General features: G+C 36.6%; 3 protein-coding genes across 3 annotated transcripts; all 3 read left to right on the forward strand.

Annotated features, from left to right (window-relative positions):
• The first annotated feature begins 7,952 nt into the window (after window positions 1–7,952).
• Window positions 7,953–8,920, forward strand: LOC115956693. Its single transcript, XM_031075002.1, has one exon. The coding sequence runs from the start codon at window positions 7,964–7,966 to the stop codon at window positions 8,918–8,920; it is 957 nt and encodes a 318-aa protein (XP_030930862.1). The 5' UTR covers window positions 7,953–7,963.
• A 19,466-nt stretch (window positions 8,921–28,386) lies between these two features.
• LOC115957599 (chlorophyll a-b binding protein 5, chloroplastic) lies at window positions 28,387–30,964 on the forward strand. Its single transcript, XM_031075889.1, has 3 exons — window positions 28,387–28,620; window positions 29,516–29,555; window positions 30,139–30,964. Exons 1-3 carry the CDS (start codon window positions 28,475–28,477, stop codon window positions 30,748–30,750), a joined length of 798 nt encoding a protein of 265 aa, XP_030931749.1. The 5' UTR covers window positions 28,387–28,474; the 3' UTR covers window positions 30,751–30,964.
• Window positions 30,965–48,018: 17,054 nt separating this feature from the next.
• Window positions 48,019–48,369, forward strand: LOC115956695. Its single transcript, XM_031075003.1, has one exon. The coding sequence runs from the start codon at window positions 48,019–48,021 to the stop codon at window positions 48,367–48,369; it is 351 nt and encodes a 116-aa protein (XP_030930863.1).
• Window positions 48,370–65,970: the final 17,601 nt, after the last annotated feature.

The raw sequence follows: 65,970 nt of genomic DNA on the forward strand, positions 1-65,970 counted from the left end.
TTGGGCATACGGTCAAAGTGTATATCGACAATATGGTGGTAAAAGAAAGCAAGAGGTCCGATATGTAGAGGATCTCCGGGGAGTATTCGAGGTGTTGCGAAAGCACAGATTATGTCTTAATGCAGAAAAATACACCTTTAGAGTGGGGGCTGGCAAAGTTTTGAGGTACTTGATCACCAATAGGGGGATAGAGGTCAATCCCGACCAAATAGAGGCCGTAAAGCGTCTCCGGTCGCTGAGCAACCCGAAAGAAGTTCAGGTGTTGATCGGGATGTTGGCCGCTCTCAACCGGTTCATCTCAAAATTTTCAGATCGCTGCCGTCCATTTTATCAGTTTTTAAAGAAGTGGAAGGGGTTTCGGTGGGATGATAAATGTGAAAATGCTTTTCAGAACCTTAAGGAGTACTTAGTGCAAGCACCGATGTTGAGTGCACCAGAGCCCAGAGAGGAATTGTTCATGTACCTCTCGGTATCCAAACATGCTGTAAGTGCTGTGCTTTTAAGGGACCAGGAAGTACAACAGCCTGTGTATTATATCAGCAAGACTCTAGACGACGTCGAGACCAGGTATTTGCCCTTGGAGAAATTGGTGTTGGCCCTAGTGCATGCTACCAGGAAATTTCCTCAGTACTTCCAGGCTCATACCGTATATGTGCTGATCGAACATCCCATACAATCATTGTTGAAAAGATCTGATCTCATGGGACAAATAGCTAAATGAGGGACACGGCTCAGGGCATTTGATGTGAGGTATAAGCCGAGAAGTGCAGTAAAGGGGCAGGTATTAGCAGATTTTGTAGCAGAATTCTCTCCCAAAGGGGAGATGGTCTGTCAGGTAGAGCACTGCCCGTGGAAGGTACATGTGGATGGGGCTTCCAGCGCCAAAGGGGTCGGAGTAAGGGGTAGTCATAATGACCCCGGAGGGAATTCTTTTGGAGCATTCATTCAGATTGGGGTTTAATGCCTCCAACAACGAGGCAAAGTATGAAGCTTTGCTTACCGGACTGAGGGCAGTTTCACGATTAGAAGCCCAGGATGTAGAGGTTTATTCGGATTCAAGGCTCATAGTCAACTAGGTGCAGGGGAGTTTTGAGGCTCGAGATCCTCGGATGAAAGCATACTTAGACTTGGTGAAGCAGGTCATGGACGACTTTTGTACGGTGAAGGTGATTCAAGTGGCCCGAGTACAAAACAGACATGCTGACTCTCTCGCCACTCTAGCATCGTCAATTGCCAAGGATATTCCCCGGCTTATCAGAGTAGTACTCGTCCCCGAGCCCAGCATTAAGGTGGCAGGAAATAAGGGGGCTGCGAGAGTCGAAGTCACAGCAGTCGCAACACTTGGACCGAGCTAGATAGACCCCACCATAGATTTCTTAGCCGATGACCGAATTCTGGACGATGAGAAGTAGGCCAACAAGGTCCGTAGGGTGGCTGCTCGATATTGGTTGTTCGAAAATCGAAAACTCTATCGTAGGTCATTCGGAGGGCCATATCTGTCATGCTTACACCCAGAGAAAGTAGGCCAACTCTTGGCCGAGTTACATAAGAGGTATGCGGCAGCCATGTAGGGGGACGGTCACTAGTGCACCGGGCAATGACTCAGGGATTCTGGTGGCCCCAGATGCAGAAGGACGTCGCGGAATACGTTCGGAAGTGTGAGCAGTGTCAGAAGCACGCCCCTCTGATACACCGGCCTGTCGGGCATTTGAACCCAATTAGCAGTCCTTGGCCCTTCACACAATGGGGGCTGGACATACTCGGGCCATTTCCCCGAGCAACAGGCAATCGAAGATTCGTGTTGGTAGCCGTTGATTACTTCACTAAATGGGCGGAGGCAGAGGCTTTGGCCAATATCCGGGACGTAGATGTGAAGAAATTCGTATGGAAGAATATAATCACCAGGTTCGGGGTCCCAGACTCCCTTATATCGGATAACGGGCTGCAGTTTGACAGCGAGGTTTCCGCGAATTTTGCAGCAATCTCGGCATCAGGAATAGGTACTCTACTCCGGTGTATCCCCAGGGCAATGGCCAGGCTGAGGCCGTGAACAAGGTAATGTGAACGGCTTGAAGCGAAGGCTGGAAGGAGCAAAGGGCAACTAGGCTGAAGAACTACCCAATGTTTTGTGGGCATACCGGACAACTCCTCGAAGATCCACGGGTGAAACCCCATTCTCTCTCACTTACGAGGCTGAAGCCATGATACCAGCCGAGGTCAACTTATGTAGCGCATGAGTTTCAGAATTCAATATGAAAAAGAACGAAGGTCAGCTGACGGAGCGCCTAGATTTACTTGAAGAATATCAAGAAGCAGCAACCATAAGGCTAGCAAAGTATTAACAAAAGCTTACCCAGCGCTACAACCGAGGTGTAAGGGTGAGAAAATTCAGCGTCGGAGACCTGGTACTGAGAAGTGTAGTAGGAAGCATGCGAGATACAAATGCCGGGAAGCTAGCCTAAACTTGGGAAGGACTTTACAAAGTTACAGCCATTGCAGGCGTGGGGGCGTATTATCTTGAAGACATGAACGATGTACCATTGCCCCGACCTTGGAATGCTTATAATCTTAAGAAGTTTTATCATTGACCGTCCATGCATGAAAAAATGTACATTGTACTTATTCATATGATAAAGATGCAGCTAGTTCGTTCTTGCTGGGCAAATTCTTTTTGTTCACTATGTCCGGTTGATGGGCAAGGGGGAAGCTAAGGAAATTTAAGCAGCTAAAAAACTTTTCTAAGGATAGAAGCCTGCTTCTTAGTTTGATTCCTATCATCGAGCAGGTGGAATCCTTACTCAATTTCCTAAGAACAGAAGCCTGCTTCTCTATTCGTTTCCTATCACTGAGCAGGTGGAATCCTTACTCAATTTCCTGAGGACAGAAGCCTGCTTCTTGGTTCGATCCCTATCACCGAGCAGGTGGAAACCTTACTAAAACTTTTCTAAGGATAGAAGCCTGCTTCTCGATTCGATAACTATCACCGAGCAGGTGGAAACCATACTAAAACTTTTCTAAGGACAGAAGCCTGCTTCTCAGTTCGATGCTTATCATCGAGCAAGTGGAAACCTTACTAAAACTTTTCTAACGACAGAAGCCTGCTTCTCGGTTCGATGCCTATCACCGAGCAGGTGGAAACCTTACTCAAACTTTTCTAAGGATAAAAGCCTGCTTCTCGGTTCGATGCCTACCACGGAGCAGGTGGAAACCTTACTTTAACTTTTCTAAGGACAAAAGTCTGCTTCTCGGTTCGATGCTTATCACTGAGCAAGTGGAAACCTCACTTAAAACATTTCTAAGGATAGAAGCCTGCTTCTCAGTTCGATCCCCATCACCGAGCAGGTAGAAAACTTACTCGGAATTCCGAAGAGCATAATCCGACTTTTCGGTTCAACCCCATCACCCAAAGGGGGAAAACCGCACATGCATTTACGGAAACTTTGAAACATACACAAGAAGGATAAAATATACATGCATTATCACAATTGATCGGCAAATAACACAAATCAAAATCAAGCATGATAAATTAATTTTGTCATCACCAAAACCCGGTGATATTGAGATTCAAATTCAGAAATCAAGCAAACTGTTTAAACCAGGAAATAATTGTTTAGTCGCCACAGCCTGGTGACATGGGCAAACCAACTCGAAATTAAATAAAAACTGTAAAAATAAAAGCAAATAGAAGAAAAGTAAAGCAGATTCGGCAATTAGGAGGAAAGATCCACGGGTTGCGTCTTGGAGGTCATCTCGGCGAAGTGGTGCTCAGGTATGGGAGGCTGGGAATGAACATCTTCACCATGAGGGCCTTCAGTGGGAGGGTTGTTGGTTACTTCTGTCCCGATCATCTCCACGTGGGCATCAATTTGCTCCCCCAGCTCCCTCAAGCTATCCGTCTCCTCCTCTTCGCTTGGACCGGCTGGGTTCTGAGCGACAGGGGTAGAGACTAGAACAGGGATCTGACCAGGGTCCCTAAGAGGGGAATCCTCGGGCACTCCTAGGGCCTGTAGAGCAGCCATCCAGCCCTCCCGGAAAGATAGTTGTCGAGCTTGCATTACCACCGGCTCCACACCCTTCTCTGCATCGGCAAACCCTTCATCATACCACTTACTCTCACAAGCTTCAAGGGCCGCCGGCAGATCAGCAACTTCTTCGGACAGAGTGGAGTTCAAGCTCGCTGTTTCGGCCAACTTCACTTCCGTTTCATTCTGCCGCGTCACCAGCTCCGCCGATCTCTTCTCTGCTGAAGCCCGGGATTTCTCCACAGCAGCAGCCTTCTTCTCGACAGATTCAGCAGTTTTTGTTTTCTCCTTAGCCGTTTTCACAGCCTCTTCCCTACGGGCTTTCTCCCGATCAACTTCCTCGGTAAGATCCTTCACCCTCTCATTCAGTATATGGGCTAGCTGGGCGGCCTGTTAAAGATAATGATATTCACGCACGACAACTTGAAGTTACAACGTACACAAAAAATATAAGGACGTGCACAGAAGGAAAATGATAATAATAAGAGTGCAAAGGAAGAGGACTTACTGCGATGCTGTGCCATTGGAGTCTTCTCCCCATGGACTCATCGATCCCATCAGCAAATGCGCTCACATCCTCGGGTAGGAGGAGACCATGGACCAAGCTTTGGGCAACACGGCCCCCTTCACCCTTCTCCCATGCCTGGACGCTTGCACTAGCCGGGAGGGGCGTGCCGTCTAGGTCGTACGTTGGTTGCCACAGCTGCGTCGGTCTGGAGGATGAGGCCACATTTGTTCCAACCTGGGCCGGCGGCCCCCGGATGGTGATACCCCGAGAAGGTTGAAGGGGAGTTTGGACTTGACCCTCTCCTTGGTTGGTGGAGGATTGATCGGCAAGCCTTTGCCTCTTGTGTTGTCGCCCGGGAGCAAGGGGAGGCGGAGGATGAGCAGGAGAAGCCGAGATGCGCCCTTAAGGTGGAGGTTGATGCTGAACGGCCTGGCTTACCCTAGGAATGAAACAGCTGACAGTCAAGGTCTTTCTGGTCACCATGTCTTCGGGAGCGGAATGTGTCCTAGAAGAGTCACTAAACTCCGCGACTACTTGAACTGGATTCGCAGGTTCGACTGGTACGGTTTCACGCTGAACGGCCTCGTGAGCACGTTCCCGGAGATGTCTGGATGCTGCTTCAGCTAATTCATCCCTTATAGGCGCGAGTTCGTCCGAACAGGTATACCGCGGGCCGAGGTCTCGGGCTTTGCCTACAGTAATGCTGAGGGGGAGGAAGTTCGCGTGCCGAACATCTATATAAGAAAGAAGTGGGCTATCTACAATGAGAGCTTGGCTGAAAGGTTGCCAAGAGGAGTACACCGGGTCCACGCCGAGAATGAGGTGAGACGCGCGGAGTTGCCCGTCCCGGTGCACGAAAATCTCGGACCTTAGCACAAAATTTAGGTCCCGGACGTGAACTGTTCTGATATCCTGAGTGAACATTGAACCATCTGCAGCAAAAAGAAAACAAATCAGGGTTAGAGTAAATAAAGTATTTACAAATTTAGGAAACATGAGGAATTGAAGGTTAGGACGAACCAACTTCGCGCCGTGACAAAGGGGAGGGGGATGTCACCGGCAAACTAATTGCCGCACACCCGGATATATTCCCCGGCGGAATTCCTATTAGAGTCTGGCAAACAAGAAATCAGTCGTACCCTGTTATCTCTAGTCTTTAAGTAGTAATTTGATTTCTTCTTTCCACAAAGGCTATACATGTGGTTTACGTCGTGGTGGTCTAATTACAAGTCGAACGTTTGGTTCAGCCTACCCACACAACTCACTACCCAATAAAAGTTGGGGGGGAGTTGGTCGGCACTCAATTCGTAGTATCTAAGGGTGTTAAGTAGAAGCGGGTTTATGAGGAAACCTGACCCCGCTTTCTAGGACGGACATCAACGGGAAAAAGGTCGTGCCTGCCCCTCTGTGGAGGGTGATTTCACTTTCGTGGCAATAAGCCAACTCGACATCATTAGGGACGTTAAAGGCTTGCCTAAAGGCGGCTAAGGGCGCTCCGGCATTCAAGAGGTAAGCAAAACCCATCCTAACACTAAAAATTAAAAAGGGCTCTAGGGAGGGAAATAAAAACAAATGAAAGGGGAAGAAGACTTACTTCTGGCTCTAAGGGAGAGGAGGATTCTGGGTTAATGGATTGGAGCGCAGGAGAATGCTCGGCAGAGAGAAATTTCAGAGTAGCAGAAAGTGAAAAGTGAGAAAATGGATTAAGATGAACTATTTATAGGAGCCAAGGAAAGCATCAATTGGTGTACAATAAGTAACATTAATTAGCAATGATGAAGTAAAAAGGGAGTGACCTTAGAGCAACCACATCAGCTCGTGGAAAAGATTCCGTCTATTTTACACAAAAAACCTACTTTTTCTATTTTACACCATCACTTTTACAAAACACCCACATCAGTTTATCTATTTTACAAGACTTTTCAATAAAATATTCATTATTCATCAATTTTTTATTATTTTCCCTAATGGTTATACTTTTTAAATTTAAACTTATATTTTAAGTAAACTACCAACACCGGTGGCTCGGCCAATGGAGCCGCTTGTGGTGGAGGTCTGATGGCCCACTGGATTGGTGTCTCCGACCATTGTACCGCAATCACCGGTGGGCCGATTGTTGTAATAGTGTCTCCGACAACCGCCGCCGAATCGATGTCTCCGATGACCGCCGTCAAATCGATGTCTCTGACGACCGCTGCCGAATCGATGTCTCCGACCACCGTATTGCTAGAATCAGTGACCGAACTGATGCTGTCGAATCGATGTCTCCGATCAACGGTCATATTTTTTTTTTTTTACCCAACGGTCATAATTTTTATTGTTATATCCACCAGTCATAATTTTGAAATTCAAACGGTAAATTCAAACCTAACTTTAAACCCAATGGTAAATTCAAACATAAATGTCATATTTTTTTAACTTTAAATCCAATGGTAAATTCAAACCTAAATGTCATATTTTTTAACTTTAAACCCAATGGTATATTCAAACCTAAAGGTCATATTTTTTTAACTTTAAACCCAATGGTGAATTCAAACCTAAAGGTCATATTTTTTTTTTTTAACTTTAAACTCAATGGTAAATTCAAACCTAAAGATCATATTTCTTTTAACTTTAAACCCAATGATAAATTCAAACCTAATGGTCATATTTTTTTTAACTTTAAACCCAATGGTAAATTCAAACCTAAAGGTCATATTTTTTAACTTTAAACCCAATGGTAAATTCAAACCTAAATGTCATTTTTTTTTTAACTTTAAACCCAATGGTAAATTCAAACCTAAAGGTCATATTTTTTTTAACTGGTAAATTCAAACCTAAAGGTCATATTTTTTTTAACTTTAAACCCAATGGTAAATTCAAACCTAAAGGTCATATTTTTTAACTTTAAACCCAATGGTAAATTCAAATTTAAATGTCATATATATATTTTTTTTTAACTTTAAAACCAATGGTAAATTCAAACCTAAAGATCATTTTTTTTTTTTTAACTTTAAACCCAATGATAAATTCAAACCTAAAGGTCATATTTTTTTTAACTTTAAATCCAATGGTAAATTCAAACCTAAATGTCATATTTTTTAACTTTAAACCCAATGGTAAATTCAAATTTAAATGTCATATTTTTTTTTTAAACTTTAAAACCAATGGTAAATTCAAACCTAAAGATCATTTTTTTTTTTTAAACTTTAAACCCAATGATAAATTCAAACCTAAAGGTCATATTTTTTTTAACTTTAAATCCAGTGGTAAATTCAAACCTAAAGGTCATATTTTTTAACTTTAAACCCAATGGTAAATTCAAACCTAAAGGTCAAATTTTTGAAATTCAAACTCAAGTCACATTCTTGCTCTATAAATATGACCATTTTCTCTCTAATTTCCACCCACTTCTACAAAATTATCTATTCCATTCGGTTTTTGTTCTCACTTAATGGATTTCCATTATGACATTGATTTTATTTTTCCAAATGATGAGCCTCCATTTGACTCATCTTCTGATGATGATGAGATGGAACTTACTCTAGCTATTGCCATAGAAGAATTAAAGAATGAAAGAGCATCAACATCACGTCGTCGTTCGGATCAACCTTGCAGGTTTATCTGGCGTAATCCTTTGCAAGGTCATGATAGGCTTTTCCATGATTATTTTGCTGAAACACTAGTGTATCCTCCTAATGTATTTCGAAGGAGGTTTCAAATGAGTCGTTCTCTTTTTCTACGTATCCATTCAAGAGTTGAAGCTACTGAACCATACTTTGTTCAAAAAAGAAATGCGGCTAACACACTCAGGTTGTCTTCCCTTCAAAAGATGACCGCTACAATCAGAATGCTTGCTTATGGAGTGTCGGCTGATTTCATGGATGAATACATAAGGATTGGAGAAACCACTGCAATAAAAAGCTTAAAAAAATTTGTTAAAGCAGTAGTTTCAATCTTTTCTGAAGAGTACTTGAGGTCACCAAACAACAATGACATTGCAAGGTTGTTAGTGGTTGGCCAACATCGTGGATTTCCAGGAATGCTAGGGAGCATCGACTGCATGCATTGGAAATGGAAGAATTGTCCAAGTAAGTGGAAATGTCAATATATTGGTCATACACGTGATCCAACGATAATTTTGGAAATCGTGGCATCGTATGACCTTTGGATATGGCATGCATTTTTTGGGTTACCAAGGTCTCACAATGACATCAATGTCCTAGAGCAGTCGTCTGTATTTTCTGAGCTTGCTGAAGGGCGTGCTCCTCCGGTTAATTACTCGATAAATGGTAATAACTATTCGATGGGGTACTATCTTGCAGATGGTATATATCCATCATGGGCAACATTTGTCAAAAAAATTCCAGCACCACAAGACCGTAAAAGACAACATTTTGCTTCCACATAAGAGGCGGTCAGGAAGGATGTCGAACGTGCATTTGGAGTACTTCAAGCGCAATTTGCAATTTTGCGTGGGCCTGCACGTTTTTTCCACCTTGAAACGCTTAAGGACATTATGATGGCATGTATAATATTGCATAATATGATCGTTGAAGATGAGCGACATACTTACCTTGGAGCAAATGACTTTGATTATGATCAAATCAACGATAATGGACCCGAACCGATGTCACATAATCCCACTTGTAACCTTATGTAGTTCATTGAACGTCATAATTCCATTAGAGATAGAGGAATTCATTCTCAACTTCAAGCAGATCTCGTTAAGCATCTATGGCAACTACAAGGCCAGTCGTAGGAATTTGTAATTCTAAATTTCTAAGCATTACTACTTTTATTTAATGTGAACCTTCGTTGGAATTTGAAATTTTCTAAGTTTAATATTACTAAGTTTCCAAAAAATTGAGACAACAAAAAGCTGTATATAAGTTGACAAACCCTTAGGTAAGTTTGTCAACTCAAGTTTAGTTGTAAACTTATACTAGATACTATCCTGATCATTGGTCATTTTTAACACAACTGTAGCTTTTCAACAAAGCTTATTTGCTTAGTAAATCAGTATATGTAGCCTAAAGCAAACACCTTTTCTACCATACATTGACATTCTATACCTAATAATTCATTTGGTAAAAGTCCATTCATAATTTATAGTTATTCAATAATTTAAAACACAGTAGAACAATAATGTAGAACTATGCAGAACAATAATTTTTCTTTCTTTATCTCAAACAGGGGTATTTAACCCCCTGCTAACAGCAGAAAAATAATGCAGAACAATGCAAAAAATCATGTCTGCAGAATTCAGAAAAATAACATTATGCAGAAAAAATAATACTATGCAAGTACAGCCACCTGTTGAGAAAATGCAGAAAAATAACACTATGCAGAAAAATAATTATGCAGAAAAATAACATTATGCAGAAAAATAACACTATGCAAGTACAGCCACCTGTTGAGAAAGTGCAGAAAAATAACACTATGCAGAAAAAAAATTATGCAGAAAAATAACAGTATGCAGAAAAATAACACTGCAGAAAAATAACATTATGCATAACAATAACAATGCAGAAAAATAACATTATGCAGAAAAATAACACAATGCAAGTACAGCGACCTGTTGAGAAAGTGCAGAAAAATAATTATGCAGAAAAATAACACAATGCAAGTATAGCCACCTGTTGAGAAAGTGCAGAAAAATAACACAATGCAGAAAAATAACACTATGCAGAAAAATAACAAAATGCAGAAAAATAACACAATGCAAGTACAGCGACCTGTTGAGAAAGTGCAGAAAAATAATTATGCAGAAAAATAACACTATGCAAGTACAGCCACCTGTTGAGAAAATGCAGAAAAATAACATTATGCAGAAAAATAACAATGCAGAAAAATAACACAATGCAAGTACAACGACCTGTTGAGAAAGTGCAGAAAAATAATTATGCAGAAAAATAACAATGCAAGTACAGCGACCTGTTGAGAAAGTGCAGAAAAATAACACTATGCAAAAAAAAATTATGCAGAAAAATAACACAATGCAGAAAAATAACACTATGCAGAAAAATAACAGTATGCAGAAAAATAACACTGCAGAAAAAATAACATTAACATTATGCAAAACAATAACACTATGCAGAAAAATAACACTATGAAGAAAAATAATTATGCAAAAAAATAACATTATGCAGAAAAATGACACAATGCAGAAAATAACATTATGCAGAACAATAACACTATGCAGAAAAATGACACAATGCAGAAAATAACATTATGCAGAACAATAACACTATGTAGAAAAATAACTATGCAGAAAAATAATAGTATGCAGAAAATAACATTATGCAGAACAATAACAGTATGCAGAAAAATAACACTGCAGAAAAATAACACTATGCAGAAAAATAACATTATGCAGAAAAATGACACAATGCAAGTACAGCCACCTGTTGAGAAAGTGTAGAAAAATAGCATATACAACTAATAAAATCAGCAACCAATAAAATAGCATATTTACATTCAAATAACATTTACAACCAATAAAATCAGCAAGTACAACCACCTTCAATAGAGACATTGCTTCACCCAAAACAGAATGATAAGAACAGAATCACAAATTAAATTGAATAATCAAGTGCTATTGTTCGTGCACAATACAAAATTTACAACATTGCATCTATTTCCTTGCACAAGTGAAGACTACAAAAATATATCTAACATGATTAGAGATTGAATAATCATGTTCCTTGCACAAGTAAATACTACAAAAGAGATGTCTAACATCAAATCATCTATGTCAACTATGTGCTAGTATCTTTGCACTATACAAAAAATTACTTGATTAGATATTGGCAATAATAATATTCCATTATGATATATATTTAGACCTTAACCTCTCCAAGATTTCCAAACGACATAGATGAATATATTCTTTTTGCTCAGGATCCATGGTTCTTGTATCTTTCATCATAAGTTCATCTTCCATTTTCCTCTTTTTTACTTCATTCTTCTCTTCCTTGATACGAATCAACTCTCTTCGTTCTTCGGATGCAATGCGCATTGCCTCTCTTCGTTCTTCTAATGCAATGCGCATACTTTCCTTTTTCTCCTCATGCATTCTTCTCTTTTCTTCCTTGATTTCGTCCAATTGGGAGGAAAGTGTTGGGACCACGTCATCACAATTCTTTCTTTTCTTTAATTTCTCCTTTCCGGCCTTCTTGCCTATGGGTCTCTCCAAGGTTTCACCAGAGTTCATCTCATCATTATCTTCATCTACATTTATTGAGCTTGCAAAGATATGACAAGATTGTGTGGCTGGTTGTGTGGCTGGTCGTGTGGCTGGTTGTCTTGTGCGGGCCTTCAAACTATCTCTTAGAATCAACCACTTAGCTTCATTCCTCAAAATTCTCCAACAATGTTCCAATTGAAATGCATTTTTGCAATTAATTTGATACATAGTTTTTGCATCTTCAATCTACAAAAGTAAAAAATTGAAAATAATGAGAATCATAAAACTAAAAGTGTTTTGATGTACAATACATATTAGATGTTGAGTTGAAATACCTTGTCATGCTCAGTTTTACCACTTTCATTCCGGTTCTCAATTTAGGCCAAGCATCCACAAAACTTGTTGGTCTCCCTTTGAATTATTGACCACCGACTATTTAAAGAACCCTTGGTGCGGTTAAATTTCTTGTCATTGTGGAAAGTAGACCAAATTCTCTCCCAAAATGTTGTGTGTTTTTGGTCTGTTGATGTCACAGCATCTAAGCTAACATTGAGCCACGCCGATACTAGCTTAATGTCTTCATCTATGGTGAAGTTGATTCCCCGTTGACCTCTCTTAGTAGTTGATTTTTTTGCAATGGGGGGTATAGATTGTCCCATTTCAACTTGGGGTGGAGATTGATGGACATTGACATCTGAATGCGGAGTGGACATCAAATTACTATTGTCAAAAGACTCAAAACCTTGTTCATTGTCTTGTAAAATGTCAAGGAAGAAGGGATTTTGATTTTGTGAGTCCATCACCTAACAAACACCAAAGTAATTTAGAAGCAGCACTACTAAGCAACAAAATTGAAAACAAAAAAGAAAAGGCATTGTTTAACATAGATTTAAGAGTATAACTCGCTGAAAACACAAAGAACACCAACCGTTTCCATTGACACATGATCCATCCATGTCTAAAACACTAACATTATCAACAAAACTCTCAACTCTCAAGTAAAACTCATATGCATTTGTACTTATATTAACATAGAATCAAGGAAACTCACAGCCAATACAACAACCAAAATTCATTTAACTGCACAGAGTTAATCAAATTCCACAATCACAACCAAGCACCCTTATGGTCTAATTCATTGACCAATTCATGTACAAACACAAGAAAATCAAACCTCAAAGCAACAAAATTGAGAGCATGGAATTCAACCATAGAAATAATAAGTATTCAACCTCAAACCTCAAACACAAGATAAAACCTCAAAACTCAAACCTCAGAAAATCAAACCTCAAACCTCAAACACAAGATAAAACCCACATGGAATTCAACCTTAGAAATAATAAGTATTCAATAGAATTCAAAAATAAACCAAAATTTAAACCGATTTCCCACAAATTATTCTCAAATGAAGAACTAAAAAAAAGACTAATTTTATCAAATTTAGTTTGCAAAAGAGAGACAGAAAGACAAGCAGTTAGCTATACTGTTTGCAACCTATAAGATTAGTCCTAGAATAAAAATAAAAAATTAAAGATTAGTCCTAGATTAAAATTGCTCCACAGGCAGAGACATACTAGGCAATTCTTTCATGGCCAACAAACAGTATATGTTTCTCAAGTATATCCCAAAGAAATTGTAAAACGAATATCAAGATTGTCTTCCACTAAATGTTCAAATAAAACAGTTTTTTTCACCAGTTGAACCTCCAAATACATAAATAGCAAAACTCTAGACAAAACTGAGAGCATCTTTTACCTCTGAGTAGTGGGTGTCCAAGTCCACAGCTACCCGTTGCTCAAGAGATTTGGCCCATAAGAAACGGATTGTAACGGATAAAGTTTTTAGATCAAGCTGCAAGAAACAAAATAATTTGAGCATCTTTTTGAGGAATAAGTTACTTGCAAAATTAAGTAACCGAACATAATAAATTTATATCGTTGAGAATTTTACAATAATTTATCGCTACAATAATTTATATAGTTTTCTTATTAAAACAGAAGAAAACTATGAACATCAAACAGAGCAAGAGGGATAATGTCCCCAGGTAAGTATTCAACCCAAAACTGAAGTTCTAGCCCTACCCAAGAGTCCACCAAATCAGCACAGGGAAAATAGTCTGAAAGCTAAGTAAATAACTAAGTAGTTTATAACTAGAATTGCTAAAATAACTTCGGGTGTGCTCCTGTTCAGTGTCTGGCTTTTATAAGAAAGTAGCTGGAACTAGAAGACGTGCTTCTGTTCTATGTTGCAACAATTTTTACAACTTTTAATCTCATAATTTAAGCTGAAAAGTGACAGAAAAAAATAATAGATAGGTCATAGATTGAAACTTTTTTGACCTATCAAGAACAAAGTTCATAAATTAAAACTCGTTCTCGCATTAGTGGGGTATAGGCATGGAAATATGGAATCGGGTGAATACGATGACTATCTATTCAAATCCAATCAGGTGGTACCATGCATAACACAAAAAGCTATCTTTTTATGCATTTCTTGATTTATATTTGTGGCAAGAGTTTGTCTTGTTGGTGTGGCAAGAGTTTCTCTTTTTTTTCTTTTTTTCTTTTTTATGTAGAACTATCCCATGGAGGTACTAAAACAGCACACCAGCTCTCAAAAATAACTTCAGGTGTGCTCCGAAGAATCCCTAAAAAAAAACCCCAAACCAGAAAAAATTTGAAACAAGAAACCCCCAAAAAAATTAGTTTAGAGAAACTCCCAAGAATCTTGATTGAAACCAAAAAACTCTAAAATCTCAATGAGAAAAACCCATACCTTTTTTAGAGAAATCAGCCCCAACGTCTGTCAATAGAGAAGATTCCATCTGTCAATTGATCCACCCTCCTCACAGAACTGCAAAACTCCCAAACCAATCACATTTTATTTCCCGTGGTGATGAGAATGAGCAAAAGAATTTGGACTGTAATATGAGAGGAAGAACTCAAGAGGGAGAGGGAAGCTGAGATCTGAGAGAGATGTTGGTGTGCTTAGTGAGAGGAGAGAGAAAAAAAGAGCAAAAATGAGGTTTTTATTATACTGTACAGATAATATTATTTTAAGGGATAAACGGGCTACAATGCCCGTGTAAATTTACATGGGTACTGTAGCTCGTTGAAAATTATAGATGGGTTTACACGATTTTAAATGGACTGATGTAGTGTGTTTTTTGCTTTAAAATGTGTAAAAATGGTCAAAATGTGTATTTTACACATTTATAAAAGAGCTGGTGTGGATGTTCTTAGAGATGCCCAGAGCAATCCACACACACGCCTCGGTTTGTGAACCGCCAGCTAATAATGACGGCAGAACCACAGGGTCTGAAGTGACACGTCTTTTGAGGAGCGCATTTATGGACCGCTGTAACCACCCAAGCACATCCGTTGGACTTCTCAGGCAAAACACTACCTCTATGACTCCTTGATTCGTCCCCGGGGGCCGAGGATGAATCAAGGGGGGGCTATTGTACGGCACCTAACGTCCAAGTTCATATTGGGCCTTGGACCATGAATCAATGATATGGGCCAAGGATCCAACCTTCACATCAACAAAAGCCCTGGCCCAAACCCACAAATAACTACCAATCTGAACTGAGTGTTATCTGGACACTTAAAAGGCGGACTGCGTATGTCCCGCTCACAGGATGCTCGAGAAACCATTTACAGGCACTATGTACATGCTCGGTCACATTGCCCGATCACATCGCCATTTAAGTGCCCGGCAGAACCTTAGGAAACTCCGCTGCCGAACACATTTACTGAAGTGGGAACCATTCTCAAAACCACTCATACCTAAAAATCCACTTAAGTTCATCGACATTGGACCTTTCTTTGCCTTAAGGGAGAAGATAATGATGATCACCCCATTAACAAAGGCTATAAATAGGAGAAACGAATGGATAGTTAGGGGATGCAATTCTGAGGAAAGAAAAGAGTGAGTGAGATAGAGAGGAGATAACATTGAGAAAGAGAGAAAAGTGATCTCATTGGGTCCCTTAGCCTAGAACAACCCAAGGTAGGATACCCAGACCCACTAGATAAATAAATTGTGAGCCCAAATAGTGGTTTGGCCCAACAAGCCCATCTTTGGAGTTTACAGAGACAAAACAAACTGTGGATGAGATGAGGAAAATTCAGGGGGAACTAAGATATGATTCTATGCTTGCAGTATTGTGTGTTCATAGGGCTGGAGGATTGGCCATGCTTTGGAAGGAAGAGGTATCACTACATGTCCAAACCTATTCCTTAATCACATAGATGCTCGTATCATGACCGATCCAAATTCCCCATGGAGAATTACTGGTTTTTATAGAAGACTGGAGGATCATCGTAAACATGAATCTCGGAGTTATCTGAGGCATTTACATTCTAGAGATTCTTTACCGTGGATATGCATAGGGGATTATAATGAAATTCTAAATTCCAATGAGAAGCAAGATAGAATTCCAAGGCCTTTAAGGCCAATGGAGGAGTTCAGGACAACATTGTTACATTGTGGTTTGATCGATCTTGGCTTTTAAGGAATATATTTACGTGGAGAAATGGGAGACCTGGTGAAGCTTTTGTACAGGAATGATTGGATTGTGCTTGTGCTAATCTGGCCTAGAGAGATTTGTTTCCACAAGCTATAGTGAGGCATATTCAAGCTGCATATTCGGACCATGATTTGATTTTGCTAACAACTCAAGTGACCGAAGCAGTGACTAGAAGAAGGAGAATTCCAAATAGATTTGAAGAAATATGGTCCACACATCCAGAATGTGAATCCATTATATTGGAAGCTTGGAATGCAGACACGGAATCAGGAAGTCCAATGTACAGGTTGTTCAATAAAAAAAAGAAAAAAATGTCGCATGTCATTGGTTGGATGGAGTAGAAATCTTGGAAATCCAAAGTCACTACTGGAAGAAAAATATAAAGAGTTAGAGCTTCTCATGGCTATGAATAATCCTGATAATCTTGTTCTGATACAGTAGGTACGTGATGAAATAAATGCACTTTTACTCTAGGATGAATTATTTTGGAGGCAGTGGTCTAGATCCATTTGGCTACCTGCGGGTGATAAAAATACAAAATATTTTCATCAAAGAGCTAGTCAAAGACGTAAAAGGAACAATATTGCTGGGTTTGAGGATGATGGTGGGAGATGGTGCGATACTAAAGATGATAAAAAAAGGGTGGCAAAATCATATTTTCAGAAGTTATTCTCAACTGCAAACCCAACTGATTTGGGGCCAGTTTTGGACTCAATGGATAGGGTAGTCACACCAACTATGAATAGCACACTCCTTCAACCTTATACTCCTGATGAAGTAAAGCAAGCACTTTTCTAAATGCATCCATCAAAATCTCTTGGACCAGATGGTATGACACCTTTCTTTTTCCAAAAATATTGGCATATAGTTGGAAATGATGTTATTACTACAATGTTATCTGTGTTGACTTCTGGTCGTTTCGTACATAAGATGAATTATACTCATATTGTCCTTATACCAAAGAAGAATGATCCAAGATATGTTTATGATTATAGATTGATCAGCCTTGCTAATGTTGTCTCCAGGATTGTTTCTAAGGTGCTAGCAAATCGTCTCAAGCTCATTTTGCCAAATGTTATCTCAGATTCACAGAGTGCTTTTGTTCCTAACCGGTTAATTATTGATAATACTATTATAGCTTTTGAAGTATTGCACAGGATGAGGAATAAAAGAACTGGAAAGAAAGGTCAAATGGCTATAATACTTGACATCAGTAAGGCTTATGACTGTGTTGAGTGGAATTTTCTTAGTCAAATTATGCTTAAATTAGACATTGATGAACATTGGGTCAAGTTAGCTATGGAAACAGTATGTACTGCCTCCTACTCTGTACTTATTAATGGAGAACCTAGAGGTTTTATTAATCCATCAAGGGGTATAAAGCAAGGGGATCCATTATCTCTATATCTTTTCTTGCTTTGTGCGGAGGGCCTTTCAGCTTTGCTTAGAAAAGCAATGGAATCACAATACTTGCATGGTATCTTCTCATGTCCCAATGGGGTATGTATCTCTCATCTTCTCTTTGTAGATGATAGTTTTATTTTTTGTCAAGCTACTGTAGAGGAGTGTTAGCACCTCCTTCATTTACTTGGTTGTTATGAGGCAGCTTCGGGTCAAGCAATCAATAGACAAAAAACATCTATATTTTTTAGTAGAAACACAAAAGAAGAAGCCAAAACAGACATCCAGGTAGGGATGGCAATTTCTACTCGATCTGTAGGTACTCAACCCGAACCGACCCTAATGGGCTGAATTTTACTCGGCCCGATAAAGAATAGAGTTGGATTTGGATTTTTTTTTTTTAAAACTCAAACCGGGTTCGAATTTTTACAAAGATCCGGCCTGAACCCGGACTCGACCCGGTTACATAAGAAATATGAAATTACTTAATTACCCTCTTATATATATAGTTAAACTAACCCTAACCTAATTATTTCATTTTTCCTCACTCAGCCGCCCCCCCTCCCTCTCTCTCTCTCTCTCTCAAGCTCTCAAATCTCAATCTTAGCAAAACCTCTTTCTCTCTCAAGTTCTCACAGCCTCGCTCACGGCCCCATGGCCTCGTTCAACCTCACAGCGTCGGCTCTGTTCGTTTAGCCTCACGCCTATGATTTTTCTTTTTTCTTTTTTGGTTCATTTTGTCTTTCATTGTTTTTTTTTTCTTTGTTTGTGTTTGTGTTTTTGATTTTGAAAAAGAAAATCATAAATCTGAAATTTTTGTGTTTGTGATTTCTATTTTTGTGTTTGTGTTAGGGTTTCGGTCTTTGTGTTTGTGATTTTGAAAGGAAAAATCGGAAATTTTTGTGTTTGTGAAATCTGTGTTTGTGTTTGTGTTAGGAATTGTGTTTATGATTGTGATTTTGGAAGATAAAATCTGAAAATTTTGTGTTTGTGAAATCTGTGTTTATGTTTGTGTTAGGATCTGTATTTGTGTTTGTGATTTTGAAGGGGAAATCTGAAATTTTTGTGTTTATGAAATCTGTGTTTGTATTTGTGATTTTGAAAGGGAAATTCATAGATCTAAAACTTGTGTTTCTAATATCTGTGTTTGTGTTGTGATTTGGGGATGGGCAGGGCGGAACGGGGCCTGTGGAGCCCGCGGGGCTCGATGAGGCGGGTTTGGGGTTGGAAAAAAAACCCGTTTATTAAATGGGGTGGGTTCGGGTAACAGGTTCAGGCTCGCAGGTCGGGTCTGGGCATAAAGAAACCCAACCTGAACCGACCCGTTGCCATTCCTACATCTACGCATTAATGGGGGCAAGAATTATGGAGAATTGTGAAAAATACCTTGGTTTGCCTATGCTAGGAGGTAAATCAAAGGTGAATACTTTCAAAGATCTGCAAGGGAAAATTACTAAGCGAGTGTTGGGTTGGAAAGAGAAATTCATCTCCAAAGCAGGTAGGGAGATTTTGATTAAAACAGTTGCTCAAGCAATCTCTATCTACTCTATGGGTATTTTTCGCCTTCCAAAGGCTCTATGTGATACTATCAACTCTACTTTGGCTAAATATTGGTGGGGTCAGACAAAGGAGGAGAATAAAATCCATTGGATCAATTGGAAGAAACTGTGTATGTCAAAGAAGAGTGGAGGTATGGGTTTTCAAGACATTCAAGCTTTTAACTTAGCCTTTCTAGCTAAACAAGCTTGGAAATTGATACATAATACTCATTCATTGTCCTATAGAGTCTATAAATCAAGGTATTTTCCTAATTGTTCTTTTATGGATGCTGTACTTGGTAATAATCCATCATATGTTTGGAGGAGTTTGCTGGTGGCAAGGGATATCATCACTGAAGGCTCTTATTGGAAGGTGGGGGATGGAAGGAGTATTTTAGTTTCAACCCATAAGTGGCTACCACATAAACCTGTGTTCCTAGATGCAAACCAGCCACACTTACTTGTGAGTGATTTGATTGATAGGTCAACAATGCAATGGGATAGGGAGAAGATATTTGATCTCTTTGCTTATCCAACTAGAATGGAAATCCTAGCTATACCTCTGCCTATGACTACCTCCCGGGACAAACTGCTATGGAAGGAAAATTCAGCAAATACGTTTACAGTGCAATCTGCATATCAAGTTGCTTTAAAACTCAAGGAAAGAGTGAAGGCTGAACACTCAAGAGCAGTAACTGATCGGGCTATTTGGAAAAAAATCTAAACTCTACATGTTCCACCTAAGGTTAGAATGTTTGTGTGGTGTGCTTGCTCAAACATTCTACCTACAAGAGAAAATTTACATCAGAGGATAATAAAGGTTGATCCACAGTGTAAAGTATGCTGCCAGAAAACTGAGTCTGCAGGTCATCTTCTTTGGGAATGCCCTTTGGCAAGGAATGTATGGGCACTTTGCCAAGGAAAAATACAAAAATGCTCAAATGATGCACAAGACTTCTTTGCACTATTTCGGATGCAAGTAGATCAGCTAACAAAGATGTTGGATAAATGGGCAACGATCTCATGGGCTATATGGAATGCTAGAAACAAATTCTGTTTCGAAAAGATCCAACGACATCCTAAAGCTATTCTGGAGGGGGCAATTGGCTATTTGGATGAGCATCAGAAATTAGTTGCAGCAATGAGGAACCCTTAATTTTCTTGTAAACCTATGTTATGAGTTGTTGTATGGTTTTACTCCCTCCGTTCCAATTTGTTTGTCCTATTTGAAAAGTAAAACTTTTTAAGGGAACATCATTAATTGTCTTGTCTACCTTATAAAAATATATAAGTTTACAAAACTACCCTTAAATAAATTTATCAACTTAAAAAAATAAATAAATAAATAAAATTTATTTTTAATGAAGCAACTAAAAAGGTGTCTCAATTAGATTGATTTTTTAAATATTTGTTAGTTTTCTTTTCAAAAAGTTTTGAAAGTAAAGTAGGGGTATAATGGAAATATTAGTAAATTAATAATTTTTATTTTTAGAAACAGGACAATAATTTGGGACATCCCAAAATAGAATAGAGGACAAAAAAACTAGGATGGAGGGAGTAGTATCTTGGTGTTCTCTTAATCCTTGTAATGAGGTGCTGTATGGTCTTTAGTGTTTTGATATATTTCTCTCCAGCAATGTGGAGTTCTGAACTGTGCTGTTATGGCCATGGTGTGCTGTTTGGTCTTTAGTGTTTTGGTGTATTTCTCTCCAGCAATGTGGAGTTTATGGCTATAGTGTGCTGTTTTGGTCTTTAGCGTTTGATGTATTTCTCTCCAGCAATGTGGAGTTCTGAACTGTGCCCATGGTTTTGTACCCGATTATAATTTCCTTATAATAATAAAAATTCTATTTTTATCTCAAAAAAAAAAAAAAAAAATAGTTAGAGCTGTAACCAATCCAAACACTAGGCTACTGGCTGTTACTTAATTATGCAGAATCCAATCTAATAATAAATATTCCATTTGTATTCCGTTTATTAATGAGTTATTTATTGTTTAGGATTGGCCAATGAGAATTAAGTAGGGCAAGAGACAATCGAATGGCTACCAACACATGCAGCCTAGTATGAGTAGCAAATGCACCCATTTACATTCTAATTACTTTTTGAATGTTAGTAAAAATTAGATGTTTTCTTTGAGAACTTCATATTCATTGTTGAGTGCCTAACCATCTATCATTTGTTCTAAGTAACTTTCATTCCCAAATTCGATCTAGCCTAAAGAGTAGCCCATCTCATTGCCTCTATCAAGGTAGGTAATCCATGCTCTGGGGGTTCACTAGTATACACAGCCGTATGTGAAAATCAAGACCCCTTTTTAGTTTGGAACAAAGAGAGTTATTTTCCTTATTTTTAAGGCATGGGTGTCGTGTATTTGATTGAGTAATTTCATATTTATCACCTATAATTTTTTATTTGTTATTTAAAAAAAATTGATTTAATTTAACAAAAAATTGCAACTTAATCACTGAAGTCATGATCAAGTTAGAAGACATTAGGACTCCTAAAGCCCAAAATTTTGGTTAAAATAAGTGACCAATCACACCTTCGAATCTCTATAATTGGTAGTGATCTCATTTCATGTTCTTTTTCCCTGCAAAACCATCATGAGTTCACATATACACACTCGCGTTGCCATTTGAGGGTCAGTCTTGGAGAGGCCTAATATAGGCTAATAGTGAAAATCTACCGTAATGTTTTGTTTTAATAATTTAAGTTAGATTTACACGTCATACTTGCGCTACTTTTCTTAACTGTTGCATGTACTATGACATGCTTTTGCCCTCTAAAGAGATTTTTTTAAAAAAAAACACTCGCGTTGCCATTTGAGGGTATTTTTCCAATAAAACTCAATTACCAAAATATTTTAATAAAATATATAATTTTTATTACTTATTTAAGTTTTTTTTATTTAAAATATTTAAGTTAATTTAATAATTCAAAAAACTGTTGCATGTACTATGACATGCTTTTGCCCTCTAAAGAGATTTTTTTAAAAAAAAAAAATTTTATACCATTTTCATGAAATTTAAAATATTTTTCCAATAAAACTCAATTACCAAATATTTTAATAAAATATATAATTTTTATTACTTATTTAAGTTTTTTTTATTTAAAATATTTAAGTTAATTTAATAATTCAAAAACTCGATCTAATAGCATTTTTTTCTCCATGTAACTTTAAGTCAATTTTTATTATATTTTTTAAATATGTTTTTTTTTAATATTTAAATTTACTTCTATTTTTATTACCCAATGTAGGGCATAGGAATAATATGTCAATATAGGGAAAGATAATGTAATGACATGAGGAAAGCGTTAATCATATATGTGAGTTATACTTCAAAAGGAATCGTCAAGTTACAATTGGGACTTCTCGTAATCATTTATCATTAAAACCAAGATCTACCTATAAACCAAATATGAGACTTAGCACACTTATGCATAGCACATATTCAAACAATACAATCCAATTCAATCAAATTCTCACAATTTATGGCATCACAATATCCCTCACTTAAATTCCTATTGTTCTTGTCAGGGCATATATTATTTTTCCTTGAGCCATATGGCATTACCAAAGTTTCTCTAATACCATTTGCAATGACCCAAAGAAAGCACTAACGAGATTCACATACGCTCCAAAAGAACTAGTCAAGTTACAATTTGGGCTCCTCGTAATCACTTATAAAACCATAATTCAACTAGTACTCGATGTGAGACTAAGCACACGCCCACATAAAACACACTCAAACAATCTAATCTAATTAAATCCATACAATTTAGAATATCACATATTGAGTTTGAGATTTGATTATTTTCCCATGGACCTAGGGCCTTCTCTATGCCTAAGGTCCCCCATGCCCCAAAAATTTACAAACAGGTACTAAGTATCCCCATTACCAAAAAAAAAAAAAAAAAAAAAAAAAAAAAAAATAGTAATTAACAAAACAAAAACAACCCCAAAATGTCCTAAAAAGTAAAGGATGATAATTGATTTTTTTTTTTTTTTTTTTTATAAAAAAGAAAAAGAAAAACAAAGTATAGGTGAGTTATGCATTCTTTCCCGAACTCTAAGAAGGCTCAAAAAATATTGATAGATATAAATTAAACTATTTGAAACTCTAAATTCTTTCACCTAAGAGAAAAATGTTATGAGTGTGTCAAATAACCATTGGTGATCAATTTTTCTAACAACTTTAGGCTTTAAATTGGTCTCTCTCATGGTAGATTATATTATTAAGTGAAGTTATAATGATGCTTTTAATAAATTAGATTCTATTATTCTACACTTTAAAATTTATTTTATTGTTGCCACATTGTAGTTTTATATTGTAAATAGTAAGATAAATTTGTTATTAGTAATATTAAAAATATAGTAGAAAATTTAAATGAAAGTCTCATAAATTAACCAGAATTCATCAAAAAGAGTTAAAATATAATAAAATAGTACAACAAAAGATCAATGAAAATTATCGTAATAATTTTCAAACATTTAATAAACAATTATTGATTATATAAAGAGACTATTTTTTTTTTTTTTTCAAATGCATGCATAGCTTTTAGAATTCCACACAAAATTTATTACAATTTTTTTCTTGCAAAATTATTCTTTAAAAAAATAAAATTAATAAAATCCTACATATAATTAATGTGACAAGAAAATTAAGTGATTTAATTATCATCATTTGTAAAGAGGTGTTAGTAGATCTAAATACAAAAACTTAATTGATAGTTTTGTATCTAAAAATATAAAAATAAGAATTATTTTGAAAAAATAAAAATATAATATAAAAATAATTTAATTTAATTAATATTTAAAAAACCACTTAATTTTTTTTTTTTTTTTTTTTTTAACTCTATCAATTGATTCAATCCCACGTGCATGGACCCAAAAGCACCTTAGGAGGCTAAAATCAATGGGCTTATTAGCTCTGGAAAAAAAAAAAAAAAAAAAAAAAAAAAAAAAAAAAAAAAAAAAAAAAACTAGTATTACACAACTTCTTTGTCATGACTGTAATATGACAGGGTATAAATAGTGATAATAGGTCTATGTATATGTAAGGACACGATTCGTAACGACCCGTAACAGTGTTGGATTCGCACGTAAAAAGGCCCAAACAATGTCATTTATAGAGCGTGGGTTTGAAAGGCTAGGCCTCAGTCACAAGACAGTGGGTTTTTCGTGGTGGTCAGACATAGTTAAATCGTGTTCGCCCTGGGAGTCTTTCTCCTGGAGGCGGGCTGGGTGGCTCTGGTTTTTGGCCAGTTTTTCCAGCCACTGCTCTAGATTGCTTACTTTTCCTTTTATACTAGCATGTGTTCCTTATCCTTCGTCCACGTGTAGGATCGACTTTTCCAAGACTGATACATGTCCCATCAGCCCATATCCAGAGTGGTTGGAGGTGGTTGTAAAAGCTGGAGGGTATGGCTCTGTTAGGCGCAGAGTATTGAATGGCAGTAAGAGCAGTTTTCCCTGATCGTTATGCTTTCCAGCGTATCCTTCTCTTTTGACCTAGATATTTTAGATTTTTTTCAAACTGTTCCTATACCGTTTTTGCCCTTCCTTCCAATGAGACCTCGGACATGCCGAGGACTGAATCATTCTCGGCTGTGTCCCAAGACTATCTTGTACTTGTATTACCTGATCCTAGGCCATAACTTTCCTCGGCTCGGGTCTTGGGCCCTAATGAATAAATGGGCCAGGGCCGCAAATTATTGGGCCCCACAATAGTCCCTCAAAATCCTGCTGTCCGACCTCTTGGTTGGAGAGGAAGGTTTTGGTAATGTCAAGCCTTTATTACGGCTCGTTTAACTCGGTCCTTCATTAATGTTGGTGTCTCTTCATCTGCCCAGGAAACATACCGGGTTACGAGACATTCCTCTAAATTCATCCACAATGTGTTCCTGCCGTTTGCTTATCCAAAACGCGCCTTTAATGATTTTTCTTTACGAGACCATTTAAATCCGACGGTTATTGACGGTGTGGGGAAGTGGAACGGGTATATTCTTGTTTACAGATTTTCTTGGAAATCTGGACAGATTAAATACCTTCCGTTTTGCCCTTCATATAAGAAGAAAGGCAAGAGGTTATTTCTCTTGTACAATGACCCTTTTAATCTTTCTGAAATCTGAAACACTTAGCCTCCTCCAGAGTTTACTTTATTCGCTAGTTACACCTTAAATTGTATTACGTTTGAGATAGGAGTAAGCAATGAAGGAACCACACCCTTCCCAGAAGTACCATGTTTTTATGAAGCTGAAAATGGCTCGGTCCGGGCAGGGATGGCCGAGACTCAAGATCTTTCTTACCCTCCTTTCAGCCAAAATCCGAAGCAGGGGCTCGTCGCGTCAAACTTTTGGCGCAACTGAGCCGGGGTCACCCATTATCAGTACCAGCCGCTCTCTTATGAGCATAGCTAACATGGCGCCGGCGTGTTAGGAGTCAGGACTGACGCAGGGACAAAATATCCCTGCTTCTTCCTCTCTTCCTTCACTGGCGCCTCCTTTTGCCTCTCTTTCTTCTTTTTTCCACCACCAGATCCATCTTGGTCCTTTTCCTTCTTCCTCTTCTTCTCCTCTCCCACCAAGGAAGGTCCTTCTCTCAATATGGAGGCTAATGGGACAGAATTTGGAAGGACTTGGGAGCAGAGCTTAAAGAGATTTCTGGCCGTTCGTTTGTTGTTGTTGTTTTTTTGTAACTTGTTTTCTATATAGGCTTGTTTAAGCCCCGCTTTGTACACTGTAATACCCCTTTATATTAATAAAAATTATCATTGCTTTATTTCGCATGTTCTATCTCTTCTTTTTGGAATGGATATGTCATACATAGATGCGTTACTTTACGAATTCTCTTTTATTTACATACTTTGAACGATGCTTGGGGCCAAAACCCCAGTTAATAAACAAATCTTGCTCTATGCTTACTGAACTCATCCGAATTACTGACATTGAATCGAACAAATGATACTTAGGGCTGAAATCCTTATTAAGAAGAAAAAGGAAAAGATATTATGTTGAGCTTATTAGGGCTGTCTGGCACAATACCGCCGACCTGAGAACACAATACTTAGGGCCGAAATCCCTTACCAAGAAAAAAGACGTTATCATGAACTTACGAGTGCTGTTCGGCACAAAAATACTAACTTGAACAAATGACACTTAGGGTCGAAACTCTTGCTAAGGAAAAGATATTATTATGAACTTAATAGAGTTGTCTGGCACAATAATGCTAACTTAAACAAATGACACTTAGGGTCGAAACTCTTACTAAGGAAAAGATATCATTATGAACTTAATAGAGTTGTCTGGCACAATAATGCCGACTTGAGAAAGCAACACTTACCCCAAAAATAGCCGAGATGACAGCTGAATGCTCGATGCGGTGTAAGAGGTAATCATCCGAAAACATATAACCCAAAAATGAACAACCCCTACAGGTTGCTGAGTAATATGATGTTTTACCATCTTCCTAATAACTTTCATAGCTTTAACCTCTTCTGGTTTTTTATCCGAGGATTGAGCAACTTAAAATTTTTACTAAGCAGCCGACCTTTCCATAGGTTTGAGTCCGAGGACCATGCAATACCTTGGTTCTGTCCAAAACTTGATTTTGATAAGTAGTTGGTTTCCCCATAGGTTTGAGTCCGAGGACCATGCAATACCTTGGTTCTGTCCAAAACTTGATTTTGATAAGTAGTTGGTTTCCCCATAGGTTTGAGTCCGAGGACCATGCAATACCTTGGTTCTATCCAAAACTTGATAGATATTGATAAGTAGTTGGGGGAATTAACCCCTCGACTATGGTATGAGACCTTGGTTTTAGGGGAGTTAGATCCTCGGCCACACCCCTAGAACCATCCGTGCGACTAACGCTATGAAGCGTAGCCCCTAGTAAAGAAACATAGCCCCTAGTGGAACTTTGCGCTAGAACACTACAACCGGCTGCTAGAAATGACAAGGGAACTGTCTCGACCTACCACCTATGCCAACACACAAGCCTTTCCCACAAACGGCACCAATTGTAAGGCCACGATTCGTAACGACCCATAACAGTGTTGGGTTCGCATGTAAAAAGGCCCAAACAATGTCATTTATAGAGCGTGGGTTTGAAAGGCTAGGCCTCAGTCAAAAGACGGTGGGTTTTTCGTGGTGGTCAGATATAGTTAAATTGTGTTCGCCCTGGGAGTCTTTCTCCTGGAGGCGGGCTGGGTGGCTCTGGTTTTTGGCCATTTTTCCCAGCCACTGCTCTGGATTGCTTACTTTTCCTTTTATACTAGCATGTGTTCCTTATCCTTCGTCCACGTGTAGGATCGACTTTTCCAGGACTGATACTTGTCCCATCAGCCCATATCCAGAGTGGTTGGGGGTGGTTGTAAAAGCTGGAGGGTATGGCTCTGTCAGGTGCAGAGTATTGAATGGCAGTAAGGGCAGCTTTCTCTGGTCGTTATGCTTTCCAGCATATCCTTCTCTTTTGACCTAGATATTTTAGATTTTTTTCCAAACTGTTCCTATACCATTTTTGCCCTTCCTTCCAATGAGACCTCGGACATGCCGAGGACTGAATCATCCTCGGTTGTGTCCCAAGACTATCTTGTACTTGTATTACCTAATCTTGGGCCATAACCTTCCTCGGCTCGGGTCTTGGGCCCTAATGAATAAATGGGCCAGGGCCGCAAATTTTTGGGCCCCACAGTATAAATAATAGGTAATTACTTACCGTCTACTAAGTTAAAGTTGTGAAATAGTTTATGGTTCAAGAACCACTTATTAGCTCTAGTGAAAATTACTAAAATCATAAACTATTTTACAAACTGCTGATGTGATAAGTAATTATTAGTAATTAAAAATATAATATGTATAGTTTATGTATATAACATTACTCTAGCATTGATTAAAAAAAAAAAAAAAATTCACTTGATGACATGGCCAAGTTATTGGCCCATGGACATTCATGAAGTGGCATCAGCCGAACCCCAAAGAAGAAGAAATGCATGCTACCATCCATATATGTATGTGGCGTGTATTGATTCACAAGCTATGGACATCCTACCAACAAAAATCTTTGATTCTGACATGGCTAAACAATATCCACGATCTACCAAGAAAAAATCAGCATGGAAATCCACATCCAATATAAGGACCAATAGGATGGTGCTGACATGTAGATTATCCTAATCCACAACATCTACTCATTCCCGTTATAACTTCTCATTCATTTCCATAGGCTTCTCCACACCATCTTCTAAGTTCTAAACTTTCAACATACCCGAAAAAGAAACACCAAGAATCTTGTTGTAGTAAATCATGGCAAGCTCCACCATTCAACGATCAGCATTCGCCGGCCAGACCGCTTTGAAGCAGTCCAATGAGCTTGTCCGTAAGGTTGGGAGCTTTGCCGGTGGCCGCGTTACCATGAGGCGAACAGTGAAGAGTGCTCCACAAAGCATATGGTAACAACTTACTGTAGTATTAGTAAATCATTCACATCATCTATTTGCAGCTATATTGTATGAAGTTCATCAATTTTAGAGTGAAAATACACTTTGCATATTAAACAATCAAAATTGCCCTTAAAAAAAAGTTTCCTATCTTGATGTAAACTAATCAAAATTACCCTTAAAAAATGGAGTCTCCTATCTTGATGTAAACTAAGGTGATTAAAAATGGAGACCAAACTTTATCTGTACACTTAATGCATGTTTAAAGTTTCAGATTAATTCACAACTAAGAAAAAAATATATATTTCAGTTTAATTACTTCGAAGAATAACACGCTTAAAGTTTCAGGTTTTTAAAGGTCCCTTTGATTATAGGCTGCCGATGTTGCTCTGCCTCTAGCTCACCTTCTTAAATGGGCAATTATAACTCAACTACCATAACCATAAGTCATTCTTTCTTAAAAATGCTATCTACTTAAGAAATAAAAAATAAATAAAAAAATTTTATCTATATATTTCCAATATCTCAATCAATAAAGTAGTGATCACAACTATAAGAGTCATTTGAATTTACATATATTGTGGCACTAAACATGGTGAACTAATTATAAAATCCTTCAAAGTCAACATCTATCACAAAATTATTTACAAACCATGATTGTCTGATTGTAGGACTTATAACGGTCTTAGGCTTTTAGCTAAAACAAAAACTATTATATAATCATGATAAAATAAACTCTTGATAATAACCTGTTTTAGTTCAACCAAGAGAAGTAAATTTTTATCACGGAAAATTCTCTCTATAGTGTTAGAAAGATAATTAGTTGATGCGAAATTCACATGAAAACTTTTGAGCTGTTAGACTAAACGATCAAATAATAAACCCGTGAATGTGACAAATTAAACAGGTATGGCCCAGACCGCCCAAAGTACTTGGGACCATTCTCTGAGCAGACTCGAGGTTTTGAGCGGACTAACCTTCTTCAGCCTTTCTATGTAGTAAGTTAGACACGGTTTGAAACAATTTTAGAAAATAGCATCTCGAGTTTCAGAAACTCGAGATCCACATTATAACTCGAGTTCAAAAGACTCGAGTTGCGATTGTGAAAATGCCACATAGATCTCGAATCTTTAAAACTCGATTTCCATGAAAAAAATTTCACTTATAGTGGCGTTTTTAAACCTTACAGTGACGTTTTAAAGCCCTATAGCGGCGTTTTTCTGTAAAAATTTTTTATAAGTACAGGTTTAGGGGGTCCTATAGTGGCGTTTTTAAGACCTATAGTGACGTTTTACAGACCTATAGCAGCGTTTTTTCTCAATTAATGGAAATCGAGTTTTTAAAACTCGATTTTCAGCCTGATTTTTTTCCCGCTTTAACTTAATTCACTTACAAATCGAGACTTAAAAACTCGAGTTTTATCTTGGAACTCGAGTTTTAGACACTCGAGATGCTAGTTTTCAAAATTGTTTTGAAATGTGACAATTAACTAAATTTTTTAATATTTATTGTTATTTACAAAAAAAATTCGAGCAGACTCCCTCATACCTTACTGGTGAATTCCCTGGTGACTATGGCTGGGACACTGCTGGATTATCCGCAGACCCTGAGACATTTGCTAGGAACCGTGAGCTGGAGGTGATCCACAGCCGATGGGCCATGCTTGGAGCTTTGGGCTGTGTGTTCCCTGAAGTCCTTTCAAAGAATGGTGTCAAGTTTGGTGAAGCAGTTTGGTTCAAGGCTGGTGCACAGATTTTCTCTGAAGGTGGTCTTGATTATCTTGGCAACCCAAACCTCATTCATGCACAAAGCATCTTAGCAATCTGGGCTGTTCAAGTTGTGCTTATGGGTTTCATTGAAGGATACAGAGTTGGTGGAGGACCACTCGGTGAAGGACTTGACCCCATTTACCCTGGTGGCGCCTTTGACCCACTTGGACTGGCTGATGATCCTGAAGCATTCGCAGAATTGAAGGTGAAGGAACTAAAGAATGGGAGGTTGGCAATGTTCTCCATGTTTGGTTTCTTTGTTCAGGCTATTGTTACTGGAAAGGGTCCAATTGAGAACCTGTTTGACCATGTTGCTGACCCAGTCGCCAACAATGCATGGGCCTACGCCACTAACTTTGTCCCTGGAAAATGAAGAAACTTAAATGTTCTACTGTAACTTTACTCATCAATCTTCTTGCTTGTGTTCAACTTCTCTCTTGCTGTGTTCATCTATATTGTATTGATGATACCACAAACTGCTTTTCTTCAAACTAGATATTAATGTATCACTTCTAAAGTACAAGACATTTGGTCTTTTGTGATTGAACTTACATTAATGTTGGTAGATATGTGTGTTATAATTTGAATATTCTCTATCTCAACGCGAAGCATATATATATGCAATTTTCTTTTTTATCAAACAAATATATGATTGATTTCCCATTGCTAAGTAAAGGGGAATAGAAACTTTTGGAAGCATATGGTAAAGTTTCTACTTCAGAAGGGAAAAGAAACGTTTTCTAATCTTCCCGTTTAAGACAAAAAGATAACTAAGGCCCCGTTTGATAACGGTGTTTAAACAACGAAAATTGTTGTTTAAATACCACAACACGTATTTCTACATTTTTTTACCCACACGCATTTTCCCAAAACTTAAACAACGTTATTAGAAATCTCTTACCAAACAAGTCTAACACTTTCACCAAAGACTTCAAAAAGGAATTTGGATCCTCTCTATTTCTCTTTGAAATGGAGTGTCCATTTCATAGACAAGATCTGTTTGATATAAATCAGCAATTTAAAACATGCCACGTCAATCAAAATCTAAAACTCTTCACTCAAGCAAACTCAAAGGTCAAAAAGATTTTTCTTTTTCTTTTTTTGCTAAATATCATGACAATATGATTGATGATGGGAAATAAGGTCAAAAAGATATTTCTCTCAACTATTTTACCAGTGAATAATGAAATAATAAGAACCATCTATTGACATTGTGATACACTGATACCTAGTACCAATAAATATGCATGTATCCTCTCCATTTCCCTTTGAAATGGAGAGTGTCCAATTCACGGACAGGATCATTTTGAAAACTATCAAGGGTAAGAAACATGCCACGTCAATTAAAATGTAAACACACACTTAATTGTGGTTAAACACTTAAACTAGAGGGTTGTTTAACTCAACCGGACAAATTCTACTGGAAAACAAAAAAAAAAAAAAAAAACCCTTTAGGAGGGAAAAGTGAAAACCAAACGTGCACGTTCAAAGCTTCACAGAAGGTTCAGAGAACAAATTCAGAGCACATCTCTGTTTCTATCTTGCCAAAATAGAGGTATATCCATAAAACTTGTTTATGCTTATCTTATTTGAAGTTTGATCATTTTTCTACATTTATATTGTCGTCTTGGTGAGTTTATACTGTTGTTTTGGTGGCTGGATGCAAGTTAGAGTCTATCTGAATTTTTATTTTTAATTTTTTGAGATAAAGATTGAATCTTTATAATGGCTGGATGATTCTTGGAGTCCATCTCATTTTTCTACATTTATATTGTTGTCTTGGTGAGTTTATATTGTTGTTTTGATGGCTGGATGCAAGTTAGAGTCTATCTGAACTTTTATTTTTTAATTTTTTGAGATAAAGATTGAATCTTTATAATGGCTGGATGATTCTTGGAGTCCATCTCATTCTTCTGCATTTATATTGTTGACTTGGTGAGTTTATATTGTTGTTTTGATGGTTGGATGCAAGTTAGAGTCTATCTTAACTTTTATTTTTAATTTTTTGAGATAAAGATTGAATCTTTATAATGGCTGGATGATTCTTGGAGTATCTTTTTTATTTTTTTGAGATAAAGATTGAATCTTTTTTTTTTTTCTTTTTTTTGAGATAGAGATTGAATCTTTTTTTTTTTTTTTTGGAGATAAAGATTGAATTTTTATTAGTATATGGCATATTTGATTGCCTGGTCTATCCACACCAATGGTTCCTGTTCTGCCTGGTCTATTTCCCATTTGATTGCTGACATTCAAGATTTGGCTATGTCTTTTGTTTCTTGCAATTTTAGTTGTATTAGTAGATGCCGTAGCTCTACTGCTCATTCAGCAACCAAATTTTCCCTTGCTTCCAATGACTCTTTCATTTTTACTCTGGCTACTCTTTCATTTTTACTCTGTCTCATTTTTTTACATCATCTCTGTTTTGAAAACAAATGCTAGGTGAAAGTTATAATAAATTTATGATCAATTTTTCCTAGGGATAATGATGGGAATACATGTTCCTTCTAATGTGCCCATGGAATCTACCCCATTTAAAGGGATGGAGTTTGAAGCAGATGAGATTGCATATGACTTTTATAATGAATATGGAAGAAAGGCTTGTTTTAGTATTAGAAAAGAGTATGTAAATAAATGTAAAAAGACTGGAGTGGTTACTTCAAGGAGATTTATGTGCGCAAAGGAGGGAGTTCGAGGCAAAGACAAGAGAGATCAGAATAAAAAGAATCCACGAGCAGAAACAAGATGTGGTTGTGAAGCACATTTGGTTATTGTACTTAATCGAGATAATAAAAAATATGTGGTGAATGAATTTATTGCTGAGCATAACTGCTATCTCCACCTCCCATCAACTGTGCACATGATGCCATCATAACAGAAAGTGGTTGCAACTCATGCTATTGGAATTGATTTGGCACATGAATCGGGATTAAGATTAAAGCAATCTTATGAGCTTCTTAGTAAGCAAATTGGTGGATATGATAATCTTGGTTTTATGAAAGATCATAAAAACTATTTACGCACTAAGCGACAGAGAGACATGGAGCATGGGGAAGCTACTAGCTTGGGAAGATATTTTAGTCGTCAACTTAAGGAAAATCCTTCATATTATTTCGCTACTCAATTGGACTGTGAAAAGTTGATTTCTAATATCTTTTGGGCCAATACAAGAATGATCATTAACTATAGTAACTTTGGTGACGTTTGATACAACGTATAGTACAAATAGAGATGCAAGGCCACTTGAAGTATTTTTGGGTCTCAATCACCATAGAGAAACTGTTGTATTTGGAGGTGCACTTTTATATGATGAAACGATTGAATCTTTTGTATAGTTATTTTAGACCTTCTTAGAAGTAATGTTTGAAAAGAAGCCAATCACTATTTTCACAGATCAAGATGAAGCAGTGTCAGCTGCAATAAAAGTAGTCATGCCTAAGACATATCATGCATTGTGTAGTTGGTATATGTGGCAGAATACTGAGAAACACTTGGGTCATTTACTCAAAAATGAGTCTCAATTTAACGAAGATTTCTTAGCATGTATCTATGAGTATGATGGTGAAGATGAGTTTCTTACAACTTGAAATGAAATGCTGGATAAGTACGATGTTTGTGAAAATAAATGGCTAATTGATCTATTTAAATTGAAGGAAAAATGGGCCCAAGCATATGTTAAGAGAACTTTCACTGCAGGAATGAAGACAACCCAGCTTAGTGAGAGTTTCAATGTTGACTTGAAGGATTGCTTGCGTACTAATCTCAATATAGTAGAGTTTTTTACTTATTTTGAAAGAGTTGTCAATCAAAAGCGGGATAAGGAGTTAGAAGCAAAATACAACTTTAGACATAAATTTCCAAGATTGAAGTTCAAAAGCTCTCCTATGCTTAATCAAATAGCAATAGTGTACACTGTTAGGTTCTAAAGTTTAGGACTTTATGTATTTAGAACTCTAATTTGTATTGTTGGCAAACCATGATCAAAACAATGTGTTTAGAAGTGTTTAAAGCTAGCTCAAAGTTGTATGTCAATGTAAAGTTGGAATCGAGTGTAAAGTAGAAAGCAGTATGGCTTTCGACCTGGCTCGATCGATCGAAGCTTAGGCTCGACCGATCGAACGTCGGGCAGATTACTTTTCTGCAGAATTTTCCAACTCAGCCCTAGTTGTTTTAAAACGTTTTTAGGGTTTCTTATTTGTCCTAGGTATAAAAGGCAAACCCTAGCCACGTTTTAATGTTGCTCATATTGTGGTTTGTGTAAATCTCTTGTGAGATCTAGAGGAGCTTTCCTTTACACAAACTTAGGGTTTTCAAGGAGGAGATATTCTCTACACCTTGATGATCAAAACAGTTGCTGCCATTAAAGCTTAAAGAATACACAAGCGGAGGTGCTTGTAGCTGGTGGGAATCCAAGAAAGAAAGAGTCCGTGGATTCGGAGCTTGCACGTGGTCGTGTCAGTAAGTTCTACTGGTTGGTAGCATTAGGAAGTCGAGCGGGGGTGCTTGTAAGTCCTTTTGTATGAACTTCGATTCTTTCTGATAGTGGATTCAAGTTTACCTTGAGGATAGTTAGGTCAAATCCTCCCCAGGTTTTTACCGGTTTGGTTTCCTGGGTGATCATATCGTGTGTTATTTATTTTCCGCTGCTTTGCATGATTTGATCTTTATTATTGTGATAACCTAGACTTGTTTAATTGGACTAAGTAACAACTTGACTAATTACCTAGGTTTAATCAATTGTTTAAGGGGTCTAAAAACTGACAAGTGGTATCAGAGCGGGTTGCTCTTTTGTTTTAGATCTTTTGATCTAAGAACTGATCATTGACCTCTGTTGTCATGGATAATTTGAAGTGTCTTTCTGATCATGTTTCTGCTCATGCTTCTGTTGATTTTATTGATGCCTATGAAACTCTTCGTAAGGAATTATTGAAATCTATGAAAATTGGTAAGAAATTCAAGGAAGAGTTAAAATTGGCTAATCTTGAAAAAGAGGAATTGATTGTTAGATTAGATGAATCTAATAAAATGAATGAATTTTTGAGAAATCAAATTTCCTCTCAAGATGGGAAGATGAAAAGCCTGGAACAAGAGTTAGTTGAATCTAAAGCTAAAATTGAAAATTTGACTTGTACCAAGTCTGCTGTTGATAACAGAAGTGTTTCTGTTTCTCTTAAGCCTAAAACTGAGAAAGTTTATATCCCTCCTTTCAAGAGGAATAATAAAGAAAAGGCTTATTTTGCTAGGTTAGACAAAGGTAAAAGTTCTGATGTTGACGCTGAAGTTTCTAAACCTATTGTTAGAGAGCATAATAAATCTGTTTTTGTGCCTACCTGTCACCTTTGTGGTGTTGTTGATCATATTAGACCAAATTGTTCTAAAATTATAAATAAGGTGTAGCCTCAATTATAAATGCTAAAATTGGTGTGTACTATTAGGCTTGATGCCAAAATCATATAATTAAAATTGGTGTGTACATTATCCTGGCCTTTTAATAAGTTTCTGAATGAATTAAAATTGGTGTGTATATTATGAGGCATAATTCAAGAAACTTACATGATTGCAAGTTTATGATCTAGGAGATGTGGGAGTTATATGATATAACTCTTTAGGTGATAGTCTCTTTCAAATTCTATGTGATGAATTTTGTAGACATTGTGATTGATTTCTATTTACATATCACCTCACATGTATCTCAAGCTTTTGTTAGTTGCACACACTACACAAATTACTCTTTGCTAAACTTGGTACATTATATTGTGTGTGATTTTGTTGTGGTCATCCAAGATTAAAAGTTCCTTGATTTTAATGCAAAATGTGCTTAATGTTTGAGTTTTTGAGGGCAATTGGTTGAAAAACTTGTTTTTGGAAGATCTGGGTTGAATTCAAGTGTTTTTGAAAAACTTTTAATCTCATACTCATGCATTTTATTCATGAAATATTGTGCTTTGAGGAGTTTCTGCATTAAATTGCTCTGTTTTTCAAAATTTTGATTTCTTTTCATGCATCATTTGTGTTTAGGATTCACATGCATTGCATTATTTTTTGTATTCATCTTGCAGTTTTGCAGTCATATCTCTCATTGTTTTCACACATAACATGCATACACTTTGCTACATTAGGTACTCAACTTGATCAAAAAATTGATTGATTAATTTTTGAGTTATGTACTTTCTAGTATATGCTATTTTTATGTGTGAATTGTAGAAAATTATTTTCTTAAGAGATATGGTGGACAATCAATGTGCAAATATTTTCTCTACTCATGCAACTGTTTATGGGTCACATAGTGCCATGTTTGCATTTTATTGAAAGAAAGAATATTTTTTCTTCAAGTGTATCCTCAACTTAGTTTTTTTTAAACTTGGTTTGTGTCTTTTTATTTATCCCCAACCCCTTTATTTTTCCTCAAAACTGTTTTTCCCAAAACTTGTTTTGTTTTTCCTATTTTTATAGGGGGAGAAATTTTTTTAACCTTTGTGGTTCTTAGGGAGAGTTATTGCTCTTCATAGGGAGTTGTCTCTATTTCTTATAGAGTTGAACTGTTTTGTGTTCCCTTCTTTCTCTATTTTCTCTTACTCTATTGCATATGTTTTCTGTCAACTCTTTGTTTGAGTTGTCTTTGTCAATGCGTGACAAAAAGGGGGAGAGATTTAGATGAAATGTGTGGAAAATACAAGAATGTTCTGTTTAGGGGGAGTTAAAATTGTTTTTGATGTATCTGAAAATACAAGAATGTTCTGTTTAGAGGGAGTTAACATTGAGTTAACATTGTTTTTTATGTATCTAACTTAGGGGGAGAGTTAGTTTGCATATTTGTTGATTTACTATTTTTGTTTTTCTATCACACATGCGGTTATGCATTTTGTTTAGTGTTTCAGGAAATATACAGGTTGATTCAATTGAGCTGCTGTCTACACTTGCAACTGATGGATAGTAGTTAGGATTGAATTTTTGTTTATGAGCATTTTTTTGTAAAGGGCTTTTCATTTTGTAAACTTTGAGCTTATATGTTGTGTTTTGTCACGGATTGCCAAAGGAAGAGTTTGTTAGGTTCTAAAGTTTAGGACTTTATGTATTTAGAACTCTAATTTGCATTGTTGGCAAACCATGATCAAAACAATGTGTTTAGAAGTGTTTAAAGCTAGCTCAAAGTTGTATGTCAATGTAAAGTTGGAATCGAGTGTAAAGTAGAAAGCAGTGTGGCTTTCGGCCTGGCTCGATCGATCGAAGCTTAGGCTCGATCGATCGAAGCTTAGGCTCGACCGATCGAACGTCGAGCAGATTGCTTTTCTGCAAAATTTTCCAACTCAGCCCTAGTTGTTTTAAAACGTTTTTAGGGTTTCTTATTTGTCCTAAGTATAAAAGGCAAACCCTAGCCACGTTTTAGTGTTGCTCATATTGCGGTTTGTGTAAATCTCTTGTGAGATCTAGAAGAGCTTTCCTTTACACAAACTTAGGGTTTTCAAGGAGGAGATATTCTCTACACCTTGATGATCAAAACAGTTGCTGCCATTAAAGCTTAAAGAATACACAAGCGGAGGTGCTTGTAGCTGGTGGGAATCCAAGAAAGAAGGAGTCCGTGGATTCGGAGCTTGCACTTGGTCGTGTCAGTAAGTTCTACTGGTTGGTAGCATTAGGAAGTCGAGCGGGGGTGCTTGTAAGTCCTTTTGTATGAACTTCGATTCTTTCTGATAGTGGATTCAAGTTTACCTTGAGGATAGTTAGGTCAAATCCTCCCCAGGTTTTTACCGGTTTGGTTTCCTAGATGATCATATCGTGTGTTATTTATTTTCCGCTGCTTTGCATGATTTCATCTTTATTATTGTGATAACCTAGACTTGTTTAATTGGACTAAGTAACAACTTGGCTAATTACCTAAGTTTAATCAATTGTTTAAGGGGTCTAAAAACTGTCATACACACCTACGTTGTTTGATTTATTTCAGACAGAAGTTGAAGATGTAATGACAGTTTCCATTCTAGAACGCAATGTGAGTTAAACACATAGTTATGTGGTTGGAGTTTTCAATCAATATGGAAAATATGAAATCATGTGGAATCCATTAGATGAGACTCTATCTTGTAGATACAGAAAGTTTGAGTCATTTGGTATTTTATGTAGGCATGGTTTGAAAGTTCTTGATGTATTGGATATCAAGTTGATTCCTAATAGATATATCATGAAGAGGTGGAGAAGAAATGCAAAAGATGGAAGCAGAAAAAATTGCACAACACATGACATTAAGCCGGATACTCAATTGGAATATGTAGATCGGTATTGAGATTTGAGTCCAAAATATATTAATTGGTGAATGAGGCATGTGAAACTAAAGAAGGCCATAATATTCTAAGCTTAGCAATTGCAGAAAAAAAAAAAAAAAAAAAAAAAAAAAAAAAAAAAAAAAAAACTTTGTGACCTTAGGAATTGCAAAGCTAATGTAGAAGAAGACATCATTAGGCCTTCCACCGATTTTGCAAACAAAGAAGATCAATTATGTGCTTCGATTATGATTGTACCAAAAGGGATAAAGAAAAGGGAGATTTATCGTAATAAAAAGCATAGGACGAAATCATGAATAGAAAAGATGTTGAAACCAAAGGCACATCAAAGAAGCAAACAAAGAAAAGAAAAGTGCAGGAGGTAATCTTCTAAATTATCCTTATTTTCACTATTCTATTTTAATTTTACACATTAATATAGTATACTATTATTGTTGCTAAACTAATACAATTTTTACAGGAAATATATGCACATGACATCATGGCACAAAAGAAAATTGAGGATATCTCTTTTGGAAATATTACTAGTTTTACACAACTTTTAATGATAAAGATATTTACAATTATATATTTTACTTTGATATTAATAATAGTTTAGATGCATGATTTGATAATTTTAATGCTAAGCTTGTGATGTGTAATGTGTAATTGGCTTTTTTGTAGTCGGCTTCTACAAGTTCTGAATCACATCAGGGAGGCTCAGTAGCAAGTGTTGCATTAGCATCACATTTAGAGAGTATATCAAGTGTTGTAGGCTCCAACAACAAAATTAATGGTGCAAGAGGTCTCTTGACTCAATGAAGTGTTGCAAGTGGAGGTCCCTTGACTCAAGAAAGTGTTACAAGTGGATGGAATGAGATGGTTTATAAAGTCAAGCCATTTTTCTAGTTTAGGATCATATTGTATAATCTATGACACATGTCAAGCCATTTTGTAATTTTCCTAGTTTAGGACTGGAGTTTTAATGGTCCAAAACTTAGTCACATTTGGTCATATTCAAATGTTCAAACTTAGTCACATTTGTGACCAAGTGTTCTAGTTTTATAATTTTCTTACTTTAAGATTGAAGTTATGATGATTCATAAATTTCCTTTTCTTACCAACAAACAGTGATCTGCATGTCTAACGTATTTCTGCATGGTGTTAATTTCTGCATAATTATTTGTTGCTGTAGAAATTTTTATGTTTTTCTGCATAATTACTGTTTCTGCAGATTGTACATTCTTCATATTGTAATTTCTGCATAATTACTGTTTTTGCATAATTATTTGTTTTTGCATATTTAGGTCCGATATTGCATATTTTGTACTAGATTGTCCTGTTTTGTTTTAAAGGTTTTGGATGTATTGTTTGTGTTTCTGCATAGTTGTTGTTTTCTGCAGAAGGTTTCAGATGTATTATGAGTGGATCAATTTCCCTCTTTGCTATAGATAGTGTTCAATTTAGTCTAGGCAGGAGTTGTTGTTTTTATATGTAAGTGTTGCTGTTTGGGGAAAAAAATTATATAAATAAGCCAAGCTTTTAGCGTATGTTTCTAATGCAAGTACTCAATGCCATTAGTGAATATAATGTATTTTGCAATAAAGCAATCTAGTTGCCATTGCACTATTTAAATTTTGAATTTGTGAATCAAATTTGAAATCCAAACGATGTTACTTCTATGGATTTAACATGTGCAAAGCAGTTTAAGGCCAAAATGCAAATCACTTGGTGTTTGGTTAAATGCACATTCAAGTGAACTCTATGTACTTGCATTGCAAATTGGTAAGGGAGCTAGTTAATCACTTTCTTTTACATTGCTCAACTAATCTATGTACTTGGGTTGCACCCCTATGAGTTACTTGGCATTACAATCAAAATTCAATCCAACAGAGTAGACAATAAGAGAATTTAATAATAATAAAATGAACAAATTTTATTAAAATGTACACTTTGATCACATAACAATAATTCCATTGAAATAAACACTTTGATTATAATAACATGAAACTTCTACAATTGGTGTGCTTATTGCTTGACTATACATTCCACCTCTTGCTTCTTGATTATACATTCCATCCAAAGTCTACAATTTTCAATCTTAGCTTGATCACTTTGACTTGTCTCGTGTTAAACAACTTGCCCCATCTCTTGGTATGAATGTATAATGCTTCTTTATTATGTAAGTTCTATTGGTATCAAAGCTTTGGGATGTGTCATAGCTTCAAAGGCCCTCCCAAATTACTGATAATTAGGATCAATGAAACCTACAAGCAATATTAACAAATCTCAATCCTTCAAAATTATAGAGAAACCAATAACAGAACCTGTCCAAAAAATTATGCAGACTTTCCAAATGGATAACCAAAAGGCCAATACAAGAACCAATCTACAAAAAGAGAGGCACAAAAAAAACAGTCAGGGAATTCAATTATTCTTCCTGTAAGAGCTTTAAAGTTCAAATACCAACCACAAAAGGGTTCTCAATAGTTAAGATTTTTGAAAATCGAAAATTCATCTGCCTCACCCTAAAAGTTAGTGTATATCAGCAGCTAGCAGCTAGTAAACAAAAATCTAGCCATAAGCTGAATGTTTTCTTTTATAGTTCATCATCAAAATACAATTATGCGCATTCCATTCCTACAAAGGACAATTTACACACACCCAATTCTGCAATCAGTGGCATAACAGGGAAAACAGAGAGACATTCACAATACATTCCCTAAAACCTTTCATAATAAAGTGAACAATTAAAAATAAAATAAAAATCCATGCAAAAGCACAAATATTTACATAACAGTGAGACCAAAAAAAATCCACAAACGAAAAAAATGGAACCAAACATTCTAATAACCACAGCATAAAACACACACACAGAGATAATATAAATAAGCGTATAAACTAATCCCAATTCAAAAGAAAATAAAAACCCCCAAGAAAGCACTATCACAAAGCAACAAAAGGCATACAAACATAGATAGATTAGTTGATATTTTTCTAGCGGATGAAGTTGGAGAAAATCTTCTGCTTATAATGTTTGGGTAAAAGCTTGGAGCATAAAAGCTTGATCAAATCGTAGCCTTGGCGCAGGTGGTAGTGGTGGATCGTGACGGCAGGGCGAGAGAGAGAAAGTCGAACCTTGGAGAAGAGAGAGAGAAAGAGAGTTTGAAATATTCAGATGAAAATCTTCTGCTTATAGTGTTTGGGTAAAAGCTTGGAGCATAAAAGCTTGATCAAATCATAGCCTTGGCGCAGGTGGTAGTGGTGGCACCGTGACGGTGGGACGAGAGAGAAAGTCAAACCTTGGAGAAGAGAGTGAGAAAGAGAGTTTGAAATATTCAAATGGGTTTGGTGAGAGAGAAACTGTGGTTTGTCCGGTTGAGTTAAAGAGCCTCTAGTTTAAGTGTTTAACCATAGTTAAGTGTGGTTTGGGTTAAGTTATGATATGGCACGTTTTTTACCCTTGATATTTTTCAAAATGATCTTGTCCATGAACTGGACACTCTCCATTTCAAAGGGAAATGGAGAGGATCCAGATCCATTTAAAACATGCCACGTCAATCAAAATCTAAAACTCTTCACTCAAGCAAACTCAAAGGTCAAAAATATTTTTTTTTTCTTTCTTTTTTTGCTGAATATCATGACAATATGATTGATGATGGGAAATAAGGTCAAAAAGATATTTCTCTCAACTATTTTACCAGTGAATAATGAAATAATAAGAACCATCTATTGACATTGTGATACACTGATACCTGGTACCAATAAATATGTATGTATTCTCTGGGTAGGGCAGTCACGTTGGGCTTGGGGGTGGTTGCCATGGCTATTTTTTAAAAAAAAAATTATTAGCTTATATATATATATATATATATATATTAAAATTAGCAATTTTGTTCTATAAAATTACATTTTACCCCCTTAAAAAAGTATCTTTCATTCTTTTGAGAGTAATATTACAACCACAAAATTTTTCTACAAAATTTTTACAAACTATTGAGATGATAAATTTTTATTATTGGTTTGCATCTGGGCCACCACTTACATCACTTTTTTACATAACAATAACCACTAACCACATCAGCAATTTATAAAATCATTTGTAACTCTACCATTTTTTTTCCTTTTAAAGGCTATAAAAAATTTATAGATCTAAAATTTAAAACAAAATATTCAAGCCCAAAAAAATTAGCAATAACAAAATATAATTTAAAAAAATTAAGCTCAATCAACCAATTTTACCCAAAACAAACAACCTAGCCCTTTAAAAAATTTAAAACAAAATAATTTTGTCGTTACCTAGCATTACTCATCAAAGACAAAAAAAAAAAAAATGTAGTAGCTAAACAGCATAGCTAGAGGCCAAAGTGGCCGCACACAACCAACAACAAATTAAACCATCCCTAATTCCAAGTCCTGGCTCCAACCTGAGTGTATGTTTTTTTTAAAAATATTTTTTAAATATTATATCTCAAGAATAAGAGTCGGCCCCCTCAAAGAAACAATTAATTAATCCAATGGTTCCAAGAAAAATAGTTGTCCAAATGACCCTCTCAAAAGAAAAAAATTCATAACAAAAACAAACTTCATCTTTTTTAACACGAGAGAGAGAGAGAGAGAGAGAGAGAGAGAGAACTTTTTTTTAAATCCTGTGTAGTGAGTTAGTTCTTCCGTGTATAAGTTTAACTAGAGTGTTTTGAATAAAAACAAATATATTTTACTCCTTTTAACTTTAAATCATTGGTGGCTTGAGAACTGGATTGGATCTACAATAATTTTTTTCCCCTTTGCGTTATGAATAATGAGTTAAATTTAAAACTGCTTAGCATACGGATTTGCAGATATTTTTTTTTTTCATTGAAATTGTTGAGTTAAAAAAGATTGACTCCGGTTAATTAATTCAATTACCCAAGTTGATTAATTAAATCAAATTACATGCAAATTGTGGAGGCACCAACAAATCACCAAATAAATTAAGTGCAGTGGAAAATAAATTAACATGGTGATTTGTTGACAAATGGGGAAAATCTCTTGCATGGCAAAATCCCTACTAGGTCACCACTCCCAAAAATGTACTAATCAATAATCAAGCGGATATAAGTATGAGGAATTTTACTACTACCTTAACCTATCCCAAAATACCAACCTACAGTTGAATCTTTGCTTTAATACCCAATTGACCTTAATCTTGTAGTAGATTTCTTTGCATTGCACAAATCTACAATTTGTGACTAACTCCTTTACATAAATCCCAGTACGTTACTAATTCCAGCAAAGTTTTTCACTTTATAAACGATAAAGATCAAGAAGCACTTGATTACAAAACTCTAAGGCGTACAAACACAGTAGTTTCACACAGAGTATATGAGTTTTAGGTCTCTTTTTCCGTACTTGATGACTTTTAAAATAAGCCATATATATGACTAAGATTGTAGAGAGAGAAACCCTAATCATTCAAGTCATCATACGTCGAATTTCAGATCTGAGAATTCTGAAATTGTAATTCTCAATAAATCGAGCTTGTGTTGAGCTTCTTCATTAATCGTCAATAGCAACTAGTGTCGAGCTTTAATGAAATAACTTTTCTTCACTTGTTTCTTGGATTAAACTTCATGTCTTTAATGATATCACTTGATAAGTTTGAACAACATACTTCTTGATACATTAAACCCAACTTAGATCTATCCAATTACAAGTAAAGTGCGTTTTGTTAAAAGATTAGCCAATTACATAAAATATGACCCTAACAGGAACTAAAGTTTTTGTTGTTACATTTCCACTTTTTTAAAATGCTTATTTAGATTCAAGATGTCAAATTCATTATAATGCTTAAAGAAATGGCTAAACATAATGCTTAAACAAATGATAGTACTTGAAAAAATAAGTGTTACGTATATAATATTTTCACAAAAAATCTTAAGTAACTGTATCAGTTTTAATTTGAATCCACCACTAAAATCATTTTTTTGCCCACCAATAACAACCCGCCACTTAGAATTTGTTATGAAAGTGTTGTAAAAATATTATGGACATAACATTTCTCATTTTAAAAAATAAGAAAGATTTTTTAAAGTTACAATGAAATAATTGTGAATGTATTTTTTTGTACATATCTATAGCATGCTAGATATATTTTTCATACTCATTAAAATTTATAAAGATTATAAATTATCTTAATAAATTATATTATGTATGTAAGAAAATTATTAGAGTATGTATGCATTTTTTGTACTTATCTTTATTGTTGTATCAATATCATACGTCGATCCTCCCAAGTTTTCATTCTTGGCTCTACTCCTGACTCTAGGTTAAAAATTCTAGCCATCCTTAGACTCATTAGTTATCTTTGACTCGAATAACCTTAGAGAGAGAAGATTATCTAAGGATTCCAAGAAGAGATGGTTTAAAGATTGTTGAGGTAAGCACCTCCTTATTTACTATTGACTTGTGATTTAAATTGTTAGACCCTCAAGTAGTGATGTGAATTCAAATTGAATGGACATTCCATCTATGAAATCTCTAATACATTTTGTAGCTTGGCTACATGAATACGATTTTTTTTTTTTTTTTTTTTTTTTTGTGCTCCAATGGATTCCACTTAAAGCATATCTTATCATGATTCTCCAAGCTTGAAAAAAGGGGTTGGTAAAACACCAAATTTAGTGGTGAATTATCACCCATGAAAAAAATAGGGGAAGAAAGAATATCCCAATCCTGGTCTCACCATAGCTAGGTGGTTGCCAATCTCCCTGTCCTCCATCTTCTACCTACAGTTTGTCTGCCCAGCAGCCAAAATTTTGACCTAAAAAGAAGTGTCTCTGAGCACACACAATTGAGGTTTATGTGTTTATCCAATGAGGCTTTATTAGCTAATTTCTTTTAGCTTATTTTGAGTTCATATTGGGGTTTATGTATTTGTTCGATGAGGTTTCTACGTTTATGTCAGCTTATGATTTTTTCCTAACTTATTTGAGATCACATTAATGATATATATACACACACATAAATCTCAAATTTGATAAATGGAAAAATTTTAACATTAAAAAAAAAAAAAAAAAGGAAAAAAAAAAAGACATTTGAGCACGGGCATAGTGTAAACGATGAGGCTAGTGTGATATATATATATATATATATGTGTGTGTGTGTACTGTATATACACATTTGTAGGATATATATACATTTGTCAACCATCGAAATAGCCAAGAGTATGATGACACCTAACACAAATAAATGAACACACTCGTACCCATTTGTCCTTGGGAAGATAATACTTTTTTATTGCCTTTGCCAATGCACTCACATGCTTAAACTTAATTGGAGAAATTATAAGGTACAACACTTAAGCAAACGTGCTTAAATTTTACTCTTATAAAAATAAGAAAATCAAATTCAATTAAAAAGGCATTGGTTTTTGCATATGTTGCTAAAGGTAGCCATATGTAGTTGTGTTAAGCTAAACTTCACATTTTATATTTTTACCCCTTTTTTACTGAATTACAATTTGCTTAAAGTTTGGGGATTTTGATTTTGTCTTTTAAAGTTTCAAATCTGTATTTACACCCCTAACATTAATTATCATTTGGATTTAAGCCTTTCCATCCATGTGCTATGATGAGGTGTTGGTTATTATTATTATTATTATTATTATTGCATGTGATACTTTACTCACATGTATATACTCAACATATGGCAAATAACTAGGACAAGCGTAACAATCATGTTGAAGTAGCAAAGGGTACATGCCCTTTGGGATGCATTCTAGGCTTATCAACCGAGTACAGAATACGAATTCCAAGAGATTTGTGATATGCAAGTAGCTATAGGGCTTAACACCAATAAGAACTGTGAAGCTAATGAGGATAATGGTGTATCGAGGGCAATGTTTGCAATCCCATTGTTGGCCAACAAGTTTCTATAAATCACCATATAGGTCACTAGCCAATAAGGATGATTTTGAAGATGAAGATGGAGGGTACATAGGGTATCGAAGGGAAGCATAGAATAATGGGAAGGTCAAGGATTACTGTCTAAAGGTTGATGATACTAGTTTCAATGGCAATCTTGATATCGAGCACTTCCTTGACTGGATTTATGAAGTCAAAGATATTTTTAAATTGATAGATATGCCGAATGAGAAGCAAGTCAAACTTGTCACATACCCGTTAAAAGTCATGTGAGTTATTTGAATGATTTAATAAATTATGTAATTTAATAAACATACATAGTCTTTTAAAAACTGCCACATTTTGGGTTAAAGTAGATTCATCCAAACTAACTTAGAGGAAAAATTTTTCTTTTCTAAAATATACTAAAATAGATTCATAACTGGCATCTTCTCCCCTTTATAAGTTGTAGGTGAAGAGTAAGGTTTGGGCCATTGTATGCGTAACCTACCTTTTAAAAAATTATTAAAAAGAAAAAAAGAAAAAAAAAAATGAGGCTATATATCATATATGTATGGTTTAGTGGTTAAAACTTCTAGACCTGTATACTAAGGTACTTTTCGAGTTACCTGTTTTTAAACATTTGGAACGTTGTTGTTGCATATGGCATGAAATCATACAGTTAAAAGAAAAAAATAATACTAATAATAAAAAGAGAGGGACCCCTCGTGTACATGAGAACAGATACCTTTCTTTATATAAAAAAATATATATAAATAATAAAACTCCAAAAATATTCCTTCTAATCCTTGTCTTTTCAGCCCAGGCTTTCAAAGGTAAAAAAATAAAATAAAAAATCTTACCCCACCAATACCATGACATATACCATACCATCTTTCTAAATTTATTTTGCTGAAATTGAAAATTTTTTATTAAAAGTATTATAAATAGTGAGACTCATATATAGTACCAAAAAGTGTAATGAAATCCATAAAAAATAAAAAAATAAACTGAATAATAAAATAAATTGACAAAAAATAAACTGTCCAAACCAACACCAAAGCAATACAGTGTTAATTAAAAGACAAAACGACACATGCATTACCTAACCATTTTGATTCCCCCCAAAAAACTCCCTTCCAAACGCTACCCTCCATTTTTCTTATGGACTTTATCTCCTCTCCCTCTTTCTGCATCAAAAAGTCCTTTCGCTAACATATCCATCAAATCAAGCCTCCCTAGACTAGCCTTCAAACTTTTCCTCTTGGATTTTTGTCACACAGTTGCCGATACTCAATTATGTTACATCATCTTGAATCAATTATAAATATAAAGACGCAAATTTCGCATAAATTAATACTCAACAACAATCAATCATCTCTTATATATAATACAAATTCATGTCCTTCAAAGCCAATAATTATTAATTAGCTCTTACTCATTAAATATTTCCTATCATAAAGGTCTCTATGTAAAATGAGTAGGCAAAGTAATGATGCCACCATGGTTAGCTCCTCAATCGCTCTCCTGCAAGAAAGGTTTAGGCAACTAGAGAAAGTTAAGGAGCGAAGGGAGGAGAAAGAGCTTCTAAATCTGTTTGCAGAGACTGAAAGGATTATGCCAACAACGCATTTTGAGCCTTCAAAGTTATCCTTCCAACCTCAAATGACTACTCCGAATCGGTCAACTCTTCGAGATTCACCCTCCCTGGAGCTAAACTTGCAGACCAAGCAAGCTGATGTTCAAGCCATGAAGAGGCCAACCTTGACAGACTTATGGCCTAATGGTGCAGCCATGGCAAGCACATCAAGAAGTTTTGAGAATTCAGATGTTGATACTTCTCTTCATCTGTAGAGAAATATTTAGTTCTTTTCATTTTTGGTTCTCTCTCTCTCTCTCTCTCTCTCTCTATATATATATAAATTTCTTTCATCTTTCTTTGTTTTGATTAAGCATGGAATGTGATATAACTAATCCTTGTCTATGTACTCTCCATTGACTCCATGTTCAGAAAATAACAAAGCCGCCAGAGTCCGGAAGGGGGAGGTGTTTGGAATTGAATGAAGATATGGGCTGCCTTCTTTTTCACATAAGACCTTATTTTTAATTCTTTGTCCCGCTGCCCTTTTTTTTCTTTTTTCTTTTTTAAGAGTGCCTTCTAATTTTGGCATATTTTCAATTTTGGTATGAACTTTAACTTTTTTTTTCTTTCATTTTAATTCTTTAATTTTCATTGGTTGTCAATTCAATCCTTCTATCCACTTCCATTAATTGGGTCATTGTTAAGTGTCCAAAAAATACATAATTTTGATATTTTTGAATTCTCTAAATTTTCAAAAAATTCAACAACAAAAAATTAATAATTTTTTTTCAAATTATATAATTTAAATCTTATAGTTATAAATATTTTATTTAAATTTTATAGTTTAGTTTCTTTCAAATAAATTTCATTTAAACCGGTTATTAGGTGAACTTCTAATGACATTAGAGGAAATTGTGACAATAGGTATATTTAAAACGTTTTGAAATTTTAAGATTTAAATGAAACACATCCAAATTTTGTAAACGCTCCCTACCACCTATACTGCAACCTGTGAATATTCAACCTTGGTGTCGTACTCAAATTTCGGCTACATTCTACATTATCCCCTCAATCATTGAGGGTTTTTCATTTGGCATTGCGTGTTTGGTGCATAATGCAAAAAGTGTGTATACTAGGGTGATGCCAACAACTATTTGAATTCTAAGATATGATTGATCAACTAAGTCTAATTAATTTTATTTCCTAAATTAACTAAGAAAACCCCAAGGGCTCCTAAGTTAAAATAGAAATTAAAAAAAAAAAAAAAATGTCTCAAACCGGAAGCTCGGTTACGTGTAGGAAAGGCATTAGACACCTCACAACGCTATCTGAAATGATAGTACCTCGTTTCAAATTTAATATTAAAACTCACCATTTAAATAATAACGAAAATACTTGGCATTTGGTTTTAAAAAGAAGGGATATTCCCTCGAGGATGACTTTTGGTCTATCTTAGAATGACATGTAATTTATCTTATGGTGACTTGTGAATGCATGACATGTATAATCTATCCTATGGTGACATGTGTATGCATGGACATTTGAACAATTTATTTTAGAAAACAAGATTAGACGGCATTGCTAAGCATGTAATTGCATGGCATTTTCTAAGAGAAATAAATTGCATTATTGAATTAAGTAAGGACAAAGTTTAGCTACAAAATTGGTTATAGTCTTAAAATACAACCTTACTCATTAAAATAAACATTAATACATATTTTGAAAATCTAATTATTAAATTAAATGTTATTTGCACTCTTAATACACATGTCAAATTTTGTGTCAATTGAATATTATTTACTATATGATCTGTAAGGACGCGATTTGGTGACGAACCTAAACAATATCGGGTTCGCACGTGAAAAGGCCCCTAACAACATCATTTGTAGAACGTGGGTTTGGAAGGCTAGGCCTTGGTCGACAGGCGGTGGGTTTTTCGCGGTGTTCGTACCAGTTTAAGTTTTCCTACATCCCTGAAGTCTTTCTCCTGGAGGTGGGCTGGGAGGCTCTGGTTTTTGGCCATTTTTCCCAACCCCCCTTCTTTAGGTTACTTATTTTTCCTTTTATACTCACCTGCGTCCACTGTCCTTCGCTCACGTATAGGGTCAACCTTTCCAAAATTGATACTTGTCCCATCAGCCCATATTCAAAGTCGTTGGGGGTGGTTGTAAAAGCCAAAGACTGCGGCTCTGTCAGGTTCAGAGCATTGAATGGCAGTGAGAGCAGCTTTCCCTGGATATTTTAGATCTTTCGTCATGATTTCGGTCCTATACCGTTTTTACCCTTCCTTCAGGGGGGGGAACTTTGGGTCTGCCGAGGACTGAGCCGTCCTCGGCGATATCCACAGGCTATTTTGTCGAGCTTGGGCCATAGCCCTCCTCGGCTTGGGCCTTCGGATTTTCCCCAGGTAGATGGGCCTGGCCCGTAAATCATTTGGGCCCCACAATAGCCCCTCAAAACCCGGCTGTCCAACCTCTTGGTTGGAAAGGGGGGTTTTGGTGATGCCAAACCTCTTCCTACAGCCCAATCAATTTGGCCTTTTAATAATGCTGGCGGCTCCTCATCTGTCCAAGAAACGCGCCGATCTATGAGGCAGCCTTTTGATTTCGCGCTTGATGCGCTCTTATCGTTTGGGTATCCCAAAACGTGCTTTTAATGACCACTATTTACGAGACTGCTTTAATTCGGCGGTTTGTTTTGATGGGGTGGAGAAACGGAAGCGGCATGTTCGTGTTGGCAGATTCCTTTGGATATCTGAACCTATTAAATGTCTCCCGCTCCACCCTCAGTATAAGAAGGAAAGGCGGAGGTTATTGTTTTTGTAAAGAATTCCTTCTCATCTTTCTAAGATTTGAAATATTTGGCCTCCCCGAGGGTTCATTTTACCCACTGGTCCACAAACTAAATCGTGATACACTTTATCATAACAACGAGTGATGCAGGAGCCAAACCCCTCCCATAAACGCCATGTTCCAATAAAGCTCATTATGGCTCGATCGGGACAGGGATGGCGAAGACTCAAAATCAACCTCACCCTTCTTTCAGTCAAATCCGAAGCAGGGACTCGTCACGTCAAACTTTCGGCGTGACTGAGTCGAGAACACCCATCATCAGTACCAACCGCTCTCCTATGAGCATACCTAGTATGGCTCCAGTGTGTTGGGAGTTAGGATAGAGGCAGGGACTAAGTGTCTCTACTTCTTCCTCTCTTCCTTCACTGGGGCTATTCTCCGTCTCCCTTTCTTAGTCTTCCCAGCACCAGTTCCATCTTGGTGCTTTCACTTCTCCCTCTTTGCTCCTTTTTCTTTCTTTTCATCTCTTCTCTCTTCTTCTCCTCCTTCTTTACTCATGTCCTCCATCTTCTTCATTCATCTCCTCCATCTTCTTCATTGATTTCTTCCTTACTATTTCCTCCTCCGCCATTTCTTCCCAAAGAAGGTTCTTATCATAATATGAGCAGTATTGAGGCAAAGATTGGAGAGACTTTGAAGACGAGTTTAAAAGACGCCTAGCAGTTTACTTATCTGTACTACGGATGTAACTATCGCTTAGGCAGTTCACATTTTGTATAGGCTCGTTCGAGCCCTTCTTTGTACATTGTAATAATTTTTCGTACTAATAAAAATCGTTGTTATTTTATTTCGCATGTTTTGTCTCTATGCCTTCTTTTTTTTTTTTTGGATCTACAAACGCTGCTCGGCACAATAATATAGCATCTAAATCAATGACGGCTAAGACCAAAAGATTTGATAATAAAAAGACGTCGCCATAACTTTAATAGAAATGCTTGGCATAATAAGGCCGATCAGTGAAGAGTAATACTTACCCCATGCTAGCCGAGGAGAAAAACGAAGGCTTGATGTCATGTAAGGAATAACCATTTGAAAATATAGCACCCACCAAATGAGCGGCCTTCTTATATGACTAAGTGCTGGGGCGTTCTACCCCCTTCCTTACACCTTTATTGGCCTTAACCTTTTATGGTGTTTAAGCCGTGGATGAAGTGACCTGACATTTTTATCAAGTAACCCATCTTACGAGATTCAAACCTTTTCTTATCCCAGTATCTGGTTTCCCCATTGGCTTGGGTCCGAGGACCATACAAGGCCTTGGTTCTGTCCAAAACTTGTAATTTTTATAATTTTTTTTTGGTACTTGGTTTCCCTATAGGCTTGAGTCCGAGGACCATACAAGGCCTTGGTTCTGTCCAAAACTTGTAATTTTTATAATTTTTTTTGGTACTTGGTTTCCCCATAGGCTTGAGTCCGAGGACCATACAAGGCCTTGGTTCTGTCCAAAACTTGTAATTTTTATAATTTTTTGGTACTTGGTTTCCCCATAGGCTTGAGTCCTAGGACCATACAAGGCCTTGTCGTCCAAAACTTGTTAATTTCTTAATTTATTTGGTACTTGGTTCCCATAGGCTTGAGTCGAGGGACCATTCAAGGCCTTGGTTCTGTCCAAAAACTTGTTAATTTGTATTAATTTTGTACTTTCCCCAAGCGCTTGAGTCGAGGACCATACTAAGGCCTTGGTTCTGTCCAAAACTTGTAATTTTTATAATTTTTTATGGTACTGGTTTCCATAGGCTTTGAGTCCGAGGACCATTCAGGCCTTGGTTCTTCCCTGGGCCCTATGCTGAACGGCCGTGCCTGGGCCGCGAATTTACTGGGCCCACAAATTAAGAGGTGTTTCCATAACCTTTGATCACGCGGTACCTTTTGGCGTCCCCAGTGTTCGAGGTGCACCTTCTCGAGACTCCTTTAACCTCAGGGTTGCAGACGACGTTGGAAATCGAGCCAGAGACGTTTTGTCTGTAGCGTTCCTTGGGACGCTGCGCGAATTAAATGCCACTGGTTTACTTCTGGGTATAAATGGGATAGGGGATCACTTCACTTGCACATGAACTCTCCCGTTCCCTTCAGAACTATATTTCTTCCATATCCGCGATCTCTCCTTCTAGTGCCACTGCCTCAAAGCAAGATGTTTGAGGCTTGGATAGGGATGAAAGGTCTCCACACGCTTCAGAGGCACCGAATCCTCAAGGTGATATGGTATGGACAAAGATGGCACAGATTCAAGCCAGTCCTCCATCTTGACAGGAGGAAGATGGTATTCCTCCTTCTTTTAGTCAAAATCCGAAGCAGGTTCTGGTCATGCCAGATTTTTGGTATGTCAGAAAAAGGAATTTCCGCCATCAGCGCCGTCTGCCTTGTAGCAGGCAAATTTCTGCGGGGGCTTCCCAGCTTCCGGCTCCCTGCACCTTTTCTGTAGATGGTGTTAGCCTGAGGTCAGGTTCCCTGCACCTTTTCTTCAACAGTGCAGGCCCCAAGTTGGGTTCTTTTGCTGCCTGTGTTATGGGCGTACAAAAGTACTGAGGAGGAATAAGGTCTCGAGGCAGTAGCCAACTTCTCCTCTGTGTTACCTCCTCGGCTTTATCTTCACTCTCTTGTATTCTTCGTTATTTACGTAGTTGGCTTCGATGTAGGCTTTGTTTCAGCTTTCCATTGTACACTGTACCGTTTCTTTGTCTTAATAAAATATATGTCTATTTCTCTATACATATCTTTCTTCTCCGTAACCACTACTTTATGCATGAATACTAAATATGAGCTTGCCCTTAATGATATTCTAGGCAGAGAAACGCCTTAACACAGATTCCTACTAGTTTAGACTTACAAATATTATCAAGCATAACAAGATTAATCATCAATAAATTAAACTTCTGGAACTAACCGGGATAACGGCTGAGTGCTGCGCGATGCATGCTAGAGCGATGTCCGAGTACGATAAACTCTAAGTAATTCGTCCGAGAGGGTAGCCGAGTAGCGAGGGGCTTTGGTTGTGCTTTTGGATAATATGTTGCGCCGTATCGCATCAACCCCTTTGATATTGGGGGATCAGAGGGTGGACCGAGGAATCCGCGCAATCAAGGTATTAACCCATCTGTTAACGCGGAGCTCTCTTCGGATGAATTTTGAGGTTTATGTGCCATAGTTTTTTTTAAAATAGTTGGTTCCCCATCCAGGTAGTTGGTTTCCCCAGAGGTTTGAGTCCGAGGACTATACAATGCCTTGGTTCTGTCCAAAACCTAGTTTTCCTCATCCAGGTAGTCGGTTTCCCCAGAGGCTTGAGTCCGTAGACCATGCAATGCCTTGGTTCTGTCCAAAACCTAGTTTTCCACATCCAGGTAGTTGGTTTCCCCAGAGGCTTGAGTCCGTAGACCATGCAATGCCTTGGTTCTGTCCAAAACCTAGTTTTCCACATCCAGGTAGTTGGTTTCCCCAGAGGCTTGAGTCCGTAGACCATGCAATGCCTTGGTTCTGTCCAAAACCTAGTTTTCCACATCCAGGTAGTTGGTTTCCCCAGAGGCTTGAGTCCGTAGACCATGCAATGCCTTGGTTCTGTCCAAAACCTAGTTTTCCACATCCAGGTAGTTGGTTTCCCCAGAGGCTTGAGTCCGTAAACCATGCAATGCCTTGGTTCTGTCCAAAACCTAGTTTTCCACATCCAGGTAGTTGGTTTCCCCAGAGGCTTGAGTTCGTAGACCATGCAATGCCTTGGTTCTGTCCAAAACCTAGTTTTCCACATCCAAGTAGTTGGTTTCCCCAGAGGCTTGAGTCCGAGGACTATGCAATGCCTTGGTTCTGTCCAAAACCTAGTTTTCTCTTTGTGCGGGGTCTTGGCTCTAGGGGAGTTAGCTCATCAGCCAAACCCCTAGAGTTTATCGATACGGTTAACGTTACCACATGCCTAGTTTGCTCTTTACGGGGGACCTTGGCTTTAAGGGAGTTAGCTCCTCAACCAAGCCCCTAGTCAAGAAACGTAGTCCGTAACAGAACTTTGTACTAGAACTCTATAACCAACGGTTAGATATAACGAAGAAACTCTATCGACCCACTTCCTATACCAACACACAAGCCTTCCCCCACAGACGGCACCAATTGTAAGGACGCGATTTGGTGACGAACCTAAACAGTGTCGGGTTCGCACGTGAAAAGGCCCCTAACAACATCATTTGTAGAGCGTGGATTTGGAAGGCTAAGCCTTGGTCGACAGGCGGTGGGTTTTTCGCGGTGTTCGTACCAGTTTAAGTTTTCCTACACCCCTGGAGTCTTTCTCCTGGAAGTGGGCTGGGAGGCTCTGGTTTTTGGCCATTTTTCCCAACCCTCCTTCTTTAGGTTACTTATTTTTCCTTTTATACTCGCCTGCATCCACTGTCCTTCGCCCACGTATAGGGTCAACCTTTCCAAAATTGATACTTATCCCATCAGCCCATATTCAAAGTCGTTGGGGGTGGTTGTAAAAGCCAAAGACTGCGGCTCTGTCAGGTTCAGAGCATTGAATGGCAGTGAGAGCAGCTTTCCCTGGATATTTTAGATCTTTCGTCATGATTTCGGTCCTATACCGTTTTTACCCTTCCTTCAGGGGGGGGAACTTTGGGTCTGCCGAGGACTGAGCCGTCCTCGGCGATATCCACAGGCTATTTTGTCGAGCTTGGGCCATAGCCCTCCTCGGCTTGGGCCTTCGGATTTTCCCCAGGTAGATGGGCCTGGCCCGTAAATCATTTGGGCCCCATATGATCTATAAGTTTATATTTTATGCATACTTTTAAACTACAAAAACTTGCAATTTAAATAATTTATTGATGACATAGCTATTGATCTTTAATTTTCTAGAAATTTTGCAATCATTAAGGATATAAGAAGAATATGTAATTCAATTGTGAATTTATCAAAATTCACCTCTAATGAAAAGATATTGAGTAAGGTTGTAACCTAAAGTTACAATCAATTTTGTAGTTAAATTTTATTCTATTAAGTAAAGCTAACCTCACCCAAAGATTAGCCTAACAAAAGCAATTTTGCAATTCCTTTTCCCAAAATATTTTATCCCATGCAAAAGACACAAAAATAAATAAATAACAAGGACATGGGGTTATGGGGTTAAAATTTGATTTGGAAAAGTTTTGGGTCAAAGATGTAATTTGGAAAGTATGGCTTAAAACGTGACATGTTTGTGCTAAGGAACGTTTTTCTGGTAGAAATTAGGGATGATGTTGGAGGAAGGGAAAACCAAAATAAAAATGGTAAAGGCTCCAAGTCCAAGCCGTGGGAAGACGGAAAATTTTATGGGATTTTGGAGAGCCTCCCAAATGGGGCTAATTTTCTTGTTGTCTTCACCCTAAAAAAAAAGGTATTTTAAATGGGGTTCTCCTAGGGTTCTAAGGCAATGGATAAGAACGGTGACACACCACATGAGTGACATCACCCTATGAGGACATTGGAATTTTCTAACAACTAGAACAGGATTTAATTTACCCGTGCAAAGGATTAAACCTATAGGTAGTTCCCTTAAATAATTGTAACATGGACTTTAAACCAACAACTAATAATTCATAATAAAACATTAACATGCCTATTAATTAAAAAGAAATTAACTTGACTTCTAACTAAATTATATGTATAACCTAAGAAAAATAAAATTACTAAATATGACAAAATAAATGGACCCAAATAAAAATAGGGCAATAGGGCATATAATTTATGAAAATCAATTAAATTTCTTAAACATTTTTTACGCGTGATCCTCAATGTCATGCTTGATTAGAAAGTCCTAAAATTGTACCAATTTTCCATAAAAACATACTAAAAATTTATCACAAAATTGTACCAATTTTCCATAAAATTATACCAAAAATTTAGCACGCGTTATATAGAAAATTATGTACTTTTTTAACGCTTAAAATGTAAAGTAAGTAATTTCCTTAATTAAGTGATATCTCACATAATTCAAACCTGATCTTCACCCACGAGTGGTCAAATTACATGAAATTTCATGGTCATCAAAATTAATCCAATCACATAGTTAGATTTCAATTGAAGCTGAATTAAATTCAGTTAACCATATAAAAATTTACAAAAGTCAACAAAAAAATGGTGTCTAATTATTAAAACCATGAAATCCGTTAATTTAAAGTTAGAACTTCTATCGAAATTTGGAGTTGGACAAAATATGGTATTAACACTTGGTTCTCCTCATAAAGGAGGCCAAGTAATGCAACTAATTTACATGACTCTTGGCCAAAAAGGAACACAATGCTTTTTCTCCTAGTTTCAATTTAAAGAAAAATTACAACACTTTAACTCATGGGAGTCAATTTTGTACCCTTTGGTTTCACTAAGGGAACAAAATACTTTTGTACCGGTTGATACTGATTTACTGTTTCGAGATTATCGCTGTGTGTGTGTGTTTGTATATATTTATGTAAGTAAGAATTTATTAATTTTAATGTTTATCAACATAAAATTTAAAATTCATGTATTGTATATGCCTAAATATTAGTTTAACACTCTGTTTGTTTTGGCGATAATATTTTCTAGAAAATGAGTCATTTTTCAAAAAGTATTTTCTATAAAACTATATCATTTTCCTATGTTTGGTAGCAACCTTAAATGAGTTGAAAATTCTAACTTCCCTTATTTAACTATGTGATAGAGTTGTTTTCCAAAAAAATATAAGTGGAAAACAATTTTTAAAAATAGAAGTCATTCTTTTCTGTTGACCAAAAATAGTTTTACATAGACTAATTTTTTCTGATGCTACCAAACACTATAAAATACGAAAAACTATTTTTACACAATGTTTTTCATCAAAACAAACAGAGGGTAAGTACATTAACCAATATATTCATCAACAAGTACATTAACCAATATATTAGCTTAAATAACTTTTTTTTTTTTTAAAAAAATTCATCTTTTATTGTATCAGCCGAGACACCCATACTATCTCCGATACAACCTGTACAACCCAGTATTTTTTTCTTCCTATGCATTTTAGAAAAATACCAATACTAGTTTAATGTCTGGTATGGTATATTTTCCTAATACGAAGAGTACCGGAACGGTATTGATTTTCGTGCTTTGACTCAGAGCTACATTCTAAAAACATAAATTACATGGAAAAGCACTATTGTAGAACCCAAGTTCTAAGCTCAAATGCTGAAATATGAGATGTGAGGCTGTAAGGCACCCATCTTATCCAATCCAGAAGTTGGTTTTATATGAATTAATAGATATTCTATATTATGATTAAACTAACATGTCATCCATTTCAAACCAATGTAACAAAGGAATATAAAATCATATTGGCAAAACATTGGATGAAAAAGAAAATCGGAAACTGGTGAGTTGTTTGGTAGTCCAAAATCATGTTCACTAAATTTGCACAATCATCTTTAAAAATAAAAAAATAAAAAAAAAATGGGAACCTTAAAAATTATTTTTCATGCAAAGATCATGAATTATCACATTGCATTTAATTTCATCTTGCATGTTCATCTATTAATATCACCACATTAATGATATCATGCATCATTTAATCATGTTAAATCCACATTTAAGAACATGCTTGTTGGGGCTCTTATTAGAACGATGATGTGTGTCTAATTTATAGATGAGGGCACTTTGTATATGGGAGTCTAGCCTGAAACTCAACAGCAGCCCAAAAGTTACCAATGGCTATTAGTGCATTTCTAGGCCTACAAAATGGAACTAGCCTTAAGCCAAAAAAAAGTAATTTCACATATGACAAAATAACCCCAAACTAGTCTTAAAATAAACCCAAAAATTAGTTATGTAATAGCAAGTTAGAACATAATGAATTATTAAATCAAAAGATACAACATATGTGTAGCCGTGTTCCAAAAAGATTTAATTAGAATCTTCTAAAGAGTGTGCACTTAGATGACTTCCTCAATGGTAGTCATGTTGGTATGGTGTATGGCCTTTTTTCGGATGTTTATTAAGTATTTTTGGTAGGGGTGTCCAACCTAGACCTAGTCCCAACAAATCTATTCAACTTGGAGTCATTCGAGTTGAAGATTGATCAACGAAAATGTTAGGGGCTGTTTGGTTTTAAAAAAATCCTCACTCATCACTCATTACTCAATTCTTATCACTCATCACTCATTACTCAATTCTTATCACTCATCACTTATCACTTAAAATACTCCAACTTCCTATAGGTGGCACGTTTGGCACACTGTTTACAACTTCTCATAACTCAAAAATTGTAATTTCTGTGGGACCCATACTTGAGCACCATGTCAGTGAATTCTGTTAGCCTACCCGCCTCACCCTCCCGTTCTAATTTCTCCTATTGTCTCCCATTTTATTTTTATTTTTTTCTGAAATTTGAATTCTCTAAATTTTCGATTCTGTTCCTGTTTTGGTGATTTGTTTGGATGTTGAGAAAGTGCAGGAAATGGCTGCTAAATGCTTAATAAATTAGGCCATTTTATGTTTTTTTTTTTTAAAAAAAAAAATTGCTGTTTAGATAGTGTTGTTTGCATGACGAGAAAGATTTGGAAAATAAAAGTAGAAGGATGATCCAATTTGAAGTGATTTTCTTTTCAAGCTTGTACCTTTTGTTTAATTTGATTTTCTTTTCAATGCGTGAGGAGGTGAGGGCAGGGCAGAGGGTTCTTTGTGTTTGGAGCTGTGGTGGTATGAAGTTGGAATGATCTTGCTGAAACCTGATGAAGAGAGCCATTGCTTCTGCCATCAAAAGTTATGCCTAGTGTGACTTCTCTCTGACCGTGGGTCCTAGCAATGTGTGTTTATTTACCAAAATGCCATGAAAACTCAATTTTCATAACTTGAAAAACACCCAAAGTGTGTTTTCAGTTTTGCTAACTCATCACTCAAAAATCAGAGAATTAAGTGATGGAAACAAAAATTGAAAAAAAAAATCCAAACACACCCTTCTGCCGTGGGACCCACCAGTTTTGAGTTACGGGTGATGAAAACAAAGTGATGGGTGATGGAAAACATGAAATCCAAACACCCCCTTAGCTTCCCCGATGATCTAAGGTCAAGTGGCAGGGTTCCCATATGAAAACCCAATGAAACTGATCCTCCTGACTTTTCAAGTAACAATTTTCTTTGCAGGATTTTCATCATGTGGTTCGAGCTTCGTCTAAGAGATCCAGAGAGATCTCTGTCATAATTGGTGAGATCTTTGTTAGCTCTGATGAAATCTCTATCATATCCAACAAGATCTCCACCAAACCAGCTAGTGCCACAAAATTTCAATTTGAATGCCAAATTTTCATTATGTGGTGTTTGACAACTCATTTAGTCCCAATTGGTAATGGATTTTCATTTCTCAAACCCACCATTTTCAAGTCAGCTATAGTGTTGATATCAAACCCATGTAGTCTCAATTGGTAATGGATTTTCATTTCTCAAACCCACCATTATCAAGTCAACTACAGTGTTGATACCAAACCCATGTTGTCTCAGTTGGTAATGGATTTTCATTTCTTAAACCCACCATTTTCAAGTCAACTACAGTGTTGATACAAACCCAAGTCTAATTGACTCATACACACCTGTATTTTTGGAATGTGAAAGTTTAGGGTCTGTTTGGTTGGAGGAGTGGAAAAGTGAGAGGATAGAAAATAATGGGAGGGTGGAAAAGTCGAAGAATAGAAAAAATTTTAATTTCTCTCCTTTTTGTTTGGTTGGGAGTGGAAAAGTGGAGGGATGGAAAAAGTGAGTTTGTGTAAATTTAATCATATACCCTTGTTAAAAAATGATGCCCAATTAAAAAAAAAATGCAATCACCCAAATTTATTAAAAATAAAAATCACGTCTAAAAAAAAACATAAAAGAAAAAAAGAGAAAAAGAGCAACGTTGGACAAAGCCTGCCCCTAGTAAAAAAAAAAAAAAAGGCAACGTCCAAGAAAAAAGGGAAAAGAAAAGAAAAAAAATAAAAATAAAAGAAGGAAGATTCCAACGTCCAAACCAAAAAAAGCAACATATTGGACTAAGCTCATGTGCAAATGTAAATGGGCATTTTTGTCATATATCCATCAAACTTCCCCCACTCAATTTTCTTCTCATTTTGGAGAGAAAATTTATTGGTCGGCCCGGAGAGAAAACACATGGATCCCATCATCATTTTCCTCTCTCCCTCTCTCAACCAAACACTCTCCAAAAAGTTTTCTCTCCCCATTCTCTTTTTTTTTTTCTTTTTTCTTTTTTCTTTTTTCCATCCTCCCTAAAATCCACTCTACCAAACATACCCTTAGAGGTTGTGGTTGATAATCCATAGTTCTTGTTGTTTTTGTATTGATATTCATTTTTATAGAGTTTTTTTTAGAAGTGGAAGATAAAGAAGAGTGTGAACAATGCTCATATAAAAAGGATCTAATCTATTGGGTAATAAATCTTGACTACTTTCCTAGTTCTTTACTAATAGGAAAGATTTTCACCATCTAAAAATGTTTAACACCCTAGATTCATCAAGGACTAAGATATCGTCAAACCCAATAGCATCTTTGGGCACTCAAGGGAGCGTCATGCCTCCTTGTCAGGCCTCCCATGCATCTAATGACTCTTAGAGCAACGTTAGACACTGACCCATCTGACACTACGTCGTGTGACAGACAATTCCATCCTAACAGATGAGTCTCCACACTTAGCTCCACACCATTTACGTGTCTTCCACTCAAGTGTCTTTATATGGAAAGAACTTGCAGACCACACCCAAAGATACTTCTACATATTCGTATCCTCCAAACATGGGAAGTTAAGCCCGAGGATCTCAGAGCATTAACTCCATACTCTCCCTATAAGGAAAGAGCCTACATTCATGAGATCTTAGTCAGCTCTATATCACTAAATAAGCACTAGGCCTCCTCTTCTCTAAGGTATGTAGAATTTCTTAGCTTTGATACTTTAAGTTATTGGAAATCATTCATTCACTAACTTAACCTTCAGAGGATCTTTGGCCAGCACCCCAACGATGCTCTCTATAGGTGTGAGTGCAACGGGGGGAGTAAGCCTCGGCCGAGTAGACCAGAGCGAAGAAAAGAAACTAAGTTGCCACCTAGATTCAATCTAGGAACCATAAAAATAGCGTCATTCATGGAAAGAAAAATCTACTACAAGAGCACGTGTTCGGAGTTTAGGTATAAGAATGGGAAGGTGTTAGGCACCCAAACCCACCCAACCCGTGGATCAGCTTTCACTCATTATGTCTTACATCTTAATTCCATTAAAGGCACATTCAATATTGTCATTCTAGACTCACACACACACACACTAGCATACATCTAGCAATCAACATGGCATTTTCATCCCAAAACCCTAACGTACATCTATCGTACAATTCAACACATCATATTCAAGGTAGCAAACAAACAAACATATCATATCTAAGGTAGAAATATAGGCATGTTAAGATCACGCAAACAAATAATCACATCCAAGGTAAATCATTTGCAAATATCATTCATGTTCCTCAAGGCAAGATTAAAAGCATATCTCAAACAAATGCATGTTCATGTGAATGCATATCTTACCTTACTTACCTTACTACACCACAACACCTATGCATCAATGCATAGTCATATTATATGCATGTTCATGGCAAAACAACAAAATTGGAAAATAAAACCCTAATCTAGCATGTGAAGAACAATCAAAGCAAACAACAGAGACTCAAAAGCATAAAGTAAGACATGGCAGAGGCATATGATATAAATATGATAAGGAACCAGAAGTAAAAATACTCGAATTAAGGTTTCTGGGCATGAATATGTGTGCACATACATAAGGCCTGCATGCGCAACCTAGTTGTATGCGTACACATACATGCCCCAACCCTAACCGAGAAAACAAGAACACGACAAACATAATCTCTAATATCTAACAAACTAGTATGCTTGAAAACAGAAAAGCTACGTAAACCTAAACTAGACAAACATGTTATAACACAAACAAACAAGAAAAGCAAAGGAAATGAAGATTAAAACAAAGAAAAGAAAAGAAAAGGGACTAGAACTTATACCTCAAAACACAAAGCTCCTTAGTTTGATTTTGACCGTTCCCTTCAGTCAATCTATTCATAATCAAATAAAAGAAGTGATTAGTAAGCTTGAACTCGAAGATCAAGGCTAGAAAATGCCTCAATCAGAAAATATTGACTTGATGATGTTTTGTGAAAAACTCTCTCTTTGATTCACTATTTCTAGTGAATCTTGTGTTTTCCCTTAGGATTTTCTGTGTCCTTTGAAAAGGTATCATGTATGAATTTTTATAGTTCAAAAACGGGGGTTTGGAACGGCTCCCAGACGATGTGGGATCATTCCAAAACCCAAAATTAAATGCAGAAAACTTGTCTTTCATAGTTTTCAGAACCTTAGCATGCGTACACATGCCCGTGTATGTGTACAAATACATGAAGATGCCTACGCAAAGCTTGAGCATGCGTGCGCATATGTGTGTATATGTACATATGTCCTTGGGTTTTAATTGCCTTTATTTTCCAAAAATATCTTATTTTATTCATAAAATATTTATATTTTTCCAAAAATCATTTTCTCAAGTTAATTTCAATCTGATTGGGTCCTAAACCAACCTTGGGCTTTAGAATTCCAACATCATTAGGGAATAAGGGTCCGAGTCATAAGGGATACAAAATGGGGTGTCTATAGTAGGTTCTTCTCCATTCATTATTCAAGTACCCCCAATCATCATGCATGTGGACGATTGGCTTATTGACAATTTTGTGCATCATCAGTTGCTAAGAATGGTAAGGTAGTTTTCTTCAAGCCATTTGATCTTATTTCCCTAAATGGTGCAAGAAACTCAAACTATTGGACAATGAAAGTTTAGTCACCTTATAAGCATTTTTTATTAAGCATTGGGCAAAGACTAAAGGGGAGTGTTAGCATCCAAAGTGTTGTCAAATGTAGTGAAAGTTGACCAAATATTACTTGTTGCATATTGGCTCATCAAAGGTCCAAAAGATTGAAGAAGACATGCCAAACTTCATGTTGCTCAATCAACCTTGATCCACTAGAATTCTACTGAACATACTTAAGGCCTTCCAAATCACAAATTCCTAACTTTTTCCTCTTGAAAATTCATATGCTTGGGTCATGAATCTTTGAACTTGCAGTGATTTTTTTTATAAACATACATACATACATACATACATACGTACATATATATATATATATATATATTTCTTTATTTCTTTATTTGCGAGGTCTTGTTCAAATGAATAAAATAGTAAGCTCCAGAGCTTTCCTTAGAGTTTCGACCATGGCTTCTCAAGCATTGGCTGAAACTCCAAGGTGAGAGGAGCCCATTTTTGCTTTTTTAAGGAGTTAACAAGTTAGAGAAAAGATGTGTCCTGTCTTTCTCCATGAACCAGCATCCATAAGTTGTTTAAGAAAATGACAAAACTTAGGTGTGGTTCCTTAGGCTTCCTAACTAAATCAGCACACATGGCCGATTTCTCCAACTCATCTTAAAGCTTGAATTTTCCTGACCAAACCCAAGAACCCAATTCACGGCCACCAAAACACAACGAGACCATGACCAACCCACGACTACTACCCACCAAAACCCAGCTCCATCACCATTTGTCCCATCACCCAAACCTAAGTTCATCAGCATTTTGACCCATTGCTCTTTTCCAACCCCAAACCCCCATAACCACCCCAACCCAAACCCAACAACCTACGGAAACCCAATTCTGTCACCAAACCCAAACCCAACAATCCATGACCACCCAAACAACCACCACCACATATTTCTCTATCATAAAAGGTTGAAACCATGTTCATCCCTTGGAAAAGCTATGTGCTCTGTGAGTTTTTGGTTACAGATCATGGGTTTAAGAGTATGGTGTTAATCGTCTCGATGATACAAGCGGTGAACATGGCCATGGGCTTGGTGCCTCCAACAAGCTCGCACAACACATTAGAGAGCATGGGCTTGGTTGGCAGATCTGGCTTTCTGGGCCATGTAGTTTGAATGAAGGTGAGTTCTGGATTTAGAAAGGGAGAGGAATGTTGGTAGTTGTGAATGAAGAAGGAGAAGGGGTGAAGGTTGAACAATATTAGAGAATATTCTAGAGAATAATTTTCATATATTGCATAAAATGGCAAAATGAATTACAAGATAAGTCTTTGTTTAGATTATATACATATGGAAAAGAGAGAGAGAGAGAGAGTAGCTTAAAAGTAGGAAAATTAGTTATAACAGATTTAACAACTAATCGCACATGCCTAATAGCAACTTAAGTGCTAACTAATTGACAAATAATCCAAACGCTACATTTCACATTTCCTGACTTAAATGATATGGTGTGTTTTGTTATTGGTCTTTTAACACTGAGCATTAGACTCAAAATGACATTGTTGCATTCCATCATCCTTCATCAGTGGCAAAGAGACTTCTACCTTCATCTAGCAGCATCTTCTACACATTCTGTTCTACATCACCCCTCAAACTCATGGGGAAATGCCACATGAGTTTGTATACAAGCCACTGAAATCGACAAGAGGGAAGACCTTTAGTCAAAATATAGGCTAATTGATCCTAAGAAGCCACAAACTGAACTTGAAGATCATGTCGAAGAACTCTCTCTCTAACAAAGTGATAACTCACTTTAATGTGCTTTGTTCGAGCATGAAAAACAAAATTGGAGGCAATGGCAAGAGCAAAAACATTATCAGACCATAAGATTGGAGGAGCAAAAAGAAAGACACCAAAATCTTTAAGTAGCATCTTGATCCAACAAAGCTTAGCAGCTAAAGATGCTAGAGCTCGAAATTCTGCCTCAGTGGAAGAACGAGAGACAATTGGTTGCTACTTTGCAAACCAAGTAATAGGGGAATTACCAAGAAACACCAAAATTCTAAAAATTGACTTCCTAGCCATAGGATCTCCAACTCAATCTGCATCACTATAGGTAGAGAGGGTTAAAGGACCAGGAATAAATGCTAAACCTTGATGAAGTGTGCCTTGAAGATACCTCAAGTTCTTTTAACAACCTGATGATGATTAGC

Source organism: Quercus lobata, chromosome 8 (assembly GCF_001633185.2).
Source record: "Quercus lobata isolate SW786 chromosome 8, ValleyOak3.0 Primary Assembly, whole genome shotgun sequence".
NCBI classification, from domain to species: Eukaryota; Viridiplantae; Streptophyta; class Magnoliopsida; order Fagales; family Fagaceae; genus Quercus; species Quercus lobata.

Bases quoted from the DNA above. Each gene is read 5' to 3' on its own strand.
- LOC115956695 (XM_031075003.1), top strand. From the start codon at position 48,019: ATGGTTAGCTCCTCAATCGCTCTCCTGCAAGAAAGGTTTAGGCAACTA.
- LOC115957599 (XM_031075889.1), top strand. From the start codon at position 28,475: ATGGCAAGCTCCACCATTCAACGATCAGCATTCGCCGGCCAGACCGCT. The intron at 28,621-29,515 runs GTAACAACTTAC...CAAATTAAACAG, and splicing joins AGTGCTCCACAAAGCATATG to GTATGGCCCAGACCGCCCAA. The intron at 29,556-30,138 runs GAGCAGACTCGA...CAAAAAAAATTC, and splicing joins AGTACTTGGGACCATTCTCT to GAGCAGACTCCCTCATACCT.
- LOC115956693 (XM_031075002.1), top strand. From the start codon at position 7,964: ATGGATTTCCATTATGACATTGATTTTATTTTTCCAAATGATGAGCCT.